This window comes from Monodon monoceros, unplaced genomic scaffold (assembly GCF_005190385.1).
Source record: "Monodon monoceros isolate NGI ecotype Baffin Bay Population unplaced genomic scaffold, NGI_Narwhal_1 Super_Scaffold_22, whole genome shotgun sequence".
Lineage (NCBI taxonomy): Eukaryota > Metazoa > Chordata > Mammalia > Artiodactyla > Monodontidae > Monodon > Monodon monoceros.
The window spans coordinates 122,610,802-122,670,057 of NW_021703779.1; the positions used below are offsets into that span (position 1 = coordinate 122,610,802).

General features: G+C 40.6%; 1 protein-coding gene across 11 annotated transcripts; it reads left to right on the forward strand.

The window, feature by feature from the left end:
* Nucleotides 1-6,639: 6,639 nt before the first annotated feature.
* On the forward strand, nucleotides 6,640-40,862 carry FMR1 (fragile X mental retardation 1). 11 transcript variants are annotated; one of them, XM_029240793.1, is made up of 17 exons: nucleotides 6,640-6,939; nucleotides 15,372-15,424; nucleotides 18,911-19,004; nucleotides 21,601-21,672; nucleotides 21,946-22,094; nucleotides 23,172-23,265; nucleotides 23,352-23,468; nucleotides 25,762-25,932; nucleotides 26,030-26,108; nucleotides 29,495-29,604; nucleotides 30,307-30,441; nucleotides 30,948-31,010; nucleotides 33,543-33,629; nucleotides 36,131-36,326; nucleotides 37,870-38,052; nucleotides 38,548-38,630; nucleotides 40,489-40,820. In XM_029240793.1, exons 1-17 carry the CDS (start codon nucleotides 6,889-6,891, stop codon nucleotides 40,648-40,650), a joined length of 1,899 nt encoding a protein of 632 aa, XP_029096626.1. In that variant the 5' UTR covers nucleotides 6,640-6,888; the 3' UTR covers nucleotides 40,651-40,820. The 11 variants fall into 11 exon arrangements, with proteins under 11 accessions (XP_029096626.1, XP_029096628.1, XP_029096627.1 ...); XM_029240795.1 differs by having other exon boundaries at nucleotides 40,540-40,820; XM_029240794.1 differs by having other exon boundaries at nucleotides 37,906-38,052.
* The last annotated feature ends 18,394 nt before the right edge of the window (nucleotides 40,863-59,256 follow it).

The following is a 59,256-nucleotide window of genomic DNA, read 5'->3' on the forward strand; positions in this document are numbered from 1 at the left end:
AGAAACTAACACACCATTGTAAAGCAATTATACCCCAATAAAGATGTAAAAGAAAATAAAAATAAAAAAATAAAAATAAATACATAAATAAATAAAGTTAAATTAGCTGTAAATATATATTGCAAATTCTAGGGAAACCACTAAAATTTTTTAAAAGAAGTAAACTGATATCCTAAGAGAGAAGAAAACATACACATCATATAAATTGCTCAATTAAAGCCAGAGAAGACAGAAAAAGAGAGGAAGATTAAAAAAGAACAAGTGCAGGGCTTCCCTGGTGGCGCAGTGGTTGAGAATCCGCCTGCCAATGCAGGGGACACAGGTTTGTGCCCCGATCCGGGAAGATCCCACGTGCCACGGAGCAGCTGGGCCTGTGAGCCATGGCTGCTGGGCCTGGGCATCCAGAGCCTGTGCTCCACAACAGGAGAGGCCACAACAGTGAGAGACCCGCGTACCGCAAAAAAAAAAAAAAAAAAGAACAAGTGCAATGAATAGAAGAGTTACAAAATGGTATATTAATGCAACTATATGAATAATCACTTTAAATGTGAATGGTCTAAATACATGAATTAAAAGATGGAGACTAACAAAGTGGATTTAAAAAGAAGATACAACTATACATTGTTTAAAAAAAACTCACTTTAAATATAATGACACAGCTAGGGGGATTTCCCTGGTGGTCCAGTGGTTAAGAATCCATCTTCCAATGCAGGGGACACGGGTTCGAGCCCTGGTCGGGGAACTAAGATCCCACATGCCATGGGGCAATTAAGCCCATGTGCCACAACTACTGAGTCTGCATGCCACAACTAGAGAGCCCATGAGCCACAACTACTGAGCCCATGCGCTCTGGAGCCCACGCGCCACAACTAGAGAGAAGCCCGTGCATCGCAACAGAGAGCCCATACGCCACAACGAAAAGATCCTGCGTGCTGCAACTAACACCCAACACAGCCAAAAATAAATAAATAAAATAAATAAAAGACACAACTAGATTAAAAGTAAAGGGGTGAAGAGATATATACCATGCTAACACGAATCAAAGGAAAGCTGGATTATCTATGTTAATTTCAGATAAAGCAGGCTTCAGAGCAAGGAACATTATCAGGGATAAAGAAGAGCATTACGTAATGATAAAGAAGTCAATTCTCCAAGAAGACATAAAATTTCTTAATGTATACGCAGCCAACAAGAGTGTCAACATCTGTGAGGCAAAAGCTGACAGCTCTACAAGGAGAAATAGATCCATTGTTATATTTGGAGATTTCAACACCCTTCTGTCAGTAACTGATAGATTGAGCAGGCAGAAAATCAGTAAGGATATAATTGAACTGGACAGATCCATCAATCTACTTGATCTAATTGACAGCTATAGACTATTTCAGCCAACAGTAGGATACACATTCTTCTCAAGTTCACATGGAACATTCACCAAAAATGGTCCATAAAACATACCATAACAAATTTGAAATAGTAGAAGTCATACAATGTCTTCTCTCAGACCACAATGGAATTAAACTAGAAATCAACAACTGAAAGATAATTGTGAAATCCCCAAATATTTCGAGATTAAACAACACACCTCTAAATAACACATGGGTAAAAGGAGAAGTTTCAAGAGAAATTTTGAACTAAACTTAAAAAATACAATTTATCAAAATGTATGGGATACAGCAAAAGCAGTGGTTAGAGGGAGATTTATATACCAGCAATGAACAACTGGAATTTGAAATTAAAAATACAACACCACTTACAGGAGCACCAAAAAAAATGAGATACTTAGGCATAAATCTTATAAAATATGTACAGTATCTATATGAGAAACACTACAAACCCTTGAAGACAGAAATCAAAGAAGATCTAAGAATGATTAGACATCCATATGCATTTTATTTTATGCATATAAAAAATAAAATAAATAAGTCTAGACACAGATCTTATACATTTCACAAAAATTAACTCAAAATGGATCACAGACGTAAATGTAAAACACAAAACTATAAACTTCTAGAAGATGACAAGGGAGAAGATCTAGGTGAACTTAGGTTTGGTGATGACTTTTGGGGTACAATACCAAAAGCATGATCCATGAAAGAAAAAAATTGATTAAGTTGGACTTTTTAATTAAAAACCTCTACTCTGTGAAAGACTGTTAGGTGAATGAAAAGACAAGCCACAGACTGGGAGAAAATATTTGCAAAACACAATCTGATAAAGAGCTGGTATCCAAAATATACAAAGGACTATTAATACTCACCAATAAGAAAACAACCCAATTTCAAAATGGGCAAAAGATCTGAACAGATACCTTCTCAAAGAATATATACAGATGGCAATAAGCATATGAAAAGATGCTCCACATCATATGTCATCAGGGAAACGCAAGGTAAAACAGCAGTGAGATGCCACTGCACACCTGTTAGAATGGCCAACATCCAGAACACTGACAGCACCAAAAGTTGGGTTGGGCTGGCGAGGCTGTGGAGCAACAGGAACTCTCATTCATCGCTGGTGGGAGTGCAAAATGGTCCAGCCACTGTGGAAGACAGTTTACAGTTTCTTAGCAAACTAAACATACTCTTACCATGGGATCCAGAGATCACACTCCTAGGTATTTACCCATATGAGGTGAACACTTACGTCCATACCAAAACCTGCACATGGATGCTTATAGCAGCTCCATTCATAATTGCCAAAACTTGGAAGCAATCAAGATGTCTTTCTGTAGGCGAATGGATAAATAAGCTGTGATACATCCAGACAATAGAATATTATTCTTCCCTAACAAGAAATGAGCTATCAAACCATGAAAAGACATGGAGGAACCTTAAATGCTATTGCTAAGTGAAAGAAACCAATGTGAAAAGGCCCCATATTGGATGATTCCAACTCTATGACATTCTGGAAAAGGCAAATCTATGGAGACAGTAAAAAGATCAGTGGTTGCCTAGGGTTAGGGGGTCGAGCTGATGAATAAATAGGTGGAGCCCAGGGAATTTTTAGGGTGGTGGAACTATTCTATATGATACTATAATGGGGGGTGCATGACATTATGCATTTGTCAAAACCCATACACTATACAACACAAAGAGTGAACCTTAATGTAAACTAATGTATGGACTTTGGCTAATAAAATATGTCAATTTGGCTCATCAATGATAGCAAATAAACCACAGTAATGCAAGATGTGAACAATAGAGGAAACTGGGAGGGAGATACCAGGGAACTGACGTGCAAACTGTCTACTATCCGCTTGATATTCCTGTAAGTCTAAAACTGTTCTAAAACATAAAGATTAGTATTTAATTTTTTTTCTAATATCTAGTTCAAGGGAGGCGTCAAAGTGAAGTGAGATTGTCAGAGAACGTGTCATGAAAGAAGTGAGGCTTTAGCTGGCTCCAAGCGGGTCCATAGGATTTCTAGAGTTGGAAAGGGCAAAGGGCATTTTAGCTGGGATTGAGGCATGAAAAAGATTCAAAGGGCTCAAATTTCGAAGGAGCAGAAAATAACACAGAATAAATCAATACAAAGACAACAGTCAACAATTTAATGGAAGCTAGGGGCCAAGGCAAGTCTAGAGGTGCTGAAGCATCATTCCAACATCGGATAAATATAAGCACGGGAACAGATTTGACCCAAGCTGCATCCTCAACACATATTCATTCATTTATTCATTCATTTCATAAATCAGTAGGCACCTGCTATGTTCCAAACACTGTGGTAGGCACTGGGGACAAGCAGTGAATAAAAGAAACAAAAATCTCTGTTCTCACTGAGCTTATATTCTAGTGATAGGAGACAGAACTTACCTGATGTTTTCAAGAAATAGCAAAGAAGCCAGTATGGCTGGAATGGAGTGAAGGGAGGAGGTAGAAGGTGAGATCAAGGAGATAACAGAGGCCAGTGGGTGAAGGGCACTGAGACCAGAATTAATAAGGACTTTGGCCTTTACCCTGAGGCATTTAGGGTACAATTGGAAGGTTTTGAATAGCAGAGTGACTTGATTGACACCTGAATAGGGTCTGTCTCTGTGTTGAGAATAGACAGAGGATAAGAGTGGCTGCAGGGAAACCAGCGAAATTGTTACAATAATCCAGGTAAAAGAAGATAGGGACTTGGACCATGGTTTTAGCAGCACAAGTGGTGAGAAATAGATTGTGGACTCTGAAAGGATTTGTTGATGGATTCAACGTGTGAGAGAAAGAGAAGGTCAAAATGACCCAGTTTTAGGCCTGAGCAACCACCCTGAAGAAGGGGTTGCCAGTGAGAGAGAGAGAGAGAGAAGAATGTGGGAGGAACAAGCTGATGAGTGGGGCTGAGCCTGTGTCTGAATTCAGCTGAGCTGAGACTCAGAGTTAAGTGGGCAAAGACGAAATCATAGCACATACAGGTAGTGAGGATAGGCATGCATTCATTCATCCAACATTTCCTAAAATCAGCCACTTTGAATGTGCCAGGGACACAAAGATAAATAAGACGTCTTTCCTGCCCGTAAGGAACTAACAGTCCAACGAGGAAAACAGAAATATAAATAAGTGATGCTAGTATATTAAGCATCATGGGTGACATATTCAACATTTACCAAGTCCCTGCTATATGCCAAGCAGTATGGTGAGGAAGCAGGAGGTGTGTACAAAGTTCTTTAAGAGCACAAAAGAAATTCTTGCAAAGGTTTTAAACACATTCACAAGGATTTTCACCACAGTGTGACATCAGGGAGTTGGCAGTAACCTAGACGCCCATCACTAGGGAAATCACAGCAATGTGGATATAGCTCAAGAACGCAGTGTTGAGTGAAAACAGTGGGAAATAGAGATTTACAGCCCAGCACCATCTTTGTAAATGTAAAAGGCGTACACAAAACACCGCATGTCTTAAATGATCAAGGATCTATATCAAACATATTGCAGCTTGTGTCTAGAAGAAGAATGAGAGTGGGTATTGAGAAAGACGAGGACAAATAATTTAAACAATGTAAAATAATATAAATAAGAGAGGGGCCTTGCAGGGACTGGTGATGACAATGTGCTGAGAATTGAGGAGCAAAGTTAACTCTCTGCACCTGAGATACAAATAACAAGCTAATGGGAATCCAGCCAATAACCCTAATGAGAAGAATATTTCAGGGGGCCAAGAAGCATGGGGAGACATGAAGGCATGAAAGTGCATCAGCGGTTCAGGGAACACCACCAGGTTTAGTGCAGCTTGTAGTGGTTATGAAGAGCTGGTACTATTTGAATATTTGAACAACACCCTACACGTGGAAGGTATAACCATTCTAATCAATCTGTCCCCCTTTACTACACTGGGGTTAAAGCTCATGCTCTGCTCTGTTTCCATGCAGCCAACTGGTGAGATTCTCTTTCAGCCTCATTGGAATCTTTGCATCTTGTGACTACTCTAGAAACCCTAGTTCAATAGATCATCCCTGTTTACCATGGCCTCAAGGAATGTGGCCCTTGATCTGAGGCTTTCATGCTGGAGTTCCACCAGCAGCAATGCTGCTGCTCTGGCTAGGAGTGGGGTGGGAAGGGAACTGGAGGCCCAAGGATGCCTCGCATTCTGGGGCACCTGCCTGGGGCGGTTCAACCCGCCTCCACCAGCTCTGTTGGTCACATTCCAGCTGGAGTCATTTCCCAGCTCTGACCTATGTCTCAGTAGCACTCAGCACGGTGTCTGGCATATAGTAGGGGCTCAATAAACTTCTCAGTTGAATACAAGCCTTCCAAAGGAAACCTAGGTCAAGGTGGATACAAGCAGGACGCAGAAGCAGGAATGAGAAAGAACTGGGGTTTGCTGTACTATGGAGGGTAAAGGGAAAGAGCTGCAAGAAAACAGGTGCACAGGCCCTTGTAGACAAGTCGCCTCTGGTGCACGGTGGGCATACAGTAGGCGTGAAATAGTAGGGAAATAAACTGTAAAGAAATTAACAAGTGTTTAACACATTTTCTTTTTTACGTATGTCAAGTAAAAGTATGAAACTGAATCGAGAAAAGGGAAGTATGTGGGTCAGTGCTGGGTCTGTGGAAGGACTAACACTTCCAGAGGTCCTGACACACTCCACTGCCCCTCCGAGGACACAGAATGCATCCACAGGACGGCCCAAAATCTCTTGGGGAAGGGAGGGCGTTACTCTCACCTTCAGCCTCTAAGGGTCACCCAAGCCTGAGTCACCGCGGTTGCCACCGTCACTAGTTCAAAGTCTTCTTCAATCTAATTCTTCACCTTCATTCTTGTCCCCCACTCCACCTCCAGCTCAATTAGGCTCTGCCCCACTTTAAATAAAAACAAAAACAAAAACATCTCCAACCTAAGCCAGCCCGGACTTGGATAAGTGAACACACTAGTTTGCTACGGGAGGCCCTTTCCCACGCCTCGGCTTGCCCCCGCTAAAGGAACGGGCGCTCTGGTCCTCGCCAGGCGACGCGAAGCGGTGCGACCTGTCTCCGCCCTTCCCGCCTTCCCGCCCGCCGCCGAGCCCGCGCACGCCGAGCCCGCGCGCCTTACGTTCGGCCCGCCCCCGGTCCTTCCCCAGCAGCGCGCAGGCGCGCGCTTCTGGGCCCGCGAGGGGAAGGAGGGCGGGGCCGAGGGGCCGAACCCTGGGGGAAGAGGCGGCGTCGGTCATGTGATGCGGTTTCACTGTTTACACGCGGAGCGGCCGGAGCTTTCGGCCTCAGTCAGGCGCTCAGCTCCGTTTCGGTTTCACTTCCGGTGAGGGGCCGCCTCAGAGCGGGTGGTTAGCCGACGGCGAGCGCAGGCGGCGGCGGTGACTGCGGCGCCGCTGCCGGGGGGCGTGCAGCAGCGCGGCGGCAGCGGCGGCTGGGCCTCGAGCGCCCGCAGCCCACCTCTCAGGGGCGGGCTCCCGGAGCGAGCAGGGCGGACGAGAAGATGGAGGAGCTGGTGGTGGAAGTGCGGGGCTCCAATGGCGCTTTCTACAAGGTACTTGACTCCAGGGCAGGCCCCATCTTCGCCCTTCTTTCCCTCCCTTTTCTTCTTAGCCTCGGCCGGAGGCAGGCCTGGGGCCCTCTTCCCAAACGCCGCGCCCGGGGCCAGGGCGCGCTCGGCGGGATGTTGTTTGGGAGGGAAGGAAGGACCGGACTTCGGGCCTGTAGGAAGCCCCTTGAGCCCCGCTGCCTCTCCTGTATGAGGCCCCGGCGCCTGTCGGAATGAGAAGCGGGCAAGGAAAAGAGGGTGCCCTTTCGGGGACCGAGCCCCGGCAGGGAGAGCTGGGGATGGGCGAGGGCTGACGGCAGGTAGGAGATACGGGCGGGAAGGGCCGGTATCCGCGCGAAGTGACGGTGACGGCTTATTTCTGTTTTCTTAAATATCCTCTCCCAGTGGGATCCGGGCCTGACGTGTGGGTAGTTGCCGAGGAGCGGGGGGCGCTTCCGTCAAGCCGCCTCCTGCCTTGCAAAGAGGGTTTGCCATCTCCTTTGGCTTCTCTTTTCCTGTCCAGCGTTGGGACTTCGGAGAGCTCCACTGTTCTGGGCGAGCGGTGTGAAGAAAGAGTAGTAAGAAGCTGTAGTCGGTACCAAATCACAATGGCAACTGATTATTAGTGACCTTTCTTTGTGGATTTCAGAAAAGATTTTAGATTCAAAAGTTTCAGGAAGACCCAGACATATCCGAGTAATGGTTTAAAGAAGTTGGTAATCTTGAATATTCGTGGCCCCTCCTCGTTATAAATGTGGGCAAATTCAGGAATACAGATGCTTCAGCGTCTAAAAACATTGGCAGCTCTGCTACTTAAGAAAAAAAATTAACCCTCCAAGGGCCTGGATATATGCCATGAAACTTCAGGAAATTATCATTATTGGGGAATTTTTTTAAGTGAGTGGAAATAATTGTTCTGTGCTCCAAGGGCTTGACTATCTCCTCTGTGTAATGTTGCAGTGAACTGTATTGTTGAGGTTTTAAATAGGCATGCATGGGTTTCCTGCGGGCTTTTCTTTTTTTAAGTTACACCATTGCAGATCTTACTAATATCTTACATTTTCAAAAGGAGGCTTAAAAATATTTTCATATGTCGGTAGTGCGTCTCTTGGTCCATACTTGCTGTAGATCTAGCAGTCTATAAGTTCTCATTTCCTCTTGAATGTCTCTCTATAACTTCTGTAAGTAATGTCCCACCTTACTACAGTATCTTGGCGACAGAAGGTGCATATAGAAGGAAGCATGGGAATTAAATATTGCCATTGTCCAAGTGCAATTCTTAAATCTATATAGGATTACATAAACGTTTCAAACGAGGTATATAGGAAAATAAACATTGACTTAACTATATATGTGTTTACCAATTTTATGGAGATATTTGGAGATCAATATATTTAATGAGTGAGTAAAGTATGTAAACTGTTCCATACTTGTAGCAAAATGATGCAGTCAAAATTCTGGTTGCATTTTTTTCAGTGATCCATAATTCTGCTGGTTAGTTTGTGTAGAATCGTTCTGCTTCCTAGATTGGTAGTTTTACTCACTAGATTTGGGGCACTAACTGTAATAAATATGAGCAGGGGCTAATGGTTGAGCGGTATTCTAATAGATCTGTGATATTAGCTTAGATTAGATGCCACTCTTACTGTCTTTTAGTGGAGTTTGCTTGCCAGAGGGCAAGTAGTACATCGTGGTCTTGAAGGATATATTGTTCTGTTCGAGCAACCTGTGATTTGCTTCTGTGATTTTGCTTGCAAACTGATTGGAATATAAGAAAGACCCTCTATCTCTGCTCTTAATCTCCCCCTATTTTTGTTTTTTTAACGAAGTTGCTTAATTTGAAGGTGAATAAAAGGAATGGGTTGTCCCTTAGTTCCTTGAGGGGAAATATTAAACATGAACAAACGTGTGCAGAATTGCTGTTATGTTTATTTAGTTAAGGTTTTGTTTTTAAGAAAACCTCAAATGGTCTGTATTGGTAGAAAAATAGTTTCTATAATGAAAAGGTTTAAATTCTTATAAGGCTCAATATTGATGTGAGTTATAAAAGTAAAGCAAAAGTAAACTGAGTTACTTGTCCAGTGGGATGGGCAGAAAAGATGGGAAATAAAGATGAATAAAAAATGAACTATTATGGAGAAATGTTACATTTATGAAAAAATTGGGAACCTGGGTTCATCGGATTGATTGAAAAGGCTTAAAGAACTAAACAACTCAAACAGCTTCGGTATAATTGAATTCAGACTTTGATTTGCCTAACAGAACCACCATATTGTAAGGTACAGTTCTCCATCTTCTGAGCACATGGTCCAAATTTGCAGTATAAACTGGGTAGAGTATATGCTGGGAACAGTTGGGTTTTTTCCTCTAAAAAATTAACTCAAACTTAGGATTCAGAATTACCAGAACCATGAAACCTAAACCCTAAGATTGTAACAGCTCATTTCTATTTTTCCCTCTGGTGTTTATTCTTAAAAACTCGAAAGTTGGATTTAGTAACTGTCAGAGCCACTACTTTTGTGCTTAGGTATTTCTTTGACTTAGAAAAAGTCATGTAATGAAAATTTTCTTCACATTTTCTCTGAAGTCTTCTGTACTTCAAGGAAGTAAATTGTTCAGGTCAACCACATGTTTTTTTCTTCCCAGTCTAAATAACCTTTTTAGTGTTTAGTATCTTTATGGAAGCATCAGTACTCCCCTTTTGAGTTGAGCATTTTCCAACTTCATACTCACACACTCTGAAAGCCTCCAAATTATTCATTAAATGTAAAATTCAGTGGTATAAGAATTGGCTTTCTGATTCCTGCCCACTATGGGAATGTGCTTCCTGAGATGACTACAATCGTGCTTTTAACTGTTAACAGGTGCTGAGAGCTCTTGAGGTGCCAGGCAGGGTTCTAGGTGCTTTACCTCTCTTAATTTGTTTAATCACCTCCCACAACCCTGAGTTACCATTGTTATTTCCAGTTTATAGATGAGGACATAGATGTACAGATAGATGAGGTAAGTGAGTTATTACTAAGTGTCAGAGCTAGTAAGGGTCAGATCTGGGCTTTGAGATCAGGTAATCTGACTTCCTGAAATGATGAAATTTAGCTTAAAGAAATGAATTGGATTGGATTTCCTGCCCATTTTTGTAAATTTCATTGTAACTTTGTATTTGTTACTGTAATAATGCCTTAGCATTATTTTGTAAGTACAGTTGCAAGGATATTACCATTGACACAAAGACATCACAAAATATTGAGCTTATGTATTAGCTTCCTTTTTATTAACTCTTGCACCTTGACACATTACACTGTAATTCTTCATATGAATGCCTATTAATGAAAGATAAAGTTAGAAATCTTTAATGCTCCTATGAGGTTTGCTTTTGTTACATTGGGAACACATAAGAACTGAAGCATTCAAAAGTTAGAATACATACACACAGGAAAATTAATAACTCATTTAATACTATTCTCTCTATACCTGTGTGTTGTCTTTGCGTCAAGGTGAACCAGAAAGGATGCATTTTTCTCAGAATTTGTGGTAAATGCCCAAGTGAAGGCGAGTATTCCTAGTCATGCACTGTGGTTGGAAGAATTGTTGATGAGGTTTATTGTACTTTTCCCTTCCCATTGTTCATTCTCATACATTGTTAGTTCCCACATTCAAAGGGCGGCAAAGCAATAACTTGCTTTATATGTGAAGCCTTGGGTTTGAATCGTATTTTGTCACATTTCATATGTCCTTATTGTCTATCTCCTACAGATTTTCTTTAGGAGGGATATTTTGCAATGCTTTTAAGTTTTCTCTAATGAGAATTATCAATGCACTACATGTGCTGTCTTCAGTGATAATGTAGTAGTTGTGTTCATCGGTGGTCAGGGGCTTACATTGAAATTTCTCTGTACAATCTAGGGTGTGAGGTGTAGTGGAAGAGTAAGACTTCACCCAAATAGGGACAGACTTTCTTTTAGTTTCAGCAATCCCGGTGATGTAATGTTTGACTTAGATATCTCTAGTCATTACACACTTTGGTTAGTATGATTTTATGATTGCCTCTTTGGCCCAGTTGCCAGGTGGGGGATCCCATAATGATTTTTTGATTTTCTGTTTATTCCCCCTGATAAGGAGCCTGTGTCTGTCTTTTTTTTCTTTCTTTCTTTTTTTCATTTATTTATTTATTTTTGGTGTGTTGGGTCTTTGTTGCTGCACACGGGCTTTCTCTACTCTTCATTGCTGTGTGTGGGCTTCTCATTGCGGTGGCTTCTCTTGTTGGGGAGCATGGGCTCTAGGCATGTGGGCTTCAGTAGTTGTGGCACATGGGCTCAGCATTTGTGGTTCGTGGGCTCTAGAATGCAGGCTCAGTAGTTGTGGTGCACAGGCTTAGTTGCTCCGCGGCATGTGGGATCTTCCCAGACCAGGGATTGAACCTGTGTCCCCTGCACTGGCAGGCAGATTCTTAACCACTGCCCCACCAGGGAAGTCCCACTGTGTCTGTCTTTAACTGCACTTTTAGCGCCTTTCTCAAACCCCAAAGATTTTCATCACTTTTTCTTCTGAAAGTCTAAATAATCTTTTAGTATTTAGTATCTTTGAGAAAACAGCCTTTTCTCTTTCTATCCTAATTTTTAAATCTTTTTTTAAGTGTGCTTTTGTTGAGACGTAACTTTCTCAGATGCAAGAGTGTTTATGGTTCTGCATCTTTTATAAAATATGCCCCTCTCTGCTTTACCTCTCATTTATTTAGTGCCGACTATGTGCCAGCCATCGTGCTAGGCACTAGACATGTGTGATTTCATTATTCACAACAGCTTTAGGAGGCAAGTCCAGTTCCCCTGTATCCATTCCTTACTTACACAGACAAGGCATCTGAGGCCCAGAGACCATTTCTTGGAGAGTCCCACAGCTGTTATGTCTTAGATCCAAGATTTTGAACCTATCTCTCATTCACAGCAAAACTCTTAACCACTAAGTTTACTGACTCTAGTAAGAGCCCTAGCTCTCATCCAGTCCCATGCAGCTCCCTTCTTGTATTCATTCAAACCCATTCAGTTGCCTTCTTTGGTAACCAACCCCTCAGGAATCCGCTGAACCTATCTTCTCATCAACTTTGCTTGATGTAGACAGGTAGAGAGCACAACAAAACATAGTTTTCCCAGTTGTTGGTGTGTGGGGTGATAATGCTCTGGGGTGGCCAGGGAAGGGAAGGGTATGAGTGTTGGGGTAAGGCAGGGGCAGGGCCGAAAAGGAGGGTTATTGGAGAAAGTATGATGAGAAGCAGAAAGATGGGACCTTTGTTGGAATTTTAGCAAAAGGCCTCAGGAGTCAGAGGAGACCTTTGCAGCCTCTGAGTTTCTTTTATTCCCCTTATTACAGCAGCAACAAGAAGGTATTCCATGCCTTCTGTATTCACATAATATGCAAACAGTGGCTAAAAATGACTGGTTTGGGAACAGTCACGCCAACATCCATATACAGGTAAGCCTCATTAACTCGAGGCAGTGGCCGCCGTAAGCTGTGATGATTACTCAAACCATTTTTGACACCCTACATCCGGAATTGCTTTTAGTGTCTTTGAAAACTTGGAAGCTTTTTTTTTTGTTTTTTGTTTTTTTTTGGTTTTTAATAGTCACACAGTTGCAGATCTTCCTCCTTTGAAGGGACGTTTAATTTTAGGAAATAGGTAAATGTGGTGAATGAGTGTGATTAAACTGTACAATAACTTTTTGGCAAATAGAAAAAAATTAAAATAGAGCAATTAAGTAATGAGACTAACTTTTAGAGTGCTTTCAAGGTGGATTTGAAAACAGTCCCCAACATTTGTAAATGTTTTAAATCAGTGCTATCCAGTGGAACTTTCTGTGATGATGGAAGTGGTCTCTACCTGCGCTGTCCTCTACAGTAGGTACTGAGCCCTGTGTGGCTTTTGAGCACTTGAAGTGTGGCAAGTGTGACTCAGACTGATTTTTAATTTTATTTAATTGTACTTAATTAAATCAAAATATGTACATATGACCAGCAGCTTCTATGGTGAGCAACAGCACGGTTTTAGACAAGGGCAGTAGTATTGGAAAGGTACCTGATTTAGTGAGAACAGTTCTTCACCCAGCTGTAACAAGGTTCTCTTAGCTGACTAAAGGACTTAACATTTTCAGCATATAATATACAGTAAAGAACTAACACTAGTTACTGCCAAGGCATGCAAACATAAAATTTTAGACAAGGATGGAGACAGAGCAAAGACATTTTTTGGTAAATAAGGGATTAGCTCCTAATAGGAGTCCCACCCTCAAAAAGCAGGTTGTTAATTTGGTATTCGCCATCATGTAAACACAAGGGAGAAGTTGGGGTGGGGGAGTCTGTTTTTCCTTTCTCCGTAATTTGTGGGACTTACTTTATAGAACTAAATGTCGAATTCCTCCAACTTTAACTCAAAATCAAGCCTTTCTGTTGCTGAAGTAATAGGCAAACCCCTGAGAGCACTGGGGGCATGCGCCCTTATAAAATCTAGTATATTCTAAAATATCATGGTCAGTATTAAACTAGAGTTCTTGAAATACTCTGAAGAGAATGGGTGTGATTTAAATATGGCTAAGGAAAAATAAGCAAGATCAAAATGATAGGAAGAAAATGTGGATCCCCCCCACTTTAAACCAGCAACTATAAAGATACACATACATGCTTAATTTAGAAATAATAATTTAGCCATTTTGAGTATCGCAGAACACCTAGATTCCATTATAGTCCACCTTGATCTTACAAGGAAACTGTCTTCTAGCATAGCTTTGCATTTATTCTTTTGCATGTGGATATCCAGTTGTCCCAGCTCCATTTGTTGAAAACAGTGTTCTTTTTTCCCCATTGAATTGTCTTGGCTTCCTTGTCCACAAAGGATTTACTTCTACCGCACCCCAAGCTGTTGCTCCAGGTCTAAGCCTTTGCTCCTGCTGCCCATTAGGCCTGCTGGGCCTCCCCATCCTCCACTCCCTAAGTTGGATAGGAACCTCGTCCTCTTCCGTTTGTCTTTCCTGACCAACATACTACCACCCCACCACCCACATACCTTTCCTCCGAGGCTAGGATAGGAACCCCTTAGGCAATGATCCATGATAATAACTATTCATTGAACCCTTAATAGGTACTCTGAAGTTCAACAGTAAATAAAAGGCCTATATCGCCCACCCTCAGGAAGCTTACTGTTGGTAGGAAAATGGGCAAAAGACTATAGTGGGATAAGTTTATAGTGAGGATACTCAGAAGATGCTATAAGAATGTAGAGGATAGAATTTAACTTAGTCTTCTGGGTTTTCCCATAGCAGCTGACATCTGAACTGAATTGTAAAAGACCAGTAGGAGATAGCTAGGTGAAAATAGGGGAAGGACAATAGGAAAGAAGGAACAGCAGCATGTACAGAGAGGCCCAAGTAGTTTAGCACTGCTGGATCACAGCCTGCAAGGATGTGAAAGATGAAGCTTGGAGTGGTGAGCAGTGGGGCCAGGTCACAAAGGGCCTTTTTCAGGCAGAGGAGTTTGACCATAATCTTGCAGACAGGGAGAAACCACGGAAGGACAGAAACATGTACAGAACACATTGGAGTAAGAAGCTTAAATCTCTAAAGCCATTTTAAAATGAATTAAGATATAAAGCCCCTTGGGTTTCTTTATGCTTTATCCTACTCCTCTAATTGTCAAAACAAAAACAAAACCTCCTTTCCTGCACCTATTAAAAACTTAATTTTATAGAATTATGGACAGCATGCTGATTAAAGAATTCTTGATAATTAGTTAGCTATTACTTTTGTTATGTCCTTCTGCAGATTATTAGCAATTGCGTCATCAGATTTAAAAGATTTAAACCTCTGTACTTTATATTACTATTTCTTTTTTGCCAAGTGCCTGCGAGATTGAGAATTTAATTAAACTCTGGTAATTGGACTTTTAGTGGTATTAGCAGCACATTGCTTTTAAAGAGAACTTAGTGTACTTGTGCATATATAGATTTGAAGTTATATTTAGTTATTTACTATTGTATTCTCCTAAAATTGTATTAAGGAGAAAAAGATAGGTTACAACAGATCTACACTGACTGGTATATAGCTCTGGAACAAGTTTCTTAGTTTCCAGTACTTCTAGCCTGAAGTATACCTTCAGCTTTGCATTGTAATTTTCAATTTACTTGTCTGTCTTTGTCCTATGAGATGCTGAACTCTGGAGCAATTCTTTGTGTTTTATTTTAACTAATGAGTATTCCTAGGGCCTAGCACATAGTAGGTATCTAAATATAGATGTGATTCATGAATGAGTGATCCTCACAAACTGACAAACTTTCATTTGAAGCTTCATTCTGTTGTTAAACATAAAATGTTTGGTATCTGTAAAGTGTAACTGAAAACAAAAATGATGTTTAAGCTTAGAAGTTAATTTAACTGTGGTGGTTTTTTTTCTTATAGGCATTTGTAAAAGATGTTCATGAAGATTCAATAACAGTGGCATTTGAAAACAAGTAAGTGTCCTGATATAATTTTAATATTTAGGTTCTTTAATATTTTATGCTAATTTTCCCTTTTACTCCTCATTTTAAAAAATTCAAGTGTAGTTTGAGTGTTTTTCAGGAATGGATCTTCGTGTTACTGACCAGGAAGTTCGTGAACAACTCAATATTAAACCAATGGAATGACTGTTCCTGCTAATGACCTCCGAGATTCCTTTTGTATAATCTTGATCCTTACACCTCAGTCCCCTTGAATGTGGAGAAAGAAACCAGATTCTTCTGTATTAGTAACTGAGGGTTTGAATAGGAATATTTGTAAATGTTAAAAGATGAAAATGAATGGATTCACGGGTACTGGGAAAGTCGATATGAGTTTTGTAATATTAAATCTAAAATTGATGGTTTTAGTCATCTGGTATATTTTATTGGAAATAATTGTGTTTGCCCATTAACATTTTTATCTGTTTCATATGTTTATAATCATTAATAGCAGTAACTGATCGTTTCTGCTTTCTTCTGCTAGGTGAATAAATAAAAATACTTAGAGGCCTAGGAACATTAGCTATACAAAGGCATCAATAGTATAGATGTTAGCATTTTATTGGGGGAGACAGGTCTCTTGACTGAATTTTTTAATGCTAATAACGGCTATTTTCAGAGTAGCCATTCAAGAATATAAAGTACATATAAACTCCTTAACCAGAGTATAGATGTGGTCATGATCTTAGGATTTTACTGAACTCTGAAGTCTGGCCAACAATTATAATGTTTGGCTTTTATTTACCAAGAGAAATTAATAGTGTATCAAAAGCAGATTGCAAGTCTACAGAGAGAAGAAATAAATTAGTGGTTGCTTAGTGGCTGGTGGGGGATGGAGAGCCATAGCTAAAGAGTATGGGATTTCTTTTTGAAGTGATGAAAATTTTCTAAAATTGACTGGTAATGGTTGCACATATCTGGGAATATACTTAAACCCATTGACTTGTACATACACTTCAGTGGATGCTTATATGGTTATGTGAATTATATCTCAATAAATCTGTTAAAATACAGTATCTGACCCAGACGTGCTGTAATTAGAATGTTAGCAGAATCTTGTAGCTGCCAACAGGGCAAAGTACAGTTGACCCTTGAACAACATGAGTTTGAACTGTGTAGGACCACTTATATGTGGATTTTTTTCAGTAGTAAATACTACAGTAGTGCACGATCCAGGGTTGGTTAAATCCGTGATGCAAACCACAGATATGGAGGAACTGTGGCTACGGAGAGCTGACTATAAGTTATCTGTGCATTTTTGACTGCACAGAGGGTCAGCATCCCTAACCTCTGAGTTATTCAAGGGTCAACTGTAGTTTTCTCGGATGCCTAAAACGCATTTAGGGAGATAGATAAAAGGATTTAGAGTATCCAGCCCAATTCTCAGCTCTAGACAAATAGTCTTGGTGCCAAATACAAGTTTGGATAATAGAATACCTTTCTCTGAATACATAGAGCCAAAAGTTCCAGAATGTGCCTCTGCGTGATTATCCATGCATTATACACTAGATAACAGCATCACACCTCTAACAGAGGAATCTTTGATAACTGGGAGAGTAATTTTTTGTCTTGTACTTATACTCTTATCTGCTTGCTTCCATCACTAGGTAAACACTGTTTCCCATAAAGGGAGAGTTATCTTTATTTGCTACTCTTTTAGTTTCTCCTATAGTCCTTAATCTAAGGTATTAAGCAAACACTTATTTCCTCTGTGCATTCAAGAATGTATCTGTATTTGTTTATACAGTGATAGATCAGTTCTCATTTGTTTTCAACCAGATTTTTACTATAAACTTAAAATTATTCTTTCTATGGACCTCCTAATTGTCTGCTGTACCGTAGCTGTGTACAAGTTTCTCTTCTAGCTGTCATCCTGGGAGTTTGAAATAGATCAACTTTTTCCTTGTGTTTGTGTAGTATGTATGAGATTCAACACTGGGTTTGAGCATGTCACCAGGATTTGATAGGTCCCTACCAAAGTAGTACTTTCCTTGCGTTTCCTTTTTGTTTTTCTGGTTTTTTAAAACAAACAAAAAACAAACCTGATGTTTTGTAAAACTTCAGACTATATTTACCCTTTCTTTCCTTTCAATCATAAAGAAACTCCTATAATACCACATTATTTTAGATGCTTTCTTTTTGCCTTCCATATTTCGTATTTTTTGAATAAAAAATTCGATTTTTGTCTCTATACTTAAGACAAAATAATTCTTTGGAATGAAGAAACTTTATTATTATATGCTTTACAAATCAAATTTAGCAATGAGTCTTTAACATGTTAAGTCATTGAATTCAGTAAGTATATTAAAAAGTTTTTCTGAAGTAAAGACTTTTGTTTGTTTGTTTGGCCACGTTGCACAGCTTGTGGGATCTTAGTTCCCTGACCAGGGATTGAACTTGGGGCCCTGGCAGTGAGAGCACCGAGTCCTAACCACTGGACCACCAGGGAATTCCCTAAAGACAATTTTTTTTACGTTTCAGAGTTTTCAAGGGTGTATAATAATACAGAAAAGGGGTTCAGTGTAACATAGGCCCTAATCATATTTCCACAAATTCTGACTTACCTACCCTGCTATCTTATATAATAGCTCTTCTTAAAAAAAGAAAAAAGCAGTTTTCTCAGTAGGATTTTATTTAGAGAGCCCTTTAGCAGAAAACCCAGAAATGACTGCTCTAGCAGTTGAATCCTCCAGTGTTTCTGCAAAGTTTATCTCTTAATATTCTATATCATTGTAGATATAAAAGAATAATTTGGTGTTTTTCAAAATTGTTCCACGTAACTTTAAATTAAAAAACATAGGCAACTTACTGAACTCCTATAGGCTGTCTCCATCGGGTTTCTGTGGTTTAGGAGACCCCACCAGGCCAGTGCATTGCTGGTACGTCATACTGATCAGCAGCCATCTATCCATGGCAAGAACTGACCACCTCGCGGGATCTAAAATTTAAAGGGGGAAAAGTGAGTTGTGAATTGCTAATGTGCTGACTGCCCCATTTTGCTTGGGAATTAGAGGGCATTTAGGACCAGTTTCTGTGGTCATCGGAATGTGGTTACAATTCCTTTGCAAGTGGAAGTATGGTGATGACGTTACTAACACTTACTGTTACTAACGTATTTAAGCATCAAAGGAAATTGCTGTTGTGGCCCTAAGTTTAGAACTCTTAGAGGTTGAAATTATTGGAAGAAAGACTTGTTTGGAAAATTGTAATGTTGATCTATTGTGTTTAGAGAAATATTCCAACTGGAACTACAAGGCTGCTGTGCTGCATGCAGAGTTGTTGAAATGTGTCTATATTGCCATTATGCCCCACTCGGCAGAACACTGACAGTTTTAAAGCATTTGCTTCTTTAAACTAGAAAACCAAAGGGTCACACTTAACCAAAAGTTGATGGCAGCATGGTCATTGTTTCCATTAAACCAAAAAACATGTTAAATAATTGCATTTGCTTATTTGCAGCTGGCAGCCAGAGAGGCAGATTCCATTCCATGATGTGAGATTCCCACCACCTGTAGGTTATAATAAAGATATAAATGAAAGCGATGAAGTTGAGGTAAGTTTCCCCTGCCATCAAGTTATTAAGCACTGAAGAAGGGGGAGCATTTAATTTGCCTGTGCCTTTTGTATCCCTTGTCTTTAACACTTTTCAATCTGCATTGAGAATTATAGCTCGGATGTATATGTGCTTTTGACTGCTCCATCTTAATAATGATTGGAAGTAATACATTATGGATGCTTAAGTGTGGCTGCCTGAGCAGCACTCAGGGTGCAGCTTTGAAAGTCACCACTGATTTCCTTTGCCCACTAGTATTTCTTTCCCCCCTTCCCTCATTCTCTGAATCTTTTGTTTGAATAATATATTGTTAGCTTACAACTGTGTCCCCATTCTAAGTAAAATGGGTTAGGAAAAAATCATTCCTTAACGATAGAGCAGCATCCTAGGCTTGCTTTAAGTAGCAGAAAATCTTCCTGGGATATTTGTAAAAACTCATCTGCGAGTTTTAGTCTATACACATACAGGTAAAACATCTTTTCACAGAAGATGCTATGAACCAACTGCTTATGTGCCATTGATGTCTGACCAAAAAGTGCTATGGAGATGTAGCACATTGACAAAAACATTATATTTGTGATTTCTCTAGCCGCTGAAGACTGTTGTGACACTTAAGGCACTTGGGGTCTGCTTTATGTTGTAGTTGGTCTATATAGTATCCTTTTCTTCCTCCCTGTTTGTGTACTCCATTTTAAGCTTCTTCTCTTCTCCACGATGCCTTGTTAACAGTTGAATTTCATGAGCATTTGTGGTATGATGGAAGCAGCTAAGAATCCATTTGTACAGGTCAGGTAAGGTGTACTAGGTCCTTGAATTCTTATTTTCTGTGCTAGGTACAGATGGTCAGTGAAACAGAAGAGGCCCCAGCCTTGACAAGGTCACATTCTAGTGAGGATAGCTAATATTATGGCAGTTGTAAGTCCTAGGAAGAGAAAAAGAGGATGAAAGGTGATGTAGGGGCAGGAGTGCTATTTTAGAGAGTGCTCAGAGAAGGTCTCTGGATGTCCAGGCCTGTGTTCTTTTCTCTACAGCTTTATAGTGGAAATAGAATAAAGTGCTATTTATTTACCAAAAATATACTCAGTACTTACTAGGTGAAAGGAACTGGGCTTGGTTTTGTGACGGATCCCAGTAGGGAGCACAAACAGTGTCTGTACTTGAGGACCTTTAGCTGTTCACTTCCCCAGGAGACTACGAGCTTCCTGAAGTCAAGGACCAGGACTTTTGGTCTGTCTATATCAGAAGGCCTCATAATAGTGTTTGGATGGATAAAGGGGACTGTTTTTTCTTTTTTTCCCCTCTCAACTGAGTCACATGACAGGTGGTAACCAGTGAGATGCTGTTGCTACAGTGACCTCACTAACTGAGGTTGTCGCTCTAGCTAGCGCAGAGCTGAAAGGAATTGATGGTCTCAAGAGAGAAATGTAGGTTAAATCAAGTTGTACTGAGTCACTGTATTGTATAACCATTAACTTAGGTCTTTTGGTCTGTCTGTACCACAAACGCTCATAATAGTGATGAATAGAGGGGACTTTTTTCCCAACTTAGTCACACAACAGATGGGAACCAATGAACCACAGTTGCCAGGATGACCTCATTGTGTTACATAACAATTAACAAATAACTGAGGTTATTTCTCTGGCTAGAGCAGAGGTGAGAGGAAGTGTTGGGGGCAAGAGGGAAAGGAGGTTGAGTTCAGTTGTATTTCATCTTTGTGTTGTGTAACTATTAACTTCAGTAGTAAAAGGGAGATGAGAGTTGGAGCCTTGAGTTGCCGGTCTTCTCTCCTTTCCTCTCCTCCCCATCCTCCTCGTCCTCCCTGTGTTGTCTTTCTGCTTCTGAGTATTTCTGTCTCTCTCCATGTGTCTCTTTTCCTATTAACCTTGATTTGCTAGTGTCTTCACAAAAGGTTCCGTGCTGCACATCATAAGTGAACTGTGAAGTGGTCGCCAGAGAGATCAGTTTAGAAGAACTGATCCACAGTGTGTGAGAGCAGGAACGTGGTATCCAGAGGATTGCCAGCGTGGAGTTGTCCATTTTAGTGGAGAGGGGACAGGAGACCAGAGAGTGACCGAGGATCTGTCCGTTTAGTTCCCAGGATACGTGAATGCCAGGTGGTATCCTTAGTGAGCTGAGTAGTCAGCGGCCTTACCCATTCAGTGACCATGCAGCCAGGAAGTAGGCCAGGGTCAGTAACTTCCAATTTGTTATTTGCTTATTAGAGTAAAACAAAAACAAATCTGTCTTTACATTTTTTAGATACATTTTCATAGCTCTCAAAGTACCCAAGGAAAGTATGCCCAGGTTTATGAATGGTCATCTTTTCTTGAGCATTCATATTCAGATTACTGATTATTACTGAGGCAGCATAGAGAAATAGGAAAGCACTTTTTACAGGACTCTCCCAGGTAATCAGGTAGTTTCTGAGTGTGTGTCTATGTCTAGAAGTAGGGGTGCAATCTGGCTTAAAGTCTACAGCTTACGGGCTTGAAAGACACCTAAGGTCATTTTAAGAAATTTTCCTTGATGTCTGATAATTTATAGATTTCTGAATGATGTTAATCATGAAATATTCTATGTTGTAATTTTTGTGTAGGTTTATTCCAGAGCAAATGAAAAAGAGCCTTGCTGTTGGTGGTTAGCTAAAGTGAGGATGATAAAGGGTGAGGTAGGAAAATGCCTATTTAAATTTTTTTTCTTATGCGATTTCCCTTTTCTAAAGCCAGGTATACTACATTTCAGTCTGGATTTCTGTTTTAAAGTAATATCTAACTTGAACATTTTATTTAAATGTTTACATGTTCAGTATATTTCGTGTGTTTGTTAGTTGATCAAATAGTTTTTTTTCCTCTAGAGAATTGAAAAACAACTGAATAGGTATAGCTTCTTGTTCTTACTTTAAACACTGTGACCAGGAATGACTTTCATTTATTTCTCACAGTTTTATGTGATAGAATATGCAGCATGTGATGCTACATACAATGAAATTGTCACAATTGAACGTTTACGATCAGTTAATCCCAACAAACCTGCCACAAAAGATACTTTCCATAAAATCAAACTGGACGTGCCAGAAGACTTACGACAAATGTAAGTTGGTATGCAAGAAAAGGCTGAGAACTTAGAGGTGCTATGCAATTAATTTAAAAGAATATAAGTTTTCAAATAATAGAAATCAATTTTTAAATTCAGTGAACATTGGCAAAAATGGTTTGCAAAAGTAGTGAAAAAAACATGTTTAGCTTTTTCCAGTTATATAATCAAGCCAACATTCCACTTGTTTAAACTTACTTGGTTACATACATGGCTAATGTACATTTGTTTTCTAAAATACACATTGTTCATAGAATTTTAAGATTTTGAAACTGGTTAATACAGATATTCTGTCCTAAGTCACAAATCAATTTCTAGGCAATGGAGATTTGTCCAGGTTTTTTCCCTTTTAGCTAGTATTTTCAGATAAATATGTAACAAGTAGAGCTTAAAGAAGCTTCAAAAGGTCATCTCTCTTATAATCCTTGATCTGAAGTAATGCTTAAAGACCTTTTAGAGAAGAAATTCCTTTTTAAAAATTTCATCAAGGGCGTATATTAAGTGTGATTTGGACATGTCACACCTTAGATAAACAGTAACTTGTATTTCACAATACACAGAAATCCTGCTTCTTGATTATAGAGATTGCATATGTATGTTTGTGCCTTCTGATTCTTAATCATTTCCTTCTCTCCCTTAAATTGGTCAGTACTTTTTCTTTAGAAAAGAAACAGCAAAACAAAATTGGGTATCCTGTAGCTATCCCCAAGAGTGTTCAACAGTTGACTCAAGAAAATTAGTGACCTACCATATGTAACTGAAATCAGGAAGCCTGCAGGGGAGAGTGGTTCCCCTAAAGATGTCACCTCTGGTCATCTAAGACCACCAGTAATCCCCTAAGAACATAACTGGTTTTTTCCTTTCTCTGTAATCTCATATGCTTGATTGGCCTGAGTATATCAGAAATGTACAGCAAAGGAACTAAACTGTTAAATGGATACAGCATATTTTGCATAAATCAAGTTTAAGATGAATCTACAGTTCTACTAAGTGCAAATGGCTCTGTATACATTTGTACCAGTAGTTGGTAATCAGTCATCTGAACTTCACAGTGGATATTGTTTTTATTTCTAGGTGTGCCAAAGAATCGGCACATAAGGACTTTAAAAAGGCAGTTGGTGCCTTTTCTGTAACTTATGATGCAGAAAACTATCAGCTTGTCATTTTGGTGAGTGTGTTTGAGTTGTCTATTTTTGGTGTATTTCATTTAGGGCATTTGCTTTGATAATAATGATGTTGATTTATATCCTTTAGTCTATCAATGAAGTCACCTCAAAGCGTGCACACATGCTGATTGACATGCACTTTCGGAGTCTGCGCACTAAGCTGTCTCTGATACTGAGAAATGAGGAAGCCAGTAAGCAGCTAGAGGTGTGTGGCTTTGCCTAGGGATGGTTGTAAGATTATCTAGAAATAACTGTGTGTTTACAAAACTTGAATATGGGCAGCTTGTCCTTTATTTATTGTTTCTTAGCAATTCCTTATATTCTATATTTTGAAAAATGAAATTGTACAGTGCATAATCGTACTAAAATTTTTATGCCTGAGGTTTCAGAATTAAGCAGCAGTTTATGTATGCTAAGGAACTTCTGGCCAACTCACTTTTTACTAGAAGTTCATCAAAGCTGCTAATAAAATGAAGCAATGCTTCTTCCATATAACATGTTATCATTAAAGTACTAGAGAGTATTTAAATATCTAATCATATTCCTTTCATTATGTATGTTTATCTCTGTTTAAAAGGGTATAGAACTTCTTCATTCTAATTGGTTGTCACTCTTTAAAACTCCTGTCTTCAGATTCCTGCCAGAGGCTATTTCCCTAACTTACTATTTCGTCTCTTAAGGTGCATTTTATCTACTTTTATTAATCCTCCAATAATTTCCATCACCATACATTTATTTTCATTGATAACTATTTAGTACTTCCATCCATTACCATAGAAACTAAATGGATCTTAGTTTCATGTGCCAACTGAAGTATATTATTGTCAGATTCCAGAGTTCCTCATCATTATTCATTTCGTTAGAGGGAAAACACCATGCAGTTGAAATAGTAAAGAAAAAAAGGAGTTCCAAACTGCATTTTAAGAGAGAAGGTGACTACTACTAAAGGCTGTATTCTTGTAAAACTCTGTGAAACGTGCCACCTTCCAATTTAATATGTGATCGCTGAGCTCTCAGCAGGAGAGGAGACATTCATATCTCCTTTTGCTACTTTGTTTTCCTTACGGCCATATGGAGGTCTATTTAATTGGTTTTTACTCTCATTCTTTCTTGATGTCCCTGTGTTCACAAGTTTGTGGTTTCTTTAGTGATTCTCTCATAGCTTTTAGGCCAGAACAGCCTCCTTACTTTCATTGTGAGTATTGTGGAAATATACTCATTTACCTCTTCTTAAACATCTAATTCTTCTTAAATGGTCTGTTATCAAACCTTTGGCTTATCATTTATCAGTGAATTATCAATTGAAAAGAATGAACCAGGTGAATGAACCAGGACTCAAAAAACATGACCTCTTGAAAAGTCCTAGGAATATTTGATACATTTTGTTGCTCTAGTCTACAAAAAAGGATTTTATACTTTTTAAATTGTTTATAGTAGTTACACTCATTCATTCAAATTATCAGGTATGTTGAATAATGAGAAACTAGCGTGCATGCCTGTCTTTTCTCACTACTAATATTAAAGAGATCCACATATTCAGATACGAAATTTCCATTTTTCAACATGAGCCACTAATATGTTTGGTTTTCATTAATGGCATGCTAGAACTAAACATTAAATTTTGATAATACTATCTAAAGAGAGTGATTACCCACAAGTTTGAGGTGTCAGTATAACCTAGTTCAGTCATCACTGAATATTTGAAATAATGCATCTTACTTGTGGATCCAGATCACAAGGTCTTACAGACTCTGATCTCATTTTAGGTTGCAGGCACATATGTAAGATAAGCTGTAAATCTTTGATACTCTGTGATCATTCAATTTAATTACTATACCAAAATTTTTATGATTCCTTTACTCAGGTTGGGGGTAGGGGTGGGAGGGTGTCCTTCTAATGTCATCACTTCATCAGAGGACTATCTAGGCCCACAGTATCTAGTGATAAGTTATGTAAATGGCACTGTTTCTAGAAAAAAAATGTATGCACACACACACACACCAATATCCTTTAATAAAATGAAATGAAACAACATTGTAAAGCAACCATACTCCAATGAAAATGAATTAAAAAAATGAAATGAATACAATTTTCTGTAAAGATGGTATTTAAATTTTTTTTTTTTACTTAATTAATATTGAGTCTGTCAGACCCAGTGAGCTGGTTTTTATTTGGGAACAGTTGATCTGCTTCTTAAGTATTACATTGATGTCATTGGTTAACTAAGGCAGCCTTGCAAATAGGTTTGCAAAAGTTACCTTGGAAAATTGTCAACAAGCCCTTTCCTGTTAACAAAAATATATCAAATGGCATAGACCTTTAGTGACCTAAAAAGTACTTACGCTGTGCGAAATATTTTCTTAAACCTGTTAGTTTCCAAGTGAAACTGATTTATAGGTCCCTGATATACAGGGTCAAGATAATTTACATGGCTGACCTAAATACAGTTGTCTTAATAGTCGATAAAGCATACTAATCAGATGTGTGTTTCTCTTCAGAGTTCAAGGCAACTTGCCTCGAGGTTTCACGAACAGTTTATCGTACGAGAAGATCTGATGGGTCTAGCTATTGGTACTCATGGTGCTAATATTCAGCAAGCTAGAAAGGTACCTGGGGTCACAGCTATCGATCTAGATGAAGATACCTGCACATTTCATATTTATGGGGAGGTAAATATTTTACTAAATAGTGTTTTTCTAAAATAAAAAATAGTATTTTAGCTGGCTCATCTTTTGTTGATTTAAATCTTTTCCCCATTTTTATTAGGATCAGGATGCAGTGAAAAAGGCTCGAAGCTTTCTGGAATTTGCTGAAGATGTCATACAAGTTCCAAGGAACTTAGTAGGTGAGTCGGCGATTGCTTTTGACACACACTACAAAAGCAAAAGTTAGGCAAACAGTTTATTTATACCGATAGAATTCCATTTTCACTCACTTGGGGAGTCATTTAGCTGAAGCTTAGTCTTTGAAATAGTCTATTGCTACAGTGTACAAAAAATATTTTGTAAATACAGTCAGAGATTACATTTTCAGAAGGTGTGCAAAAGATACTGCTTTGCTAGTTCAAACCTACTGGTTCCTGGAAGGATAAATTTTGCACAGCCTCTTCACTATATGTATTTATATCTTAAATATGTTTTTTTCAAAATTAATGACATTTGGGGGCTTTTTATAATTTGGAATAGACTGGTATTTGATCTCTCTAATGGGGCTATAAAATGATAGCACTCTTCATTATCTCAGAGTTGAAGATCTGAATATAGGTTACTTAAATCTAATAAGTTCCAAAGCTAGAAGTAATTCCGAATGTCTCTAGGGCTTTCTGCAACGTCAACAGTAATTCTTCATTTTGACTTGAGTTATTTCATGATCATCACCAATCACGAGTACCAGGAAATACATGGGAACTCTTTATCTTTAGTAGAACATATCAACAAAGTGCAGTTTTATCAAGAATACTACATATGTTTTAAATTTATAAATAAAATTGGGACACACTGCCTATACATTTAAAAAATTTTTAACTTGATATCATGACTGATTATAAAAAGTAATGCATGCCCTTTGAAATGTTTAAAGGAGAAGATAAGGACTTTCTATGCATTTTTTTCACGTACTTTCAGTTCTACTTAGCCTGCTCTTTTTGTCAGCATAGAATTATAAACGTCTTCCTATGCCATTAAAAAACACTTGGAATAGTATTTTTCTCCCAAAGACAATTAGTTTGAAGATGAAGTATAAAATACTAGTGAAATAATGCAGAATTATTTTCTCAGCTATATACTACAGACAACTGAAGAGCATGACTATGTAATGTTATTGAGGTAACTTGCACACCAGTTGTGTGTATGGGAAATGTGTGATTAGCACCATCCTGGTTACCTCAGGATAAGTGGGGTTGTGAATGATATTTATTTTCCTCTTATTTACAGTTTGTCAAGCAATTGCATACATTTTATAGTTAGAAAAGTTATTTTAAATTTAGAAATTCTTAGAAAATATAACCATTAGACAGTTTTTTCAAAAATTACTGAATAAAAACTTATGTGTCAGATTCACGAAAGTTCATTTTGGAGATGGCTTGATGATAGGGAAAGGTCTTGGGTGTAGGTGCTGGATCCAGATTTCAGCTCTACTTCACTTTTTGGTCGCTATTTGGCCTTAGGCAACTGACTTAGCCTCCTTGAGTCTACTTTCCTCACCTCTAAAACAAATGTGATCATAGTGTCTACCGTATAGGATTGTGATAATTAAATAGGAAGATATAGATAGATAGTTATAGATAAAGATATAATTACATAAGCTCTGGATATAGTAGGGGACTCTGTAAATGTAGTTCTCTTTCCTTCCCCTATTCAAAACAATTCCAGTTCGGTAGAGCAGAATTATAGTAAGCTGTCAGTTGGGAATTGGAAATAACTATGTAATGTAGAATTGGATTATTTGCTATTAAAAGTAGATTCTGCCTGTGGTCTTACCTAAACAGAAGAGGATCCCAGCAGTGACCTTTCACCAGAAAGCCTGATTTTCATTTTGTTCCTACCTAGAAAAATAAGACAGTTCTGTTTTAGAGGCTGTCTCTTCCAGCACTGGGAATGTTGGGAGTTTTCAGAAAGCGTTTTTGTATAAAATTTGGCAAGGCAGATCTATAGGGAGATGTCTAATAAGTATTGTATGAGTTTTCAAGTCCCACAATATGACTTATGATCTCTCTTATTTCCCACAAACTCTCTTTGGTACGTACACTGATTTATCTTTCTTTTCTAAAAATTTGCTTGTTTTTCACCCACTTTGACAGTGAATTGGTCTAATAAGTGTTATAGACATAAAGAAAAAAACCATGGGAAGACTCTCTCCTCCCTCCACCCCTTTTCATTTGAAGGGAAGAAGAGCTGAAATAATTGACAGAAAGACCTAACTCAGGAGTCCTGATTTAGTGGTGTCAGTTCTTTTCCCTGACCACTGACCAGTCATGCAGGTTATGACCAGTCAAAAGAGGTTATGGGGGTGAGTGAGGCTGGCACACACAGCAAGAGTGCCAAGGCTATGCTGATTAGAAGAACCACAAGGTTGTGCTTTGACAGGGCTTTCCCTGCATTCTTATTTAGGATTGGCTCAGCAAATTTTCGATTCCAGTTTTTTCCCCATCCCTACCTCGGGTGAAATGGTGGGGCAAGCACATGATGGGCGTGGCCAGTGCTGGGTGCTTTAAGAACCTTGGGAGAGCCCTTGGAATCAGATGTAATTCACATGTAGATTTCTAGAATCAGTTGTTCTTAATATTTGTAATGTCTTGCTTTACACTAATGCGTGATGATGGCTGTGAAAGCAGTCATTTCCCAGTTAAGTATATGATTAAATTTTATAAAATGAGAGAGAATCGAGTGCCGATTCATTACTGGTATTTGAAGTCTTTGGAGTTTTAACAGATGATACTGATAAAACTTAATCTTGAATTGGTTTTAAGCTTTTCCATTGTGGTTTTAAGTTAAAAGTGTGATTTCTTAATCTTTTACTCTGACTAATCCCTTTACCTTCTAACATACTAATATAATTTGTGAGTAATGCACAAGAGTAGTAGTCCACTAACACATTGGCCTGAAGAATGTGTACTTTTAGATGTACTTATAGCTGCCTAAGCCACTTTTAAACTTAGAGTACCTTTTATACATATGCCATATAAAATTCTAAAAATATTTGCCATGGGCAAAGAAGCAGATTTAAATCAGGTACAGATAGAATTGAAATTGTCAAAGAACGAAGCGAATGTATTTTCTACTATCTGTCCTTTTCCTTAATTCCTTTTATAGAACTTTGCAGAAAGAATGATACACGCCACTATACCTGAACATTTAAAATATGCCCGTTTATGCCAAATAAGAGCCTATCTTTGAACTGCCTTAAAAATTCAAGATTGCCCGTATCAGTTCACAAGTATTATCAGTTCACAAGTATTAATCAACTCTAATACCTGACCAGAGGAGTTTGAACAATGATGACCTCATAAAATGGAAAGCCAGTTTGACTCTGTCTTTTTGAAAAGAGTCTCTGTTTTGGTTTTGAGATAGATAGACAGACAGACAGATACGGAGGAAGAAAGAAAGAAAGAACTGAAATTATATGAAATTTTATACGTATATATAAAATGTGATCGTTTATGGTGGGGTGTGCTTACTGGTTTGAGGTATGTGTTTTTAAAACCAAACATGAATTATTCATTTCTTACCTTAGGCAAAGTAATAGGAAAAAATGGAAAACTGATTCAGGAGATTGTGGACAAGTCAGGAGTTGTGAGGGTGAGAATTGAAGCTGAAAATGAGAAAAATGCTCCACAAGAAGAGGTATGTTTCTAGTGCGTATGTTTCTGGTTTCTCTAATAAAAGTAAAAGTCTTTTATTGTCTTATTTGACATAGTAACTTAGAGGCCTCCGATATGCACATAATGTGAATGTAAAAAGTCTATCAGGCATTCCAGTTAATTGCAGTTGTAGATAACGGCCTCTGTTTATTCTCTAATGCTGTGATTGTGGATTAGTAACTTTAACCCCTTTAAGCCTTATTTCTTGATCTTCAACATGAGTAATCACAAATGTAAAAAAAAAAGTCTGAAGCACTCTTCACATATTACTTAATGTTCCTGACAGAGACAAAATTGGGACACTAGTTAGGTCTTCTGGCTTTCATCCTTTGGCTTTTTTACTTTGTGTGTCTGCTTATTTTGTGTGCTTTACATTTTTTAAAGTATTTGGGGCGGGGGGGGGGGGTAAGGGCGTGCTCTTCTGTACAATGGTACTGTTTAAAATAAAATCCTTTCAAATTGCCATAATTTTCATATATTCCATAGTCTTTTGTCAAGGTTCTTTTAGCTGAAGTTAAATCTTTGTGCGTTTTTACTGCATAATGTTTGCGTTCTGTAAGTTTTTTTACCAAGACTGTTTATAATAGCTTCTGTTCTTAAAAATATGATCATTGATACAATAATGGAGCTAAATAAAGTCTTAGAAATTGGTCCTTTTTTTTTCTCTTTTGTGTTTTTCACCAAGGAAATTATGCCACCAAATTCCCTACCTTCCAGTAACTCAAGGGTTGGACCTACTCCTTCAGAAGAAAAAAAGCATATAGATGTAAAGGAAAACAGCACTCATTTTTCTCAGCCTAACAGCACAAAAGTCCAGAGGGTAAGAAATAATGGTCACTTTGAATTATACTAAAAGTAATTTCTTCAGCCCAAATGTTACAGTTGGTGTTTTGGGTATTTTCTGTGGTTAGGCTCATAAGGCTACTCATGCTATATTTGTTTCAAATCTGATTGCCAGCTTATGAGATATTACAAACCAAAGTGATAACTACTTTTCAGTTTATTCACAGTGACAAATCTTATGCTGTAAACATAAAATACAGGGTTGCATTCAGTGGTCACATTTTTCTTTTGAGGGTGGACTTTTATTTTTTCATGCTGTAGCTCTTGAAATTTTACAGGTTGTAGTAGCTCAAAATGTACCCTCTGTTAGATGCATAAGTTACTACTTAAAACCATATTTTTAAAACTGACTTTCAATATTTGAACTAACCTAATTGTTTAGAAATGGATTTAGAAGTCCTGCAGTGAAAGTCCTGCGTTCAGGCTTCTGTGTATCGTTTGTTATAGTTAATGACATCACTTGCATTCCTTATACTGCTTTAGGTGTTAGTGGTTTCATCAATTGTAGCAGGGGAATCCCAGAAACCTGAACTCAAGGCTTGGCAGGTAGGAAAACATTCCTTGAAAAATACATTTTAATTTTATATTTTAATGTTTATTCCCCTGGTTAAGAAAGACTACAAATGATCGTCAGAGTTGGGGGATGTGGAGGAGTGTCTGTGGGTTCGTGGACCCATTGTCCTGGGAAAAAGCTCATATTCCTTCCTGTTGCTTATAATAAGGGCCTTTCTTTCACAGTCCCCTGACCAATATCATCTCTTACCACTCCTCTCCCTTGTACTTGAGAGAGGCTTGAGCCATACCTGAAGTACCTAGAGTTCTTGAAACACTACGCTGCTCTCTGTTGCTTCTAGACGTATGCACATGTTTCCTCTGCCTGGAGCACTCTTTTTCCTCCAACCTGCCACCTTGCTTTGACCTTACTCCTTGTGCAGCTTTCCTTGTATACTTTCCATAGGTCCCCTCCCCCTGACGGGCTCAAGAGCCTTTCCCCCTTTCATGCTCCTGATGTGTTCGCCCCTATCGTAGCACTTACTACATAGATATTTACTAGTTATCTAGTCACACTGTTAGTTCCTTGAGGGCAGACACCCGCCCTCAACCTGGCCTGTGAGAACTGTTTATGGGGAGAATATTATGACTCACAAGAGATTAAAAGCAAAAATGCCATTTTGTAAAAAGAAATATAACCGCAAGTAGATTGGATATTCCTCTCTGCTGGGCAGGCCAGTTCTCATCCCAGAACAGAAAATCACTTTTTCCTGGTGTCTGCTCTTGCCTTTCTTTGTTGTAATTTAACCATTCTGGTCCACTAGTAATGTGCTTAAATTAGAGTGGCACTTGGGTACATCAACAGTTTGGAAATGTTGAAAGAGAATTTTTTTTCATTATTTGCTCCACAGTTGATCAACTAAATCTGTGACATAGGATTTTCAAGCTTATTTTGGTCATATGTGATCCAGGGGGAAGGGCGTAGCATTTCATCATAGGGCATTTTGGAAAATAATATGGTTAACTGCTTTGTAACAAAGTTGGGGAAAAAACTCAACCGTCAGAAATGTTTTTGAGAAAAAAAGATCTGAGTCATAGACCTGATTGTTTCCATAGTTCATATATTATTCAATCAAAAAAAAATCCATATGAAGCCCATGGGTTTTCAATGGCACCTGATTCATTAGGTGGTTGTTGTTACTAGGAAGCAGTGCCTTGCTTACCAGATGGATGTCAGTCTGCAAGCAGTATTTCCTAATTGTTTAGTTTTGTACCCTATCAACAGCCATGTTCATGTGGAAGGAAAAAGAAAAAACCTATTTCAACCCCACATGCATGTAAGACTCTGTGTACTGAGCGCAAGCAAACAAAAGCAGCCCAGCGGTACCCACACCTATCAAATGAATGCTTTTTTTTTTTTTTTTTATGCGGTACGCGGGCCTCTCACCGCCGCGACCTCTCCCGTCGCGGAACACAGGCTCTGGACACGCAGGCGCAGCAGCCACGGCTCACGGGCCCAGCCGCTCCACGGCATGCGGGACCCTCCCGGACCGGGGCACGAACCCGCGTCCCCCGCATCGGCAGGCAGACTCTCAACCACTGGGCCACCAGGGAAGCCCTGAATACTCTTTTTAAAAGGGTGATACTTGTAAGCTTCTTGGCTTCTCACACCTAGAAACTTCACCTAGAGAATTCTAATGTATCTACATCAAAGCTCCTGTGTGCTTTTCTTTAGTCACTTGTGAATATCAGTAACCATGTGAATTTCATCAGTAGCCGAATATTGAATTATTCTTAACTTTGAATGTCATAATTGCCAGCTATTAGTTTGCACAACTGGCCTAGGCTTCCCTATAACTGTGACAAGAAATAGTTTTTTTCTCATTTGTACTGATGGGCTAGAAGTATACATTTTTAGTCTACTCCTTTTTTAAAATCTATCCTTATAATAAAGTAGTACCATAGATCAAACTTTCCTGATGATTCAGTCCTTTACTATGTTCAGAGCGCATTATGGAAGTATATTGAAATGCTAAATTTTATGCTTATGGATGTGCCTAGTTTTTTTTCCCCCCCACAGAATAATTACTAAGTGCATTTTAATTTCTTATTCTTCTTGTTTGTGTTTTGTTTGTACTCTGTTGACTCGGCTAGCAAAGTTGATTTAGTTTCTACTTTTGTACCCTGGTATCTAATTTTGAATTATTTTTTAAAGAATTTGATCTAGATAAAATCTGTAGTAAATGAATTAGAGTATTTTAAAGTATTCGTTTTGTTTATGCTTCTCATGTTAAAGCTTATAATTTTGAGTTACATAATTTATGAGTTTACCAACATTTATTAGTAGTGTTTATATCATAGTAACCTGATGCATTTAAGGGTTGCTATACTGATCTGTCCTTATACACAGTAGGTGGGTAAAATATACCAACTACTTTTGTTTTTGAGTATTGGTTTATATTTTCAACAAACTTTCATGTACTTATTGTTTGTCAGACCCTGTGCTAGGGATTTAGTCATTATTTGCATTTTTCAGATTAATTCACCATTAATTTTATAGGATTATTGTTGCCATTTCTTTTTCAGGGTATGGTACCATTTGTTTTTGTGGGAACAAAAGACAGCATCGCTAATGCCACTGTTCTTCTGGATTATCACCTGAACTATTTAAAGGTGAGGACAGGAAGAACTTTAACGTTGAAACCTTTTGCACTAAAATATAAAAACTCCATAGTAAGTCTTAAAGCAATTTTCACACTAGCCTGTACATGATAATCAAAGACCTGTAAAAGATAATAGAAAAAAATGTTCATTTCGTTTAGCTTATTATATTCCTTCTGAAAACACAAGTCAGTTTTCCATCATTATAAAATTAAGGACCAGTATCCCAGTTCTCAAGAAACTCCCCTATTTCCCATTATTCTTCTGTTAAACCCTTATACTCACTTTAGACAGTCCTGTCAAAAATACATTTCATCCCATTGATCCTTTCTAGCCCTTGTGAGTTTTTTCCAGGACAAATTTCGTGTCTGTAACACTTGCCTTTGTTGTCCCTTTTATGTCATTTATCAAGGAAATCCCAGAGTTTCATGAAGTCCTCTGTTTAAATGTTTACCCTTTGTAATTTTCTCTATACTCTGTTATTACAAAATAGAAATAATTTGTGTTGTTTTATAAATGCACATTTTAGTTATTATTTGTACGGTTATGCCTCCTCTAGCTTACAAACTGGAAAGCAGGAACCAGGAGGCTGCAAGGCGTAGCAGAAAGAGCACTGGATTAGCAATCCAGTGATTTGCTTGTGGTCTCTCTTCTGCCATGAACTAGCTCTGTGTCTATAGGCAAATCACCTCCCTAGACTAGGTGCTTTTTAAAATTTCTTTTGGCCAAATGTTCTGTAATTTGATAAAATAGAATTTCACCCATGTCACTTTTATAATTTCTTCTTTGTATCCATATGTATCAAAAATATATTGTAACTGGTACTAAATAGTATTTTTAAAGCAATCCAAGTTTCTATTTTATTTATGATGCTATCTTAATAAGAATTTTTTTGCTGATTTCTTAAAGAAATAAAATTAAATAATTTATAGTTATATGTAAACAAGGAAGAAAAATAGGCACTTCTTATCATTCTTATGGTGGTCAGTTAATAATTGCAAGTGGGGAGGTTTCATCCAGCAAGGTTTGCATGGATAGGATACCCCATTGATTTGCTTATTCACTTTTGTTTTAAAGTGTGTTTTATGTGTAATCTGTTGTATGTGTTTTTCTTCATATTCTTAGCTTAAATAATTTTGAAGACCTGGAGAGTTAGGGTTGCACTGTATCAGTCCCTTGTTCTTTTGACTAATGTTCTTCCTTAGATCTTTTGATTTATTCTTCACAGTTGAGTATCTTTTTTGGTTATCAGCAGCTGTCCTGTTGTTGCCATTGTTTCCATCGCCAGATCTTCCCTCGAGTGGGCTTGGCATCTCTCACCAAAAGGTGACTGCTTTGCCCCAGTGGGATAACCTGGACTACCATTCTGTGCAAGATACACCCATTCCATGAGCTCTAACTGTACTTTTGGAGTAAGCCACTCACTCAGCTGCAGTCTCTTCTTTGTTCAAGTCCTCTGTAAAACAAATTCTGGTTCAGAGCACAGATGAAGCTCATCTAGTTTCTTACCTGCCCTTTTCCTGAGGCTGCCATAACCAAGATTTTAGGAACCTAGCTTTACAGAGGCTTCCCCAGTGACTGTTCATGTGGACGGTCCCTATGACAGCGTCTGCTTGACTGAGACACCCAGTGCTACTCTAGTTGTGGATCCAGTTCCCTATAGCTAGTAAATAGATGCTTATGGGTAGATTGGAAGAAGGGTTAGAATTGAGACTTCATCTGGATTTGACAGAACCCAACATATTGGAAGCATTGTGTGTGAGGGTCTGTTAATGGACCCCAGGTGTATATTTTGATCAACTGACTATACTGTTCGTCATACTTGTTCTAGCAGAGTTGTAGTCTTTAAGAGGTTTTCAAGGCATGATATAAGATATCCAACTTGTTTTTGTCAACTATTAAATAGTTCCCCTATATAAGGAATATAAACATTTTCAGTTCATCGAAGATAATTGTTTCTTAATTGTATAGTCACGTCCAAAGACCTGCCATAGTATATGTTCTTTGAAAGCAGAAGATGGCCCAGACTCAATGTTTTGTTAATTAAGATATTAAGTGGCAAATCTATTTCAATTAAGATTATTTACAATGTGTGATTTTTAAGGTTAGCTGGTTAAACCTTAAATGTCATTTATCTGTATTCATACGTTTTAGAGTTGTTTTATTCAATATCCTATTATCAAGAGGTCCAAAAACTAGCATATTTGTGCCTTAGCAGATCTATCGGATAATAGTGCCAAATTAAATAACTTTAAATTCTATCAGTATAATTTTAATGCTCAGTATTTTTGTTATATCTCTAATTATGGACATCAATAATATGTTATCTATAGTAAATTTATTTTTAAGGAGACCATTCAATTTCCTGATAATTCTGTGTAACAGTGTTTACTATAAATTTAGAACTGAAATTGAAATATTTCCAGTATACTTTTTATCTGATGAAAAGGAGAAAGGTATTTTTAAGTAAAATGTCAAACTATTTTTACTGTTATCTTGTATATTTTAAATAGGAAGTAGACCAGTTGCGTTTGGAGAGATTACAAATTGATGAGCAATTGCGACAGATTGGAGCTAGTTCTAGACCACCACCAAATCGTACAGATAAGGAAAAAGGCTATGTGACTGATGATGGTCAAGGAATGGGTCGAGGTAGTAGACCTTACAGAAATAGGGGGCACGGCAGACGCGGTCCTGGATATACTTCAGGTACAAACTAAGCATTTTACTCAGTAACTTTATCTGTTCCTAGACTTAATAGCTGCTAATCTCTAATACTCATTAGAACCCCATTATAACAGTTTCTCACTACATGGTTTCCAATTCACAGTGCGTCAAATTGTGTTGCAAGAGACATAGAGTAAAAACCTGATAATAACACATAGAGTTCACAGGGCAGGTGTGAGTCTGTCCACGTTCTGACTGGGGATAAATCTGCTTAAGCCCTTGTACGTTGATGACTTTCCTAAGGCCTTTCCTGATTTTATTACTGTATAGCCAAAACTTTTTTCATTTGTGTACTGTGGCTCATTTTTTGTCAGGCATGTGCTGGTCATACTTGCTGGATGGACTGTGTAAATCAGGGGTCTGCATCCTGTGGCTCGTAAGGTGATTTTGAGTGGCATGGCCAAAGTCAGCCCTAGGCACAGTCAAGAAGTAGGCGAAGCTTCTCTTTGCCTTCTCAGCTCTTCTTTCAGTGCTTCTTTCTTCTCTCCCAGTACCTTTCATTGAACGCTGTCCCACTGCCAGTGCCTACTGTCTTTCTTGCTCAACTGTGTATCTACTATGTAACTTGCTTATGATGGTATAAGGTATAATCCATCTCACAAATATTTGCATTTCAAAAAGGAACTCTTTAAGATGGAAAAGCCTTCAAGATCCACAGGAATGAAGCTATAATGGTGAAGCTATAATTGGTCATTAGCTCCAACAGAGGAAGAGAGAGAGGTAGTAGAGCTGATATTCTGGAGTCGGGGAGAGAGACACCTACTCCTAAGGCCAACCTTGAACCTAACCCCTAATCCCTCTCCCAGCAGTCTGTTCTTTATGCTGTTGAAGTCCCCCGTCACCGTGGAGCTCTTTTCCCCACTCCCATCCCTTATGTCATTAACCCAGCCCCTCAGGCATAACAAGTTTATTACAATAAATCCTTTATAATGATCAATTATTCCAGTGGGAGTGGGAGGGAAGGTTGTGGACCAAGCATCAGGCAAGCATATCCCCATTCAACTAGGTCCAATCCCTTATCACACAAGAGACCCTTCCCTGAGATAGTAGCCATGGTGGCCACCTTTGCCACCCTCTCTGAGGTGACCAAAATGTATGCATTCCCCTCTGTGCCTGGGCCAAACCTTGTTAAAAGGGACCCTCTTTATAGAGGTTTTGTTGATCAAGGTATTGCATTTAACTGTTGTAGACAACTTTTCCTCCAGAGAGCACAGATGTTTAAAGGAGCACAGCTGTTTAATGATGTGGCATACTCAGGTTTGAACTTAGATGGCTAATAAAATCTTTTATTTTTTTTAATGAGAACCAAAAATGTTTAAAACAAAGATTACCTCAAATATTGTGGAAACCTTCATTTTGAATTTAAGATAATTTGTTTTACAAAATGGAAGGTGATAATACTCTTTGGTGGGCTTATAAATTGGGAAGAGTAATGGATTACCCCTGAAACGTCTCTGGAAGCTTCTGTTAACCTAACTTTTTTTTTTAAGTCGGACAACGGTATATAACTTTTAACTCTCGATAGGAACTAATTCTGAAGCATCAAATGCTTCTGAAACAGAATCTGACCACAGAGATGAACTCAGTGATTGGTCATTAGCTCCAACAGAGGAAGAGAGGGAGAACTTCCTGCGCAGAGGAGACGGGCGACGGCGTGGAGGTGGAGGAAGAGGACAGGGAGGAAGAGGACGCGGAGGTGGCTTCAAAGGTACAGAGGTTTTCATTTGTCAAGAAATGAAGGTCAGTTGTGACAGCTGTCTGAAGTTCTGTGAAAAACCTTGCTGATTCAGTGATGTATTACCAAGACCCCCATTTCTCTGGTTTTGTACTGGTCGCCATGGGAAAGGCTCATGCAATTGGCAATATTAGACAGCCTTCCTTTCCCTCTGGTTCACATAGAATAAATACATGAATAACACTGATAACTAGTTTCACCTCTTCTGGTATTCTAAACATCACAGTCTGATCATTAGCTCAGGTTGACCTGTAACAGCTGCTGCAGAATTGTGGTGCCTTAGAAATATTTTCTGTTCCTTGGTAGCATGCTAGGTTATTAGCCAGTGTGTAACTGGAATCACTAGGTTGTTGATCCTATGTTAGATTCTGTGGTGGATCTAAATAAATTGAGGATGTGGGAACAAAGAACTTCCAATAAGCATGTCAGAATCAGTGACCATCGAACCTTTTAAAAACGTCCCTATAGGAAACGATGATCACTCCCGAACAGATAATCGTCCACGTAATCCAAGAGAGGCTAAAGGAAGAGCCGCAGATGGATCCCTCCAGGTAAACCTGTGTGCCTCTTTCCATCTAAATTGTTTGAGTTACAGTACTTTGAGATGTATGAGTTTATTTTACTTGATTTTTAAGCATGTTCAAAGGTTGTGAATTTGGTACATTGAAATATTTTCCTTTCAACACTACATTTGTGGGCAGTCTTAGTCCTTTGCGACAAGTATACAAAGAAGATTTCTCGAGATAATATGCAGTCTCAGTATTTCTGAAGACTTTGCAGCCTCAGTGTGACTTCAATACCACATTGGTGGTCCAACCGCCCCCCCACCCCCCCACCAACTGCCCAAGAAAAGAAACATCCAGGAATGAACCAAGAGAGACTTGCGTCGGCCCTGTGGGTCCCTCCTCCCCTGAGTTGCTTGGATAGAGTGTCCTCTTTGAGTGGAAAGTAAGGGAAAAAAGGTGTCTGGCTCAAGGGTAATAATCATGATACACAGGGCTGATGACACTCAGCTGGTACTTGCTGAATCAGTCAGCTGCTAATATACAGCCAGCCTCTATTCTGAGAACCCCATCTCAAGTGGTAATCACCTGTGCCGAACCCATTGTTAAGTAATTTGGAAATTACCCCTGAGCGTGTCCAGACAGACACCTTTGCTGAGTGCTCTGTGTGTGTTTTATCTTACTTAATCTTTCAGCAGCCCCCTGAAGTGTAAAAAGTTTTATTATTCTGTTTTATAGGTGAGTAAACTGATGTTTAGAAAGATTGAATCACATAGATGGCATACGGTAGAGTGATATTTGAATACTGGTATCTGATTCCCAGAACCCATGTTCTCTTCTGCTTTAATTCTGAAGACTTAATCCAAGTAGTTAGGGTTCCTTCATGCCTATGGATTGGTTTGGGACCAATACCCAAGATTAGTGAGAGATGATTTTTAAGGGCAGAAACTCCATGATGGAGTATTTCTTAGAATTCATAGTGGTTGTAAGTAGGTGTTAACCGTTGGCTGGTTCTTAAGGACCAGCATAGAAAAGACCTTAGACGTAGATAGAGATAGATGAAATAATGCACACACATGTGCCTTACAGAGATGTAAGGCATTTATGTACCAGTTTTATAATTCCACTCTTCACAACCCAACAGCTAAAACAGTCACCCAGGACCAACACTTAAACACACTTTGAAATTACAGCAAACCATTTTGGGATTATATGTCACATTTGTACTTGAAGCAGATCAATATTTGTAATTGTTTTAGGCCCATTTGTCAATATTATCTTCCTTTTGTACAGCATCTAGAAGTCTATTTAGCAGTGTTTAAGTGTTCAGTGTTGGCACTTAAAATATTGCATAAATCTCAGAATATTATTTTTTAAATTGTATTCATCTCTACACTCTTCCTGGGATTCCAGTTCTTCCACACATTAGTGTCTTCAAATTTCCCTGTACCATTCTTATTCTTCAGAGTTCAAGTTGTATGATCATCTGACTTGCCTTACTGAAGGCAAGTAAGTAGGCTTACTGAAGCTACTAGAAACCAACGCTCGTATTTTTTTTATTGTAAGACAGTGAGAGCCCTCAGTGTAAGGAAACTTAATTATACTCATGATAGACATAAAGATGTCAACTAAAGCTTAGAAGAAGACATGGTAGGATTGTGAGTTTTTATCTAACTTTGGACACAGTGAGATGACCAGTGTGTTCCAGTTAAAGAAGAGTGTTTTAAAATGAGAAACCAAATAAAGATCCTACCTGACCATAATTTCTTGCACTTCTTCTATTCTCACCCCCATATCCCCCTTTTAAGATGTGGAATTTACCCTTCGGGCTTAAATTTCTCATCAGGCCAATTACAGATTACAGTAGGATATGGTCTGTGTATATAACAACTGTAACTTGTTTTAGATCAGAGTTGACTGCAATAATGAAAGGAGTGTCCACACTAAAACATTACAGAATACCTCCGGTGAAGGTAACCGGCTGCGTACGGGTAAAGATCGTAACCAGAAGAAGGAAAAGCCAGACAGCGTGGATGGTCAGCAACCACTTGTGAATGGAGTACCCTAAACGGCATAATTCTGGAGTTATATTCCCTATACCATTTCCGTAATTCTTATTCCATATTAGAAACTTTGTTAGGCCAAAGACAAATAGTAGGCAAGGTGGCACAGGGCATGAAATGAACACCAGTTCTGTTAAGAATTTTATTTTTTGTCATATTGGCCATAAGCAACAGTTTTCAGATTTGTACAAAGAAACAGATCTTAAAACTTTGAAACATTACTTTTTTTTTTTTTTTTTTTTTGTGGTACGCGGGCCTCTCACTGTTGTGGCCTCTCCTGTTGCGGAGCACAGGCTCCGGATGCTCAGGCTCAGCGGCCATGGCTCACGGGCCCAGCCGCTCCGTGGCATGTGAGATCTTCCCGGACCGGGGCACGAACCCGTGTCCCCTGCATCGGCAGGCGGACTCTCAACCACTGCGCCACCAGAGAAGCCCCTGAAACATTACTTTTAAGTAATTAAGTATACTTAGCACTTCAGGACAGGATTTTCTTTTGGTTTATTTTTTAAATACCAAGCAGTGGTATTCTTTCTTAATTTGGACCGTTACCCTGCGTTGGGTGATAACTCACTGGTACATTTCAGTTTTTCTGAATAAATAGCATTTATGGTAATCATATTACACTTCTGTTTTCAGTCTCATACGGAAGGCCAATGACATTTCATGTCCTGTGTCAGTTTATGTTTTGGTCCACTTTTCCAGTATTTTAGTGGACCCTGAGATGTGTGTGATGTGACGTTTGTCATTTTCATTAGCAAAAAAAAAGTTGTATGATCTGTGCCTTTTTTATATCTTGGCAGGTAGGAATATTATATTTGGATGCAGAGTTCAGGGAAGATAAGTTGGAAACACTAAATGTTAAAAGATGTAGCAAACCCTGTCAAACATTAGTACTTTATAGAAGAATGCATGCTTTCCATATTTTTTTTTGTTACATAAACATCAGGTTAGGCAGTATAAAGAATAAGACTTGTTTTTGTTTTTGTTTTTGTTTTGTTGCACTGAAGTTTGACAAATAGTGTTATTGAGAGGGATGTGTAATTTTTCTATATAGACAGGAGAAGAAATAACTGTCTTTTCATTTGAGAGAGGCTAAAACATTTTCAGCTAGGAGCAAATCTTCCTGGTCAAAAGTTAGTAGGATATGCCTTCTCTTTGGCCTGATGACCAGTTTTAAATTAGAGCTGTTTTTATTTTGTCCTCCCCATGTTTTGTGAAGTTTTTCATACTTTAATTTCAAGCTTATTTGGGGGAGGTAGGAAGGTCATTTCCATGTGTGCATAATAATCCTGTGAAGTACAGGTACTTTGTCTAAGAAACAATGGAAGCAGGTTAAATGTTTTGTAAACTTTGAAATATTAGGTCCAAATGTATAAGCAGAATTGGAAAGCAGACTAGGATTGGTTAACAAATGATACTTTTTTTCTTTAGTTTTTTGACGTGTTGGATTTTGGGTTTGAGTCTCTCTTTTTTTTTTTTTTTTTTTTTTTTCTTATGAACAAGATTTACAGAGGAAAAATATGTGAAGGACCTTCACTCTAAGATGTTATATTTTTCTTAAAAAATAACTCCAAGTAGGGGTACCACTGAATCTGTACAGAGCCGTACAAACCGAAGTTCTGCCTCTGATGTATTTTGTGGGTTTGTTTCTTTGAATTTTCATTTTACGGTTACTTTTCCTTGCATACAAATAAGCATATAAAAATGGCAACAAACTGCACATGATTTCAAGAATATTAAAAAGTCTTTTAAAAGTATTGCCAAACATTAATGTTGATTTCTAGTTATTTATTCTGGGAATGTATAGTATTTGAAAACAGAAATTGGTACCTTGCACACATCATCTGTAAGCTGTTTGGTTTAAAATACTGTAGATAATTAACCAAGGTAGAATGACCTTGTAATGTAACTGCTCTTGGGCAATATTCTCTGTACATATTAGCAACAACAGATTGGATTTTATGTTGACATTTGTTTGGTTATAGTGCAATATATTTTGTATGCAAGCAGTTTCAATAAAGTTTGATCTTCCTCTGCTAAATTGACGTTGATGCAATCCTTACAAATGATTGCTTTTAAAATTTTAAGATAGGAAAAGAAATCTATAAAGCATTCTGTTACAAAATGTAACTGTATTACCATTGGAAATTTCACATGTCATAGGAAGTTAGCCGTTATCTACCAACTTTCAAGAACTTGATCTTGTTTAATAAGGTGAAAAAAGTCAACAAAATGGTACAAAAGCACATTGTGCCATTACAATATGCACTAAGTCTCTTTTTTACAAAGGCTGAATTCAGCAAGGCGCTAACTTGCTTAAATGTGAATTACTAACTTCTAAAACTGTAATTTGAGTCACATGTTTTCAAACGGAGTTGGAGTTTATTCATATTACAATATTTGTGTGCTAAACGTGTATGTTTTTCAGTTCAAAGTCATGATGTTTTTAAAATCTTATTAAAGTTTCAAAAATCTGAAGATTGTTTATCTAGATGTAAATTTTTATTAAAAAGTTGCACTTATGAAAAAGCAAAAAATTAGTCTGACAGATGTTTGCTCCTGGTCTTAAATTTCTAAATATAACAAAAATTAACGATGGGGGGAGGTATTAATCATGCAAAGCATACATTATGCCTTGCAAATAATCTTTTATGTGCCCTTAAAAAGCAGAAAAGTAGATATTTGAAAATAATTCTACATATCCCCAGTTAGAGAATTTGAACACATTAATTACATAGGATGCTACTAAATCGTGTTAAACACATACTCCTGTCTGAGCACACATAAACTTACCTTGCCATTTGGAAAATATTAAATATGTCTATTTTGAAAAATAGCAGCCATCCTCAAGTAACTTTGTTGGGTTTTCCTGGTTTCGCATTTCAGTGCTTGCTACACGTGAACAACCTATCGGTGGCAGCAGGCTTGAGACTCAACTTGGCTCACTCAGAGGCATTTCTCCCATCTGACCATGATCTTCCCGTTCCTGGTGGTTAGGAATATAGTGCCTTTTAGAGTCAATATACCGATTTGATCACTTTTGAGCCAGTTTGGTTCATGGCCATAAATAGCATCTTTCCCTCATGACCCTCTGATGCCTCTGATAAGCAGTTTTTCTGAAATAGCCATTACCAGATGCTAGTCTTGATTGCTCAGAAGGCTTAATGTGTACCAGTATTTAAATTTTGATCGTCTTTCCCTCTGTGGGTTTATCTAGGGCTGTTTAAAAATTTTATTGGGGGCTATTTAGAGATTTACTTTCCATTTCTCTCAGAACTTTCCATGAAGAAACGGGGAAATCTGTATTTTATGCTGATGAGTTCTATGTTAATGGGAGAGGCATTAAAAGTCTTTGCAAGTTGCACTTGCTAAATGATTAAAGATAGGCTTCAAAACTAAGTGCCTAAAGGTCTTCCCACCAATTTCTGTATACCACACGCTTGATTACAGGTCCAAACAGGTCCAAAACTGGAAGGAAGATGTAAGTGTCAACAAAAGATGGTTACATGCAATCCTGAGAACCTGGGGTATATCATCATTATTCAGTATCATACAGAAAATAGATGGTTTATGGTAAGAGGAGAAAAAAAATTCCAGTGTTATTTTTGGTAAATACTAAGGCATCTTTGTCAGATTTCCTTGGAGATCAGAACCTGTAAGGTATTACATCAAAGAACAGAGTACTAGTGCTCAAGGAATATATATCATTAAAAGTTGCAAGTGCAGCATGGATACTACGTGATAAAAAGGAACCTAAGGAATTATGCTGTGAAGAGGGAGGAATCAGGAGGTAGATCCCACACTTGACCGGGCCGTAGACTAGCTCGGTGGTTGCTGGAAGAGTCATGTCACCTCTCCAGGTTCCAGTTTCTTCATGGGTTAAGTAAGTGTTCGCTAAGGTATCCTAACTCCAAAGTCGTATATGCATTAAGAAGGTATTCATGTTTTATATGGAGAAAACTACAGAGTAATTGTTAACGAAGCACCCACCTGATTTCATCTGGTTCTCATTAAATATTTAGTGAACATTCACTATATAGCAGGCACTTCACAGGCTTCTTGGGGATACAGAGATAATATTTCAGGCCTTCAAGAAGCTCAGTGTCGAGTGGGATAGCTCAGTGAGTCAGTGGGCAGTTCCAGCACATGGTGCAGTAAGTACTAAGATGCACAGGGTGAGGTGGGAGCACATAGAAACAACCCAAATCGGGGTGGCGAGGAGTCAGTAAAGGGCTTCTCGGGTAAAGTGAAATCTTACCTAAGACGGAGGACAGGTTGGAGAGGTTAGCCAGGATAAAAAGGGCTGGGGCCATTGATCTAAGCATGAAAAAGTCAGCTTGGGAAGCTTCCCGAAGCTTCAGTGTGGCTAGGCCACGGAATTTGAGGTAGAGAGAGAGGTGAGACGAGAGATACGGCCAAGGAAGGCCTACGTGCCATGTTAGAGGTTTGGCTTTCGGGCGCCTTTGAAGGGTTTTAAACGAGATCAGATTTACACTTGAAGAGTGTGGAGGGACAGGCAGCATTGCCCACCACTCCAGGAGCCTCTGTCAGGTCGCCTGGAACCACCTAGCAGGAGGGACTGGGCCCACATCCAACTTCCTGGATGTTCCTCTGCCCCACAGTCCAAATCCAGCTTCCCAAAGGTCACAGGTGCTAGCAGGCTGTGTTCCCAGACAGCTCCCCTGACAGCTGGCATTTGAGCCCTGGTTTGATCCTCTGCCTGCAAGGCCACCACCATCAGCGTTGCCCTGTGGAAAGGTAGACTCCCAGGGAAGATACACCTTCCCCTGGAGCCCAGCCCCAGGGATGCAGGACGCGGGGGGCCCGGCCTTTGCATGTGTCTCTGCGGGAGAGAATGGGCGTCCACGTGCCTCTTCTTCCTGACCCTTACTGGTAATTTTCCCTCATTAAAACCTTCCCCTCTTGCATGCTGGTGTGCTGTTTGCCTTCACCCACCGAGTCACCCAGATCGTGCCCCACATGAGTGCCCCACATGAGGCAAACTCCGCTTATTCCAGCTCTGGCTTTTGGGAAACTGCAAAAGGGATCAACTAAGCCATACGAGGGCTGCACAACACCCCTCCTAGGGCTAGTGGTGGGAGGCCTAGCTGAGCTGAAATCACTGGTGAACATGTTGTTTCGGCCTTGGTCTAGGGCCATACCATGTGCCACAGAGGCTCTGGAAAGTCCTCCATGTGAGGCAGATAGAGACTCTTCCATCCCTTGGCCCTCCCTACAAGATAGTCAGCCCTGTGAGCTCTAAGGGAAAAGAAGTTGACAGAAAAGAGCCCTTGGTCTCAAGTGCCACTGGAACAGTAGATGCAACCTAACCTCAGACATGAAACCTGGCACTGTGCAGTGTACCGCCCAGGGGCTTATTAGGCAGAGGGTGAGGGATTGAGGTCCAGACCGAGGGGCTTCAAAACACAGGGAACTGGACTCCCAACAATAGTCACAGCAGTCCCATGAGGCTTGAACGGCTTGCGTGATGATGAAGCTACACCCATGAGGTAAGTGGCACTGAATGGCCAGCATTTGAGGTTTACCACCAGATTTCCGTTTGCTGAATGAATTGGCTAGTCCAGCCAATGGGGAGAGAGCACATGTGCCTGCCCTGGGCTTGCATCGGATGCTCGGGGAAATCAGATTCACGAAGCCACAAAGAGGAGACTTCCCTACTGAGGTTGCAGCTGCTTTGAGGCACGTTGGCACTATAGACCGACGGTATGAAAATCCTGGGCGTCAGGGATAACTTGCGAGCAAGTGACCTTAATTCAGAGAAAGCTGGAGAAGCCAGTGGGATCTTACATGAGCAGGACGTCCCTAACTTTGCTTCTTCTACCCGGGAGCGAGGGATGGGATAATCCTTCGGTGCTGATTTAGGCCCCACCCAAAAGAGGAAGAGGAGATAAGGGGCCCTGTAAAAGTTGCCCCAGGACCCAGCAAAAATGCAAAGGCCGGAGGCGAACACTCCAGGCGTCCTTCTGAGGCTCCCTCAGGCAGCACTGTTATGGCTCTGGGCCTTGAACAAAGGGATTGCTAAGGAAGGAGAGATGGGAAAAACCAAGAGGGTGGTCAGCTGATAAACAACCCGACTCACTCTAAAGAGGTTGCAGAGAGGAGGTAGGGGTGCAGGAAACAAAAATGACTGATTTTTGAGCGGGCATCAAGGAGACCCCTATGGAGAGCTGACGCAAGGAGATCCTGGGTGATGAAGGCCGTTAGTTTTCCCCACTACCTGGACAGCAAGTCTCCAAAGCCGCCTCCTGTGTCCTTGGAGAAGGGTGCAGGGGAGGAAGCGAAGCAGTTAAGCACACATTAATGCAGTTAGAATGAGACTCCCCAGCCCCACAGACCTCTGTGCTACCCAGGAGACTGATTTTCTAGCCCGACTGCTAGAGGGCCCTTCAATCCAGATTTGAGTCCCCTCAAGAGCTAACGGCCTGGGGGCCAGTCCTCTGCACTCGTCATAGGGATTGCTGAGTTTGCGCCCTAGTCCATGTCTTCCGGAACATAGGTGCGGGGAGGATTCTGCAGACCTGCCAGCCACTGGAGCCCAAGGAGCTGTCGGTCTTGGACCCGATGGGTCCACAGTAAGTTTCTCTGGCAGGATTTGAGACTGGTTTTACTTACACCCGGAGACTTGGCACAGTTGCTTCAGATGCCATTGGCCCCTTTGATGGGACCGTGCTCATGGTCCCTTTGTCAGACTGCAGGATTGGTACAGACATGCTGGGTTCCCTCAACCCAGCATAGTACCCTCATCTGCCGGGTGGGTGTGGTCATCGCCATCCCTCCTGGTGACCACAGAGCCTCTTGTATTTTCAAAGCCTAACGGGATTGTGCAGCTGAAACAGTATCAAGTACCAGTAGGCGAGAAAGACAACCCGCAAGGCTTATTCCGTTGCCAGGAGGGAGTGGTAGCGCATACTACCTTCCAACTCCCAGCCTGTGTAGCCAGTGAGTAAATCCAGTGTCTGTGGCCCCTGATTGCAGATCATTGTAGCTTTAATAGTGGCCGCCATGTCACTCAAAGCGCCTGATATACCAGTAGGTGACTGAACTGACTGCATCCATTACTGGCACTCAGTATGTGGCCGGCAGCTGCACTGTCCGGGCCTTCAGCCACTAGCCACATGTAGCTGCTGAGCGATCAAAGGCTAGTCTGAATTGAGATGTGCAATTCTCAGTGTATTTAGAATGCATGTATTTAGAACGGATTTTGAAGACTTAGTTTGAGAAAAAGAATGAAAAAGACCTATTTTTTATATTTAAGTGCTGAAGTTAATATTTTGGATCTATTGGGTTAACTGAGCCATGTTAGTAAAATTAGTTATACCTGTCTCTTTTTACCTTTTTTTTAATATAGTGACTACTAGGAAATTTAAAATTACACGTGTGGCTCACATTATACTACTCTTGGACAGAATAGCCCTAGACATTGCTCATGTTCCTTGCTCTAGATTTCTCCAGGAAGAAAAAAAAAATTATTTTGTTTTCACTTGGCAGAGCAGGGAGCTCACTTTTACTGTCCTACCTCAGGCATGTTGAACTTCCCCAGCAATACTGCAATATATCAATAATACGTTGGGAAAGCCCATTCCATTCCACTGATGACAGTTTCCATAGTGGCGCCCAGAGAAAACTTTTCACCATAATGCATGCTCTCTAAGCGCAAGTGGCAGGGCCTTGAATGAAGGTAGAAATCGGAGCCAGGCCACTGGAGTGCATAAGTTGGGGGCTATCTGAGCAGCAGCCCAAAGAGATATTCCACAACCTAATAAGGAAAAACTGCTGACCTTTCAAACACTAACTACACAGAAGGAGCCCTTATCGCCTGTTTGGCCTCTTCGGGTATTAGAGGCAGCACATCCTGCACATAGGAATGTTACTCAAGAATCTGTAAGTCACCAGACGGGTAGCCAAATTCGATTGGGGACCCCAGCAGTAAGCAGCCACAGAAGCAATGAAACAATACCAGCTCCGCCCCGCCCCCAACTCATTCTGATCCCTTGGAGTTTTAATTATCTGTGACCAGTCTCACATCTGATGTCTCTTGACAAGAAGACTCTGCCAATATTGGGGGTGGGTCATCTCACTACTACTGGATGGTACATGCGTTGTGAATGACAATTATTGGCCCTGTTGGGGACAGATTATCTCACTGAAGGGAAAAGTGTGACTCTCAGATCCAACATTCCCAACCTGCTAGTGGGGTTGTTACTGAAATCAATTCCATCAGATGGGTGTCTCAGTGATGGTCCAGTTGGGAAAACAGAAATCACACCAGTGGTTTTAACCGAGAATTTAATACAGGGATTGGTTAAACAGACCTTAAAGGACTGAAAATGCAAAACAGAAGCATTAAGTTTCCACAGAGGTGGGTTCTGCGGGAAGCATTTACCATCCTGAGGCCTGGGGGAACAAAGGGAGGAGGCTGGGATGGTGAGAACCCAAAGGCTCAAAAATGAGGGCCACAGAGTTAAAACCCAGATCTCAAGCAAAGGGGTACTATTGGTCGGTACAGGTACCTTGATAACATGCAGGCAGACCCCCATGTGGCTGGGCTTAGAGCACCGAGGAGACATGATAATGCTGGTTCTGAGAGCGGGGCGGCGGGGGGGTCGGAATCTGGAAATTGGATTCAGCAGCTGTTACTGGAGCAAACTCTTCCTGCCAGAGTGAAGAGCCATGGTCTTCCAGTCTCCTTCTAGAGCCTCTTATTGGCAGACCCTAATAGGCAGCACCGGCAAAGGAGAAATGTGGTGTGCAGAATCCCAGCCCCAGCCTCATAGAGCAGAGTGCAGAAGGATGGTTTGGAACTGAGATACAGTAGCTTAATAATTGACAAAGTGCAACAAGCTGAAAAAAATGCGAAATGGAAATGGTACATCCAACTGGGGGTCAAGCCAACTGCCCGGCCAGTAGGTACTGAGATGGCCCTATTGCCTGCTTTGCCTGAGCTACTGGCTCGAGTGGGCCTCAACTTTGAGACTTGGTACCAGACAAGGAAGCCTGTTTCACTGATGGGTGAGCAAGTTCAGTGGAATACTGCTAAGCCATTTGTTATGTGGTGATAAATGCTGACAACCCCTGGCACTGGCTGCTCTGCACATTGTGTGGAAGTGCAGTACTTCTTTGGTAATAAAGCATTCCACTCTTCAATGAATGAAATATCCCTTTACATAGACTCAGGGGCTGCTGCTAATGGCCTCACTCTTTAGTCAGGTCACTAAGCCACGCGGGACTATTAAAGTCATACCCTATAGAAACAAATACAACTCACCCACAAGCTCAGTTAATAAGTCACATATGCACTTGTCTCCTAGAAAAGAGCACATCCTGAGAAAAGCAAAGCATCTGCAATGAGAAACTCATCCGGGCCTGTGAGCCGTCATAGCCATATTGACCTACGGGATCCATATCCAGATGCACCGCAGTAACAAAACCACCATGAAGGGTTGTCATTTGACATACAAAGAAACTACTGGCACCCCCAGAGCCTGCATTTGGTGGCAGCTACACAAGCATGTCATTCAGGGTTAGCTTGGTCATACCGCAAAAGACAGGACTGGCTCACGCTGGCAGATATACTTCACAGCCCCCCTGCCCCTCCATAGTCTGGACACACTCTCTAGGTATAGGGTTGCCGCCCACCTCCTCCAATCACATAGCACACATAAAGTGAAGGCTCTGACGGACTACCTTTGCCACATGCCAGAGAAGGTCAATAGAGACTTCAGACCATGATGCAGATCTGACATCTATGAAGGAAGAGGAAGTAAGGAGAATTGGGTAAGAACGATCTTAGACTATAATGCAGTTCCAAGTATCGCAGGCAGATGGAGAGTTCTTGAGCCGAATCTGCATTAGTACCTCCACCGAGCTCAATTACTGACTGCAAGTAGTCTATAGGAAATATGGCCTTGGCACAAACACAGTGGTGGATCCTGCAGGGCATCACCATGGGGCTATCAGGCAATCGTGCTCTCCACAACAGACTGGAGTGGCACACTTGCCTGGCTGCCATACTACATAATAATAATTTCCCTCCTTTTTTGGACCTGCGCTGACCATGCTGAGTATCTAAGAAGATTTTACTGCATGGATCACAGAAATGTGGATAAACACAAATTTGGAATGGCATCTGGTGTCCTTTCCCACTGGGCAGACAACTCTGACGTTGGGTTTGCCACACACCTCCTCTGAAAGTCGGGGGACACTTCTGTGATTTTTATGCTGATGAACAAAGTCGCCTTTGTCCTGAAGCCATCTTCCTTCATCTGAACAGACTGCCTTGGGTAAAGGAATCGTTAGCCCAGGTCTCTGTGCGACTTTTCATTCCAGGATAGAAAATCAGGTCTGGTTCATTCCTGAGGGTAGCTCACGGGCCCCAACTGGTGAGGCACGGACAGATTCAAACCTGTGAATCAAGGAGAGCACTGAGGAGTGAATAACTTCTCCGTTTTCCTAATCCAGATATGGACAGACTGCACCTGTCTGCAGCAGTGACCGTAGTGCCAACTATCACAAAGCTAGACATGTCACCCCCAACTTCAGTTGTCTGTGAGGGATCTTATCAGCATCCCACTATCAAACAATGCCTCGGGTATCACTTCTACCAGGCAGTGGCCTCAGCCACTGTTTGCCTTTGCCTTCTACACTCATGTGTCCATATCCTGTGATGTCCATGCTAAATGGATGCAGAGGCTCACCTTGGACCCAACTCAAAGCAACAATATGTGCTTCCCACCCACTTCCAGGACTAGATTTTCTGTGTGCTAAGACAGCCTCCCTTGCCTCCACTGCCTCCCACTTGGACACAGGGTGACCCTCTTCGTGCGGGTAGCAACACAACTCTTCGGTATTCAAAGATCCAGTGGGCACAGTCTATATATGCCCAGCCTCTGGTGCAATCAGTAGGCTGTCCTTGGGGGCATTATGGACGCAGTTCATCACCATTTTACATGCATTTTCCCCCATCAAGAGGTGTTTCTAAGGCTCACCTGGGAGATTACCAAAGAGATAGCTGGGAGTTTCTCTACCAAAGATACTCTTGCCTCCTTGCCTCTGATTGTGTCGGATATCTGCATAGCTTTGGGTTATTTACTGACTAGACAGTGTGTACTGTGGCCAACTTCTGGCTGAATACCTCACTGCAAGCTGTAGGAGCTGGCCACAGGGCTCTAAACCACCCCCCATCTAAGCCCTGGGATCTTTTTCTCATGGCTTGGTCTGGAGTCCATGACTAGAGGTTTCAGAAAACTCTAGTTTTCATGATGAACTTTGTGCTCTTATTTAGGAGCCTCCTTGTTTCACAACGTCTTCTTTGCCATCCTCACCAACTTCAGAAACCCCACTGAAAAAGCCAATCAATTTCCGTCCCCAAAGGTCTCACTGTGGGATACTGACAGAACTCGAAACCACCTACCTCCTCTTACTAACACTTGGGCTTGTAAGTTATCCCAATTAAACCTATTATTGTGCCCATTCTCCATGATATAGTGGTATTTTCTTTAACTCACCTTCCAAAGATAGATTAAAAGGGGGCAGGACTGGAGGCAGGGAGGCTAGGATGTTGGAGTAATGAGCCAGTGCAATGGCAGTGAGAATGGAGAAAGGTGGGATTGCTATGATATTTAGGACATAGAATCAGTGGGGCTTAGTGATTATTACTTGTGGGGGAAAAGGAGAGTGAAGAAACTAGCATTATGATTTACAGATTTTTGGCTTGAGTTATAGCTTTCTTTTTTTAAATTTATTTAATTTTGGCTGCATTGGGTCTTTGTTGCTGTGCACGGGCTTTCTCTAGTTGCGGTGAGCGGGGCCTACTCTTCGTTGCGGTGCGCGGGCTTCTCATTGCAGTGGCTTGTCTTGTTGCAGAGCACAGGCTCTAGGCGTGTGGGCTTCAGTAGTTGTGGCATGTGGGCTCAGTAGTTGTGGCTCCTGGGCTCTAGAGTGCAGGATCAGTAGTTGTGGCGCACGGGCTTAGTTGCTCCGCGGCACATGGGATCTTCCCAGACCAGGGCTCGAACCCGTGTCCCCTGCATTGGCAGGCGGATTCTTAACCACTGTGCCACCAGGAAAACCCCTATAGCTTTCTTTCAGAGGAAGGGAGATTTATTCATTTAACTAATGTTTATTAAACATATACCATGAGTCAGGCAGACTTTGGCATTTGATGCTGGAGATACACAAGAAAAAGACATTGGCAGACAGAAAAATTAGCATGAAAGATAATTACAGGGACAAATAGATATGTGCTTCCTCATACGATGCACAAGGGCACAACACACTTCAGTAGTGTTCCAGCTAAAAAAATTAATACGCTGAATCTAATCATGTGGAAACATCGGACAAGCTTACAAAATGGACATTTTACAGAATAAATGGCTTATGCTCGTCACAACTATCAAGGTCATGAAAGACAAATACTGAGGAACTGTTTGCAATCAAATGATACTAAGAAGACATGACAGTTAAATGCAATATGTGATATGGGATTGGCTCTTGAACCAGAAAATCTTGTTGTCTTTTGTTATAAGGGATATTATTGGGAAATTTGGCTATGAATAAAGTAGATTACATAGTAGGACAATGCTAATTTCCCAGTTTTGAGAATTGTACTATGATTACATAAGAAAATGTTCCTTTTTTTTAGAACTTTTTTTTTTAATAAATTTATTTTATTTATTTATTTTTGGCTGCGTTGGGTCTTCGTTGCTGCGTGCGGGCTTTGTCTACTTAACAGCGAGCGGGGGCTACTCTTTTTTTTTTTTCTTTTTTTTTGGCGGTACGCGGGCCTCTCACTGCTGTGGCCTCTCCCGTTGTGGAGCACAGGCTCCGGACGCGCAGGCTCGGTGGCCATGGCTCACGGGCCCAGCCGCTCTGCGGCATGTGGGATCTTCTGGGACCGGGGCACGAACTCGTGTCCCCTGCATCGGCAGGTGGACTCTCAACCACTGCGCCACCAGGGAAGCCCTAGCGGGGGCTACTCTTCGTTGTGGTGCGCGGGCTTCCCATCGCGGTGGCTTCTCTTGTTGCGAAGCACAGGCTCTAGGTGTGCGGGCTTCAGTAGTTGTGGCACGTGGGCTCAGTAGTTGTGGCTCGCGGGCTCTAGAGCGCAGGCACAGTAGTTGTGGCGCACGGGTTTAGTTGCTCCACGGCATGTGGGATCTTCCCGGACCAGGGCTCGAACCCATGTTCCCTGCATTGGCAGGCGGATTCTTAACCACTGCGCCACCAGGGAGGCCCAAGAGAATGTTCTTTAAAAAAAAAAAAACAGCAAGAAAACACATGAAGTGTTCAGGAGCAAAGGGCTGAGATATGAGCTGGAAGAAGCTTTGAGCAGTAGCATAGTTGCTAAGCAGGCTTAGGCTCTGGGCTTACACTCCCTGAGTCCTAATCTCAGCACAGCACAGCTCTTTACTACTTATGAGCCTTTGAGCAAGTTTTTAAACTCTATACATTAAATTTCCTCATCTATGAAAAACAGATGATGTTAATAATAGTACCTACCTTACAGAAATGGTATGAGAGTGAAATCAGCGAGCGTATGTAAAGCACTTAGACCCGTGTCTCGCATGTATGTATGACCAATGTTGGCTGTATTTAAGCTATTCTGCTCCTGTCCTGGGAATACAGAGAGAAATGGGACATGGTTCCCTTGTTCAAGGAGCCACAGTCTAATGGAAGAAATAGAAAGGTTAACAGATAATAATAATAAAGCCTCGTGATGAGTGTCCTGCTAGGGATCTGAGCGGAGTGCAGCTGAGCCTGGGGCAATGAATTCTGCAGCAGGAAGTCAAGAGAGGTTTCATGGAGAGATGTGGTTAGAATTGGATCACAAGGGGTGAACAGGAGTTTGCCAAAATACACTTTTCCCACTTTGGCCAGGACAGGGGCATCAGAAGTGCCAAAGCACAGGGTTCTGGAAAGGGCATTGGGTACTACAGTGTAGTGTAGGCGATGCAGTAGTGGTTCACAGAAGGGCCAGACTCACCTGCCAGGTGTGTGTGGGAAGAGGGGCAGTACTGGACTGCCAGGCAATGGACATATAGGTTCAGACCCCAGCTTAAATATCACCTGTAGCCTCAAAAAGGTCACACAATCTCTCTGAACCTCAGTTTCCCCTAAAAATGGAGATATTGACACTTACCTCAGGCCTGTAAGGAGGATGCATGTAATGCGCTTAGCAGGACGCCCAGCACATGGCTCATCCTCAGTAAAGGACAGCTGTGTGTAATGATGCTGCTGTTAGACGTTTCTAGGGGTCACCAAATTTCCTGGTTCTCGCTTCCTTCCGGACACGTGCTTCTCTCGAGTGCTGCGTGGCCCTGTAACTTCCTTTGGCCGTTGAGGTGGAAAGAGAAAGGCTATGTGTCATTTCTGGGCCAAAGCGTTGAAGACCAGGGCCCCGTGATTCTCGGCGCTCGCTTCCCTGCCACGGCAATTTGGAAGCTCAAGTGGAGATGGTGGCATGACAAGGCAGTGGCACCTCTGTCAGGCCAGGTCTCAGTGATGACAATGATCAGAGTGCCCCTGCCAACCTGTGGCGGGCAGGTAGTGTAAGCAAGCAATAACCCTTTGTTGTTTGAAGGCACCAAGATTGGCATTTTATTCTCTTTAGCCACCCTCAGAAACCCTGAAGGATTGGGGACTTTTCTAGACACTTTTGTGTCCCATGCCAATTCCAGATAGGGGAAAACAAATTCTCCACTCTCCCGCCTTGTTGATAGGGTGATAAAATTGGATGAGAGGTTTGGAAGCATGTTTGCATAACAGACAAAATTTAACTCAATGTAAACAAAGAAAAGCCACTACAAAGATGTCTGGCTACTTCAGTCCATCCTGTCCTGCAAGAGTGAGTGGAGGAGGCAGTAAACATGGATCAGCTCTTTCTCTGAATCAACTGTGACTTCTATTTTTCCCATTCAAGCACCAGAAGATTAATGATGTTATAACCTGTCGTGGTCTGAGCGCGGGTTGGAAAAGCATTTCCAGACACAAGGCAGAATGTAAGGAAGATAGAGCTTATTAAAGGGAAGGGTGGCTGCAAGAACAGTGGGCCGACTTGCTGGTAGCCAGGGAAAGTCGACAATGAGCATGGGTTGCTTGTCTGTTTTTGTTTTTGTTTTTGCAGCACGCGGACCTCTCACCGCTGCGGCCTCTCCCGCTGCAGAGCACAGGCTCCGGACGCGCAGGCCCAGCGGCCATGGCTCACGGGCCCAGCCGCCCCGCGGCATGTAGGATCTTCCCGGACGGGGGCACGAACCCGCGTCCCCTGCATCGGCAGGCGGACCCCCAACCACTGCGCCACAAGGGAAGCCCTGCTTGTCTGTTTTTAGAGGCAGGGAACCTGTAAGTCATCTGCTGACTGGGCAGAGTATGTATACTTTCAGTGTGCTGAGCGGGAGAAAAATGGGGCAAATGTCTTTCCCTATATGGGATGGTAAAGGGACAGGACATGCTGCTTGGGAGGGCTCTGGGACATTGCAGCGGTCACATTGTGACAGAGTGATAGGAGTCCTGTAGCCCTTTGTTCTGGCAATATTGGCCCTTTGAGTTTATCTTGTTCTTTGTGCTTGGAGCACACTAACCTCACAGGAAAGTATAAGAAGGGGCTCTAACCTGGTCTGAGGGTCAGGAAAGGTCTCCTGAAGAAGTACGGACAAAGGTGATGTGAGATACACATACACACACACACTCACACACACACACACATACACACACATACACACATTGGAATATTATTCAGACATAAGAAAAAAGGAAATCTGCCATTTGTGACAACATGGATGGAACTTGAGGGCATTATGCTAAGTGAAATAAGACAAATACTGTGTGGTATCACTTATATGTGGAATCTTAAAAAAAAAAGTGAAAGTCAGAAACAGAAACAGAGGGTAGAAAAGTGGTTGCCAGGGGCTGGTGGGTAGGGGAAACAGGGAGAGGTTGGTAAACTTTCAGTTGTAAGATGAATAAGGTCTGAGGTTCTAATGTATAACATGGTGACTATAGTTGATAACACTGTATTGTATAATTGAAATTTGCTAAGAGTAGAACTTAAATGTTCTCACCAAAAAAAAGAGAGAGTTGTGAAGTAATAGATGTCTTAATTAACTAGATGGTGCGAATCTTTTCACAATGCATGTATATATCAAATCACCACGTGTACACTTTAAATATCTTACAATTTTATTTGTCAATTATACCACAAAAAAGCTGGAAAAAAAATAAGTTGGCTTACTAGCACAATGAAATCACCTAGTAAAAACCTAGTTATGACACCACCTAGGAGAAAACACCCTATAAGTTTGTGGTGCTGTCTTGCAGGATGTGTTGTGCACTCTGAACCAGGACCAGTAATCAACATAAGGCACTGTTTGTCCCAGAACCAGAATACATGGGGCTAAGGACTAAGGGAGTGATGGTGAGAATGATGCCTAACGACATGCTTATACAGATGTTTGCACTTTGCTTCTCATTCTCTGATTTCTGCTATTTTAGAAGATTATTATTCAAGAGAGAAATATCTCTTTCAGGGAACACAACAGTGGTTCCACTGAATTAGAAGCTGAAACTTCCACCTTATGCCACTAGGCAGGTCCGCCAAAAAAAAGAATTACTATGTCGGCTAAGGTGATTGATCCTAACCATCATTAAGTACTATATATTAATACATTATAGGAATGAACAACAATTTGTTTCCATTTCCCTACTGAGACATCCTTTATGTTGCTTTCATTATAACAATGAATGCCCTTGTACATGTTGTTTTGTACACATGGGTGAGAGGATAGATACCTAAAAGTGGAATTTGTGTGTCACAGAATATGTGAATATTTAACCTTTCAAGTTGTGGTCAAATTGCTGTCTTAAGTGGTTGTATCCATTTGCACCTCCACCAGCAATGATTGAGTTCCCATTTCTGTACATTCTTGTGAATATTTATTAATTTTTGCCAATCCGATGAGCATAAATTATCTCATTGTTGATTAACTTGCATTTCCCTGATTACCTGATGTTGAACATCTTTTCATGTCTGCCTATAGTGATATTTAAAAAAGTGTCAATTGTCAATTTTCCACAAGAATGGTAGTTACATTCTGAGCAGTGGTATGTACCATGTTGTGAAGCAGTCCCTTGGATTCATGCTCATGCAACAGATTTTCCTTCCTAATTAGCTCTAGGTTGACTAGTATCAAATTTAGTTCCCTTGAAAATATAGGATGAAAGAGGAAATCCAGGGCAGGATTTAAATCTACATCTGATAATCTACAAAGTGGATGGCTTTTTGTGCCCTGCCCCCCCAATCTCGAATTAGTGTTTTGTAAACCAGGAAGTACTCGGGCTTAATCTTAGAGATTTTGTCCCCGAGTTTTTGTTAGTAATGTGTATTTCTAGCGGCATAATGTGGATTGCTCACGAGTATTGCATTGTTGCCATAAACTGCTATGCCTTGCCTGTTGACAGCAACCCCAAACGCTACAGTCAAGTGCGAGTCACAGCAAGCCAGAACTGGAAAGAATCTTCACAATCAGTATGTCCACAGCCCATTATTTGCAGAAGGGAAAACTAAGGCTCAGAGAGCACAACCCATGAGGTGGTAGAGAGCTGAGTTTCCAACCCGTGTGCTCTAGCTTAATCCCTGAGCCCTCAGGGCAGCTGCGTGGTACCTGGTCATACGGTCATTTTCCACGGGTTCTATGACATGAACAAGTTTGCTGTTGGGAGGCAATTGTTCATGGGTCTCTCGAGTGTCTGAATGTCTAGGGGAGCTTTTGTCCTTTAGTCTCTGACCCAGTAGTCTTGCATCTTCTGCCAGCATTTACAAAACTGTGGCAGGCTGCCTTGTTACTCAGAAGTACAGTAAAATCTCAGACACTTTCCCGTTCCTTACAGTTGAAGGCAGTAATTTCAAAAGCTGTTAATACAGGCGTCCTCTGGTCAAATTAATTTTGGAAAAGCTGAGGCCCTCCCTCCCAAAAAAAAGATTAAGAAAAGATAAAAGGAAAGGAAAGCAGCTTCTTTTCCTGCCGCCTCCTTTAATAAACTAAAGAGCATTATGAATTGCTCCTAGATGTGGTGGTAGAGTGGAGTGCGCTAAATTTCAAGAATTATTTACATAGGAAAAATTCCTTCCTCCTTCCCCCTATGGAATGCTTATTAACATTGGAAAGAACAATAAAAACAATAGAATATGATTAGTAGAAAACCATTTGGAAAGCCAGAGTAAAATGTAGTAAGAAAGATGGAAATGCAGTTGAAGGGGGTCGTTTCACATCCCTTGAAAACTAGACGGAGGTAGATGAACAAGTGTTCCAGCATCATCTACAAAGTGCTTTTGCAGATGTGCCCACACAAAGCGAGTTAATGGGATTTTGCCCAAGGGTCAGATTTTAGAGTCAAAAGGGGACTCTGAGACAACGCTGTCTTATTTTACACGTGTTGCACTAAGGCACAGCAGAAGGAAGGCACTTAAGGCCACCCAATTCACTGGTGACAAATGATGGGAATCAAATCGAAGTGTTCTGAGTCGCTTTTCTGTGTTCCTCACACACTCTTTGTCCTCATATTGTCCTATGGTTTCATTTATTTGTGACTCAACC

Coding starts and splice junctions, on each gene's coding strand:
- FMR1 (XM_029240793.1), top strand. CDS start 6,889: ATGGAGGAGCTGGTGGTGGAAGTGCGGGGCTCCAATGGCGCTTTCTAC. Junction 25,933..26,029: donor CATTTCATATTTATGGGGAG/GTAAATATTTTA, acceptor CATTTTTATTAG/GATCAGGATGCAGTGAAAAA. Junction 33,630..36,130: donor ATCACCTGAACTATTTAAAG/GTGAGGACAGGA, acceptor TATTTTAAATAG/GAAGTAGACCAGTTGCGTTT.